Raw genomic sequence first — 72,089 nt, 5'->3', positions numbered from 1 at the left:
CTCAAAGTTGAATTGGCGCAAAAATCTGTAAACGTCATTTTCAAAAAGAATCGTTTGAGCTACAACCGGTCAAAATGTATTAAAAACTGGATCATCCGACTAGCTTTCAAATGATATCACAGTAAATCATATTGGAGTTCAAGTTCGGCAGAAATTAAACCTCTTGTTTGAAAGATTAAAATCATCGTTTGTCAAAAAGATAAACAAGTAAACCGTATTACAGCCTTTTTAAGTACAAAATCCCTCTGCAAAATTCTACCTCCATCTGTTTTTTTTTTTTTTTTAAATAAAACAAAACATAACATTAATAACATTTTTATGATAAAAGGAATGTGTCTTGCAAAATATTTTGACAAAAAACAAAGCGAAAGCCTTGTTTGTTAAAATATGACGGGCGTAGGCGATCGTTTTTTCAGTTTTCGTTTCATATCGCAAAACCTTTAATTAATTGCGGGTAAAATAATATATGTTGAGTTTATAGAGCAAAAAATTACCTTTAAAAAGAATTTTTTATTGTAGTTATAATAGGGGTCAAGGGCGCCCATATGCAAAATTTTTAAGGGGGAGAGGCTCAGATATTTTCACCATGGTTTAGCAGGATAATTCCCCCAGAGAAACTGATTTCAGTACAGATTAGAATTATTAAATTTTGACAACTTCAATAATTTATTCATTAATTTCTGGCGCAGAAATGTTTTTACATTTTTGCAAAGAAAAAAGAACTAAAAGCAAGAAAGTTCTAATTTCTAAGGGGGTGGGGGGGGAATCCCCCACTTGCCCCCCCTAAATGCGCGCCCTTGGTACACACGTAAACAGGACTGATTTTGGACTGGTCGTACAAGAAACGCTCCTATCTCTCACGTTAAGATCGTAACCTCTGCAAAAATTAAAGCTATTTCAGACCCATAAATTACTGTTTACACTGCCGAGAATTGTTTCACCATCAGTGATTATAAGGTCGCCACCAATCAAAATCATCATCTATGTTGTTGCGTTATCCAATCCCCGAGTGTTATTTTAGTTTTCCTGTAGGTTGTGGGGGGCTCTGCTTAAGGTTTGTGCTTTCATTTCTGTAAATTGGGTCCTGACCGTGAGCATTATTACGCAACCGATAACGACTGTCACTTTCTCGAAGATAACATGTCGATACGCTCGTACAAGTATTTCCGCGAATTTTCCGAGTAAAAGAGGTTTAGAGATGACAGGTATACAGTGCCGTAGCAAAGATGGGAGGGGGGGGGGTGTTGGTGGTGAAAACACCCTCCCCCAGAGTCATTGGTTTTGACATAAATGCAAATTCTAATACAGTAGCATATGAAAGGGCTCTTTTGATCAAGAAAAACCCTTCAGAAGTTATTTTTTATCAAAAAAAGTCAGCTTCAAAAGGTATTTTTCATCAAAAAAAACCACCTCCAGAAGGTATTTTAGATCAAAAAAACCCCTCCAGAAGGTAATTTTCGATCAAATAACCCCCTCCAGATTTTATTTTTCATCAAATAACCCCCTCCAGAAGGTATTTTTCATCAAATAACCCCCTCCAGAACTCCAGTGTATTGAGAACCCATAACTAGCGTGCAAACGAGTGGCATGTGACGAAAGATGCTGGTGGATTTGCAAAGATCTAAATGTTCAGGTCTATTGACAACATTTCAAAGAGGTCGAAGACCCACCGTCATCATAAATGGTGACTGGGGGACGTTTAATATGCTCGTGGTCACAAAGTCCTCCAAGGGAAACGATGCTTCTGGGGGGTGCTGGGCCAGCGATTGCTCGGTTCCTGGTCTGTATCAAAAAATGAGAGCTGTCTTCAGGTTCCCATCCAACTGGTTAAACAACAAAAAGCGGTAGGTACGGGGGACCCTGGAGTGAAAAGTTTTAAAAGAAACAAGTACAAAACACCACCAAAAAAGCATTGCCACGTTTCCCGAGATAGCAAACTATTGCATGTAGATTAAAATCAGTTTCTAAGAATGATTTTTTTTTCTTTTTTTGAGCAATCACGATTGCTTATTGCTTTCATTTGACTGTTTTGAGGTCCTATCATTTTATTTTCCCGCCAGCACCCTCTGCAGCATCACCGTCGACCGGCCGCCTCAAGATGCTGCTCCCAGAGCGAAAGCCGTCTCCAGGTTGCGTCACTTACTTGCCTACACTTACACATAACCTACACACACAACTACCCACACATACACATACCCCCCACACAAACACACCAGTACCCACACACACACACATATCTACACACATACATATACCCCCCACACAAACATACCCCCCTTTCCCACACGCAGGCACACTCGTGACTTCGAAAAACATAATTTGAATTCAAGATGTCAAAGTTCAAATTAATTTTTTTATTTTAAATTTTATTCTTATTATTCACCTCTGACAGATAATTTTGATATTAGAATTCGAACTAATTTCAGCATTTTATTAGGAAATTATTCCAGAAAAAATTTCAGAAATATTTCTAGAATTTTCAATTGTGACATAAAATAGTGACTATTCTCTAAAAAACTTCGTTTTAAATATAAAAAATACACGCTTTATTAAGCAGTAAAAGTGCTCAGTTGTTGCCATCAGCTGGCTCATTTAATTAGCAGAATTTAATGGTCACACAGCAATAGAAATAGGCCATCTTATCGCATCTATATCTTTGGTCTTTTTCTTCACTGATATTGATTTATGGCTTTTTGTTCACAGCCATTGGACCAGACTAGCCATTGGTTAGTTGACATTCCCACGTGGTCAAGGTTGCTGACCGGTACTCTAACGTATCAAAACGTTGCTGGACCGTTCCCGGTAGACTAGCCATTGGTCATTGGACATTCCCACGTGGTCTAACGTTGCTGATCGGTACTCTAACGTATCAAAACGTCGCTGGATCGTTCCCGGTAGACTAGCCATTGATCAGTTGACATTCCCACGTGGTCTAACGTTGCTGACCGGTACTCTAACGTATCAAAACGTTGCTGGACCGTTTCCGGTAGACTAGCCATTGGTCATTTGACTTTCCCACGTGGTCTAACGTTGCTGACCGGTACCCCCCAGCCATTCCCAGAGGCATAGCAGCGTCCAGTAACAAGTGATGATTTTGCGCTGCCTTTGGTTGACAAAATAAAAGATGGATTTCTTCCTTTCTTTTCCTTAGATTTTGTGAAAAGAGGGGGGTTCGGGGGAGCTCCCCCTGTAATTTTTTGAAATTGAAGAGTTAGAAATGCAATTTTATGCCATCTAATGTGATTTAACGGGAAGTAACGGCATTTGGATTTCAGCCCGTAAAGTTTTCGAAACTGAAGTCCTGCATACGTAATTGTATGTTTTCTTTGATGTTGTTAGAGACCCCCAGGAGGGGGGACTCTCACCCCCCCCCAATAGAAATTTATTAAAAATGAAATTTTCGACGATCTTTACTTATAATGCTGGGTAACGGTGATACTCGGAGCTGCTCTTTTTTTCTTTTTTTTTTTTTGAAATTGAGATTTGAAAGCGCAACTCTATACGACCTTTTTTCTTTTTTTTATGTGGGGGTGATTGGTGACTAGCGAGGAAACGTTTCGAAATTGTAGGCCAAAAAATTGCAGGGCATTTTTATGACGTCCGAGAAATGGATGGGGTTTAGCCGTTCTTCCTCCGAATGGTTTCGATATTGAAGACTTAAATACGCAATTAGAGACCATCTCTGATGACATTGCAAGGAGGGATAGGGTTCGGTATCTCTCTTCAGTAGGTGTTTCGAAATTGAAGTTGTAACAAAAATTTTTTGGATGACTTTAATAATGCTGAAGAAGGGCAGAAATCGGGGTCGCTCTCAGGAAAAAATTTCAAAATTGAGGCCTTAAAAATTAAATCTTAGACGATTTTCAACGAGTTGGGAGGAGATCTGAAAACAGTGTTACTCCACAGGAAAATTTTCAGACTTAAGGTCTTAGAAACGAAATTTTAGACGATCTGCTGTGATGTAAAAGTGAAATGAAAACTCTAAATATGCTGTACCTCTAACGCATCTAATATTGCTAGGTGACAGGATGGGGTTTGGGGACTCTCCTGTGGAATATTTTTGAAATTTTAGATCATCTTCAAAATGTTGGCGGGGGGGGGGGAGGGGGGCGAGGACGCTGCTGAACAAATATTAAGAAGTTGAGGTTCAAAAGCGAAATTGTTTGCCATCTTCGATGATGTTAGGGAGAGAAATAGTGTTTGGGAATCTACTCAGGAATTTTCCGATATTTAAGTCTTAAATGCGCAATTGATTCGTTGTGGGAAGGGATGTGGTTTATTGAGTTTCACTAGGAAGCTTTTTGGAATTCATGTGTCATTAAAAAAAGTTTAAATAATCTTTAAAGATGATAATGGAAGTGAGTTCATGGAATTTCCTCTGAAGTTCTCTGAAATTGAAGTAATGGAAATCAATTTTAGGTCACCTTTGGTAACGTAAAAAGATGGGGTTAGGCTCAGAAAACGCCTCCCTCCTCCTATTTTGCTTTGTCCGTAACATTGTTTTACTTTTGAAAATATGTTGTAAAACATTCTGCTCCACTTTTTCTTTCCCAAAAACATTTAATAACTGTTTTAGTTTTTCCATAAAGGAATTTTCAAATTTCTCCCCCTTCAAATTTTTGTCCTCCTGGAAAAAAAAACTAGTGCTGCTTTGGGCTGAGGTGATATTTAGCAGTGGTATCTTATGTAACTTTTTCCTTTTTATTTACATTCAAATTTCATGGCTCTTGAATTTCTTGATGCACTTTTGTTCTTCATTCATTTTTTTACCTTAGGAAGATTTAGAATTCCTGGTGGTTTTCCTTACAATGTTCTAAATTACCCATTCTCTTTTTATTTAATTTTTCTTCTGTTTGAATACTTATTTCGGGGCATCCCATTTTTTTAAATCCAATTTGTTGTGATCTTCGTGATGAAATTTTGGATAATAATAATATGTTAGAAGCGAACCCTGGTAACCGGTCTAATTTTAACAAAAATATATAAAATTGCGCACAATTTATTATTAATTTGGAACTAGCATGCAATTCATGTGTGTGTAGAACATTTAAGCAGTCTATGGGAAATATTTTGTGCAAAATTGGTGATATGTCTGGCAGAGTCCCCCCCCCCCGCGATGAGGGGTCACGAGAGGTCACTGTGACATCCCCAAACTTTCCTTATTTCACGAAAAAATGTCTGGACAGTTCGTAAAATTCGGAGACAGCATTCTATTATTTTGTTATTTTTTATATAAGGATATGTAATTTCTCTTTTCGTTAGATTTTGGTACGTGATGCGCATGCTCGTATTTTGTCATTCGGAAAGATTTGAAGTTTTATTCGGTAAATTGACAAGTCCCCCCTCCCAAAAATTTTAACTTTGCGCGCCCCTGATTATTGGCAGTCATAAGTAAATAAATATGAATTAACTGCAAAACACATACTTAATGACGTAATTTAAAGAATCAAGAGAAAAATAGTTTCAGATAGAAGGGGGGGGGGGGTATATAACTAACACTTTCTAGATCATGGTTTTTACTAATTTTCCTGTGTTTAAGTTACCTCTAAAAAGTTTTTTACTTTGGCAAAGCCAGTGGCGAACTAACCTCCTATCGGCCAGCGGACCGGTGCGCCCTCGAACCTGTGCGCCTTCGGTATTTCCCGCCCTCAAACCCGTGCGCCTTCGTGTTTTTGTTTTCGCCTTCGATCCTGTGCGACTCCAGGTCCCTCTTCTTTTGGCGCACTATCGAACCTGTGCGACTTTTTTTTTTTTGAGCAATCACGATTGCTTATTGTTCTCACTTGACCGTCTTTGATGTTTGGTTCCTTTTTCAGCTTGGACCAGGACACCAACACCACCGCCCACCGTCCCCTGCAAGCGCGGCTCCGAGCACTGCCTCCTGGAATCCGTTTCTCCTGGTCGATGGCGTCTATGTCCAACACACACGCACGCTCATATACACACACACACGCGCGCGCGTGCATGCCTATATACACACACATACGCGCACTCACGCTCATGCACAAGCCTTTACACACTTACACACACCTACGTGCATACACACATGTCTACACGCACACACAACACTATGCACACGTAAACCGCCCAGGAGAAGGGGCAGGCTCGGGGGGACAGGAGCCGTTTCTAGAAACAATAGCTCCCAATGATCAGGGTCCTGTCGCAACTCGTGATTGCAAAAAACATAATTTGAATTCAAAATTTCAGAATTCAAGTTAATTTTTTTTTTTTAGCAATCACAATTGTTTATTGTTCTCGCTTGACTGTTTTGAATTTCTATGATTTTATTTTCCCACCAGCATCCTCTGCCAGCACCACCGTCGCGTCGACCGATCTCACGATGCTGCTTCCTCTTGCGAAAACCGTCTCCAGGTTACTTACATATCCTACACAACACACACACACACATACACACACTCATGCCTGCGCACAGACACAAGCCCACACACACTCATGCCTGCACACAGACACAAACACATATGCCTACATACACACACACACGAATGCCTACACACACAGCACTGCATAAACAACACGCACACACATGCATACATACACACACACACGCGTACCCACACACATGTGCCTACACAAACACACACGCTCGTGATTGCGAAAAACGTAATTTGAATTCAAGATGCCAAAAATTTAAATTAATACTTTTTTTTTTTTTTTTTGTGCGACTTCCTTGGTATTTTTTCTTCTTTTCTTTTTATTCGCCATCGCACGTGTACGATTTCGTGTTTTTTTTTTTTTTTATTGCGCCTTTGAACCTGTGAGCTCTTCGGAAGGACCCGCAGTCTGTCCCTCAGCAAAGCTATATTTTGAAGAAATTATAGTTCACATCAAAGATATCGAAAGTTATCTGCTTTGATGGGAAAAGGAGATCACGTCTTGCGGTCTCCATCACCTTCAACATGTCGCAAGGACAGTCGATTAGGAACTCCGGAGTGGATTTGAGATCTCCCTGTTTCTCCTACGGGCAGCTTTATGTCGCTTGCTCTCCCCGCAAAGGGCCCTTGTGTTATTAGCCACCGTAATAACTGACGATCATCTTTAGCAGTTTTTATATTGGAGCCCCAATATTCCTTTTTTTTTTTTTTACAGTGGCACGGCAATGGATTTAAGACTTTCTTACTTGGCATATGTTTATATTTTTTTCTAATAATTTATTTGGCATAAGTAGTTTTGGATGTGTATTTGATAACTTGAATAAATATGGCAAAAGTTTCACAACCCCAACTTTCCCCATAAACAGAAGTAGCATCAAACTCCGAGATAGAACATCAGTTAATATTAATTTTCAACTTTTGCCCAACTGATTCGTATTTGTGTGAAAGGGAAAAAATTATTTTTCGGAGCGGGGCCTAAGACCGGCTCTGCCCAAGTGTATATTCAATAATATTCATAACAATAATAAAAAGAACAAATTTTTAAATAAGATAAGCAACACCAAAGTTGGTTACTTTTGTGCTGCCATCTAGTGTGCAAGATACGAGATACAAATTGACCCAAAAACTCGGGAATCATATTGGGTACTTCTAGAGCTCCTATAACACTACTATAGGGGCCTTAGGTACTTCTTACTGGGGTAGGTACGTCACGGCGCACGTAAGACCATAGAAGTATTTGTATCAAAAAACCGGACGAAATTATCTGATGCGATTTTTTTTTTTTTTTTTGTCATATAATGCATTGAAACATGCTACTTGATCAAAATAATAAGGCGTTTATGGGGAAAAATTAAAAGAGATTTCTTAGAAATTAGTTATTGCTGTCCTTATACTTATTGCAATTAATTGCTCGCTCATCTACAATTTACTACAGCTTGCTTTAGTTTCCCGCACCCAAAAAGCCAATTGGTGGAAAAGCAGAAAAAATGACAAATAACAGTTTTTACGAACAAAACTATAAATTTTGCCTAGTGATAGTTTCGCTGAATACAAATAAAAGTCGGACCAATTGGTGATATGTTTGTCGTGGCTACAAATTAGGCCGAACGATAATTTTTCCAAAATTGCCGAACATTGCTCCAAATTTTACTGTTTCAGAAATATTTTTTCCGGATCAGCCGAATGATGAAATTTTTGTCCAACTGAATGCCAAATTTAGCCAAATAGCTACAAATTTTGCCGAATGGTAATAACTTTAACAATAACTAACTCCCCCAGTATACATAAAAAACACCGCCAGCTCGGTCTTTCTTTCCGAGGAAAGCAGTTAAGTGCTTTTCAGCACTCATCAGCCCGGGATAGGAAGTAACTGAGCTGGGGGAGGGAAAACTTCTTAAGGAAGTTATATGACAGCCAAACAAACTGGTAGCTATGTAAAATTTACACACCAGTAAGCACACAAAAAGCCAATTGGTGGAAAAGCAAATACATTGCCAAATGATAGTTTTTCCGAACAAAACTGCAAATTTTGCCTGGTGATAATTTCGCAGAATAGAAATAAAAGTTTGTCCGATTGATGACATTTTTGTCCAATAGAACAACTGCAAGTGCTGACAAATGGCTACAAATTAGGCCGAATGATACTTTTTTCAAATTTTGCCCAACACTTCTCCAAATTTTTACTGTTTACTGAATATTTCTGCCGGATCTGCCGAATCAAAGTAAGAAACTAACTTTCCCAGTATACATAAAAAACACCGCCAGCTCAGTCTTCCCTTCCGAGGACATGAGTTTCGTGCTTTCTGGCACTCATCAGCCCGGGATAGGAAGTAACTGAGCTGGGGGAGGGAAACTTCTTAAGGAAGTTATATGACAGCCAAACAAACTGGTAGCTATGTAAAATTTACACACCAGTAAGCACACAAAAAGCCAATTGGTGGAAAAGCACATACATTGCCAAATGATAGTTTTTCCGAACAAAACTGCAAATTTTGCCTGGTGACAGTTTCGCAGAATAGAAATAAAAGTTTGTCCGATTGATGACATTTTTGTACAATGGAACAACTGCAAGTGCTGACAAATGGCTACAAATTAGGCCGAATGATACGTTTTTCAAATTTTGCCCAACACTTCTCCCAAATTTTTACTGTTTACTGAATATTTTTGCCGGATCTGCCCCCCCCCCCCCCCGAATCAAAGTATGAAACTAAATTTCCCAGTATACATAAAAAACACCGCCAGCTCAGTCTTCCCTTCCGAGGACATGAGTTTCGTGCTTTCTGGCACTCATCAGCCCGGGATAGGAAGTAACTGAGCTGGGGGAGGGAAAACTTCTTAAGGAAGTTATATGACAGCCAAACAAACTGGTAGCTATGTAAAATTTACACACCAGTGAGCACACAAAAAGCCAATTGGTGGAAAAGCACATACATTGCCAAATGATAGTTTTTCCGAACAAAACTGCAAATTTTGCCTGGTGATAGTTTCGCAGAATAGAAATAAAAGTTTGTCCGATTGAAGACATTTTTGTCCAATAGAACAACTGCAAGTGCTGACAAATGGCTACAAATTAGGCCGAATGATACTTTTTTCAAATTTTGCCCAACACTTCTCCAAATTTTTACTGTTTACTGAATATTTTTGCCGGATCTGCCGAATCAAAGTATGAAACTAACTTTCCCAGTATACATAAAAAACCCCGCCAGTTCAGTCTTCCCTTCCGAGGACATGAGTTTCGTGCTTTCTGGCACTCATCAGCCCGGGATAGGAAGTAACTGAGCTGGGGGGGGGGGGACTTCTTAAGGAAGTTATATGACAGCCAAACAAACTGGTAGCTATGTAAAATTTACACACCAGTAAGCACACAAAAAGCCAATTGGTGGAAAAGCACATACATTGCCAAATGATAGTTTCTCCGAACAAAACTGCAAATTTTGCCTGGTGATAGTTTCGCAGAAGAGAAATAAAAGTTTGTCCGATTGATGACATTTTTGTCCAATAGAACAACTGCAAGTGCTGACAAATGGCTACAAATTAGGCCGAATGATACGTTTTTCAAATTTTGCCCAACACTTCTCCAAATTTTTACTGTTTACTGAATATTTCTGCCGGATCTGCCGAATCAAAGTATGAAACTAACTTTCCCAGTATACATAAAAAACACCGCCAGCTCAGTCTTCCCTTCCGAGGACATGAGTTTCGTGCTTTCTGGCACTCATCAGCCCGGGATAGGAAGTAACTGAGCTGGGGGAGGGAAAACTTCTTAAGGAAGTTATATGACAGCCAAACAAACTGGTAGCTATGTAAAATTTACACACCAGTAAGCACACAAAAAGCCAATTGGTGGAAAAGCACATACATTGCCAAATGATAGTTTTTCCGAACAAAACTGCAAATTTTGCCTGGTGATAGTTTCGCAGAAAAGAAATAAACGTTTGTCCGATTGATGACATTTTTGTCCAACAGAACAACTGCAAGTGATGACAAATGGCTACAAATTAGGCCGAATGATACTTTTTTTAAATTTTGCCCAACACTTCTCCAAATTTTTACTGTTTACTGAATATTTTTGCCGGATCTGCCGAATCAAAGTATGAAACTAACTTTCCCAGCATGCATAAAAAACACCGCCAGCTCAGTCTTCCCTTCCGAGGACATGAGTTTCGTGCTTTCTGGCACTCATCAGCCCGGGATAGGAAGTAACTGAGCTGGGGGAGGGAAAACTTCTTAAGGAAGTTATATGACAGCCAAACAAACTGGTAGCTATGTAAAATTTACACACCAGTAAGCACACAAAAAGCCAATTGGTGGAAAAGCACATACATTGCCAAATGATAGTTTTTCCGAACAAAACTGCAAATTTTGCCTGGTGATAGTTTCGCAGAAAAGAAATAAACGTTTGTCCGATTGATGACATTTTTGTCCAACAGAACAACTGCAAGTTATGACAAATGGCTACAAATTAGGCCGAATGATACTTTTTTTAAATTTTGCCCAACACTTCTCCAAATTTTTACTGTTTACTGAATATTTTTGCCGGATCTGCCGAATCAAAGTATGAAACTAACTTTCCCAGCATACATAAAAAACACCGGCAGCTCAGTCTTCCCTTCCGAGGACATGAGTTTCGTGCTTTCTGGCACTCATCTGCCCGGGATAGGAAGTAACTGAGCTGGGGGAGGGAAAACTTCTTAAGGAAGTTATATGACAGCCAAACAAACTGGTAGCTATGTAAAATTTACACACCAGTAAGCACACAAAAAGCCAATTGGTGGAAAAGCACATACATTGCCAAATGATAGTTTTTCCGATCAAAACTGCAAATTTTGCCTGGTGATAGTTTCGCAGAAAAGAAATAAACGTTTGTCCGATTGATGACATTTTTGTCCAACAGAACAACTGCAAGTGATGACAAATGGCTACAAATTAGGCCGAATGATACTTTTTTAAAATTTTGCCCAACACTTCTCCAAATTTTTACTGTTTACTGAATATTTTTGCCGGATCTGCCCCGAATCAAAGTATGAAACTAACTTTCCCAGCATGCATAAAAATCACCGCCAGCTCAGTCTTCCCTTCCGAGGACATGAGTTTCGTGCTTTCTGGCACTCATCAGCCCGGGATAGGAAGTAACTGAGCTGGGGGAGGGAAAACTTCTTAAGGAAGTTATATGACAGCCAAACAAACTGGTAGCTATGTAAAATTTACACACCAGTAAGCACACAAAAAGCCAATTGGTGGAAAAGCACATACATTGCCAAATGATAGTTTTTCCGAACAAAACTGCAAATTTTGCCTGGTGATAGTTTCGCAGAAAAGAAATAAACGTTTGTCCGATTGATGACATTTTTGTCCAACAGAACAACTGCAAGTGATGACAAATGGCTACAAATTAGGCCGAATGATACTTTTTTAAAATTTTGCCCAACACTTCTCCAAATTTTTTCTGTTTACTGAATATTATTGCCGGATCTGCCGAATCAAAGTATGAAACTAACTTTCCCAGCATGCATAAAAAACACCGCCAGCTCAGTCTTCCCTTCCGAGGACATGAGTTTCGTGCTTTCTGGCACTCATCAGCCCGGGATAAGAAGTAACTGAGCTGGGGGAGGGAAAACTTCTTAAGGAAGTTATATGACAGCCAAACAAACTGGTAGCTATGTAAAATTTACACACCAGTAAGCACACAAAAAGCCAATTGGTGGAAAAGCACATACATTGCCAAATGATAGTTTTTCCGAACAAAACTGCAAATTTTGAATGGTGATAGTTACTAGGCATGATGACACTAGGCATGAAATTCATTTTGAGTTCCCCCCCCCCCATATTCCCGCTTATTCTTAAGCTAGAAGGTATTTCAATACTTATTGACACAACCATGCTAAATTTGGTGGTACCTCATATCACAGCATTTAATAAGTAAAAGAGATATAGTATACGATAATTATATAAGATGGGGTAAAACTTTGCCAGTTTACCGTAAATATCAAAGGTATCTATGATATAACTTTTAATAGTAAATACAGACTCAACTTGGATGGTTTTGAGATCTGCAAAGAGATCAACCAATTTTTAAGGGGAATTTTTATCAACAAATAAGTTACTTTTTTCTTGTCTTGTCGTTTGCAAAAATATCAGTGACATCATTGTACTCTAGATTCTCGGTGAAATCATTATTTTTAATTAGCATAATAAATTAAAGGGATTTTGGGCCCCCTGAAATCTAAGAGAAGGGGTAATCAGGCTGTGGACCTCGCCATGCAATGTCTTAAAAGAGTGGTTCATTTACAACCAATCGGGCGTTGAGTAGTGCAATCCAAAATGACGTAGCAGACATTCACCTCAAACTTTTCGGATGATGAACTGTCTGCCTTGCATCATCCCGAGACAATTCATCAAGATTTTGCTTAATGTAATTTGGCAATCTGCCAAGTAAAGACGATTCCATCTGAATGAATCTAGCAGGGGAGAAGGGGGCATGTGCTTTATGTCACTAGTGCCTTATTCATTCTCGAAAATAAAATAAGGGGAAATAAAAATAGTTACCATGGAAACAACAAAAAGAAAATAAAACATTTTCATTTCGTTCAGGAACGTAAAATGGTAAGCTCAAAACTTTGTTGTGAATAAATATGTCAATTAATTTTTGCCGTGATAATATGGATCGAATATACTTTAGATTTTAAAAATGCTGCTGTGAGAAAACTTTCAATTTTTACGAAACTAAGGCTAAATAATAGAGAGGCAAAAGTGCACATCTGAAACAAACGAACTAACATCCCTATAAACTAATAGATACGTCCATTTCCGGCTATAAACCGGATATTAGGCTTTCCAAATCGACAGTCAGACAGTAATGGAATTCTCTCTTCCTGAAGAAAACCTTTAATGTCGACGAAGCAACCTTAGTTCCATTCTGCAGATAAGAAGAATCCTTTTTAAGAATGGAATCTAAATCCCCTCGTTTTTTCTCGAGTTCTTAGATTACGGTGTGGATTTTCCTGGTGGCTGTCAAGTAGCAATAGTCATTTGTTTTTGCGGTCAGCCACAAGCAACAAATCGTCAACTAGTTTTGAAACAATGACTAACATGAGTTCTGAAATACCAAAACAAAGTAACGTCGCAAATTTCTGAAATTTTCGAGATATTTGGAGATATTACTAGGATAAAAACTAGTCAACATATTTCCTAATACATTTGAGTCAGATAAAGATCAGTAATAGCTAATTTAATTTTTTTTCATAATTCTAGGTTAACTTTACTGTACAATTTGGCGTATTTGGTTTCCGCTGGAAAAAAGCGCAAAAAATTGTTTAATTCCAGCATTTGCAGATTCTTAGTATTGAATCCAAAACACGTTTCTTCAACTGCATCGAAAACTCATTTCTGGAGAATATGCAAGTTAATAAATTTATGTAAATTATTTAAAACTATTTCAATGTGGATCGTGCAGCAAAAGCCCCCCCCCCCCGTCCATGAACGAACCTACAGTTTTGGGTACAAAAAAATTCTAAAAGTGCTTGGAGCTTCGTACGATCCTGGGCGCTACGGAGCCCTGTGATTATGTCGTTCACTATAAAGTAAAATAAATTCACTTACTTGTTGCTTCACCAGCGGAACCTGAGTGACCATGTTCAGAAGAATGCAATGAAGATGACGGCTCAGCCACTGACGAGGGATCGATATTAGAGGAATTGTTCCTCTAACAACAGGATCTGTTTTTGTTTTCTTTGGAGCAGGAGTCTCATGATACATGGTTGCTTTGGATCATCTGCAGCTTTCTGCAGTTCACGTTTTCTTCTTTCGTTCCTTTTTACTGTACCGAAGATTTATATATATACAGTCGAGTCTCCATATATCGAACTTCCACATATCAAAATTTTCTATATATGGAAGTCTCAGCAAATTTGTATGTTCATTGCATAGAAAAATTGTCTCTATGTATCGAAAAAAAACTATGGATAGAATTTTTTTTTTTTCGAAACATTCGTACATTTTTCCCCACGACTGTTTATCTTATGAAAAATGAAGGTTAGGGGAGAAAATTATGTTCACTAAAGATTGCTACGACACTCATAAGGAATCTGGGGTTGAGGGGTGTGTAGATAGGTCGCTGTTTCGTTCTGGAAATCTTCAATTGCCTCAAGTTTATTTCAAATCTTAGTGGTAACCAATAACACTAAAATCAGTTCATTGTGCTGCTATACAGCATGATTTAGAAAAGAATTTCAATGATAGCCTACCGAGGATGTTATCTTTAAACTCGTTTTCTCAGAACTTGAAAATGAGCACTGTTCACAGTAGAGCGTTTTCAGCATGACTTTAGGGCTACCATTGTCAATCGAAGCGCTATATATATCAGGTCGATCGATATATGTCAGGGAAGTATGCAAATATTTTTCAGATAAATCACTTTAACATGAAACTTTATCAGAAATAGGCATGTTAAAACTCCGCCATTACAATTTTTTTTTTCCGCGAGCCCCCGGTTGGGAACCGCTGATTAAAGCATGCTACCTAAAAGCGCGACGTATCCGAAAACGCGATGCAAGGTCGATGTCACTATATCGCTCTCCAAATATTGATATTTTCAATACATATAGGTCGTTAAATTTCAAAATTTTATGGGGGGGGGGGACTGCAAAGACTATTACATAAGCATCTGCAACCGAGAAAAGCCATAGACCATCTTGGTGAATAGCTATAGCAAGGATTTTCATATGTTTGTGTCGGGGGGGGGGGATTATGAGGCAGATTATACCACAGAAACTTTTGGAGAAATTAATTTAGAAGAATTTAAGTCTTTTTATTAGTGGGTGGCAATTCTTGAGGGAAAAGGGGGCTTGGTAAAATTGAGGGGTGCCATCGCAGTCGGGGGGGGAAGGGGCACCCCTAATTACATCATCAGCATATTAGGATATGCAACAGAGAAACGCTATTAGTCATCTTGGAAAGAAAATATTAAGGGGGAAAATATCAAGTAACCCTCCTTCCTCATCTTGTCTAGCCATTATTCCGTCTCTCACCCCAGCTGTTCTTCGATAATTGCCATAGAGCTTGCAAAACATGACGGTAGCTTACGCTTTATACCAAACGAAACGTCTTCAATTTAGACTTTCGGCGTTTCATTAAACATCAACCAAAATTTTACAAAAGTGAGTTTTTCTGAAAATATAGGAAGTACCGGAAATCCGGTAAAATACCACAACACAATCACCCCTGCACATAGGAAAAGAAAGAAGCAGAAAACAGATTATTAGGTAACTGTTTTTTACGCTAAGAAGGAACTTTTAGCTTTTGCCTTATATTTGTTAGTAAGTGAAATAAAAATTCAACAGTTGCATCAACTGCAGTAAAATCAGAGCATTTGAAAAAAATTGCATTTTGTACATGATGGGGAGGGGGCAAGCTTTCCTCTACCTGCTAAGAAGGTCTGGGGGCTCTCCCCTGGAAAGATTTTTCAAATTGAAGTCCGAAGAAGGCAGTTTTAGACAGTCTCTGGCTGTTTAGACCAGTGGTTCCCAACCACTACTTAGGGCAAAGTACAGAGAAGATATTTTTCAGATGATGACATGGCTTCAGGAGGTTCCTTTCCAATAAGGGCATGCAACTTTTTTTTTTTTAATTTATGAAAAGCCTACTTTTCCATAACAAATTATGCTAAAAATAGTGTTATAAAAATTTAAAACAAACTTTGACAAGAAACTTAAATTTTGAATCCAGGGAGAGTTAGTTCGTCTTTTTTTTTACGTAGTTACCTACATTTTAGTATTTCAAACAGATACTTTTTTTCTTTTTTGTACATGTATATTGGATTCTTCTTCCCACATTTTGTTGGTGCCGATTCATTGACGATGTGCTTCTTAAATAGTTTGGAAAGCTTCTCACAAAATATGGATCACTGAAGCTTTCTCTTAAAATAATTTTTAAATATTTTCAAAAATGCTCTACACTTATACCAAGATTTGAACAGACTGGTGTTGGTAGTAATTCACAAAAAAATCTTATTACAAGTATTTTGTTTTTAAGCAGTCTTGAATTATCTTTTGTCAGGCCTTAAAGTGCGAATCAAGTGATCTAAAGGTTGTTCAATGGTCATTTTCTAAAAATGTATGCAAAAAACTATGAGAATATAGGAAACCGCAAAAATATAGGACCTTTTTGAAAATATAGGACATATAGGACTACTTCCTACCCTGAATAACGGCCAAAACAGATGATTGGTTTTCATACCGTGAAGCTCCCACAAAGCACAATAAAGGCTATAAGAGCCAGTAAACAGGAGACAGTTCTGTAGCCTTTTAGACAGAGTTTCTCGTGTAGCTGAACTCACGAAAATACTCTCTGGAGAGAAATTTTATCAACTCCATTCTGAAAATGCAAGTCAAGACAGCGTGATCACAGGAAAAAGAGAAGTTCGGAGACTTTCCTCCAAAAATTTTTCAAATTAAGTCTTTAAAACGCAATTGTATATACTAATTTCGGGAACAATAAAAGAAAAAGATGGGATTTAGGGAGACTTCCAGATGCTAGGGGGAGAGTAGTTTGGGTTCAGGGGGAGAGTACTCCCAGAAATGTTTCGCAACTGAAGTCCGAAAAATGTAATTTTAGACCAACTTTGATGGCATTAATGAAAAAGTATTTGGTTGAGAACTTCTTCCTTTCTTTTTTGAAATAGTTCACCAAGACGCATTTTTTGATGGTGTAAAGATCTTATTGAGTTGAGGAAGAACTGTAGGAGACTTTTTAACAAGGCAAAAAAAAAAAAAAAAACACGCGATTAGTCTTCATACCATGAAGCCAAGTACAATAAAGGCTACAAGAGCCAGTAAACAAGAACGGTTCTGTAGCCATTTGGACTGCGTTTCTCGTATAGCTAAACTAACGAAAATACTCTCTAGAGACTAATTTTGTCAACTGTGTTCCATAGGAAGACTGGGAAACCTTTACTGAAGACAGGGAAATCACTTTAACAGAAATGTTTAGCGTACACTTTCCTGGCTCTGTAATTGAAGATAAAGGAATTCATCCTGATATTCCACTATATTCCTTAAGTGGAAGTAAGGAAAGGTGAGGACTGCCGGGTGAAATGTGACCCCTGGCAGGATTGTGTGGGACACCCATTCATTCAAACCATCTAAATCTGCTGGACCAGATGAAATTCTACCAGTTCACCTGCAGTAAGGTGCAGATATTATCACACAACATCTTTGAAGGATCTACAGGTCCTGTTTAGTATTTGGCTATGTGCCTTGTCCTTGCAAGGTAATCTTTATACCCAAACCAGGGAAGCCTAACTACAACGAGGCGAAAGCCTTTAGACTTATCAGTCAAAATTCTCTTAAAACCTCTGGAGAATAACTGATATGTATATCAGGGATAGTGTTTCAAAAACCAGACAGGGAAAGCATTAACAGAAATGTTTGGGGTACACTTTCCTGGTTCTGTAACTAAAGATGAAGAAAGTCATCCCGATATTCTACTATATTCCTTACACGGAAGAAAGGAAAGATGGAAACAGGCGGACGAAATTAAGACCCATGGAACATCAATTCATTCCAACCAGTTCAATTGCAGGACCTGATGAAATTCTACCAGTTCACCTGCACTAAGATGAGGATACTATCACACATCTTTATAAGACCTACAACAACCAGACTTCAAAGAAGAGAAAGCCCTTTAGATCAGTCAATCTAACCTCTTCTCTCCTAAAAACTGGAATAACTAATTGATAGATACATCAGGGATAGTGTTTTAAAATTCAACCCTCTTTCTAAGTGCTAGCATGCTGCCTGGTAAGTCCACAGAGACTGCACTCTATGAACTGAAAACAGCTCTGAATAGCGCAGTAAATGAACTGGAAGTGGAACTCACTACTTTCCTTGACATTTAAGGAGCGTGGTGGAGTGGGTCGTGGGGGGCACTGTTACTATAAATAACTCACTTGTACGTAATGGAACAGGGTCTGATTAACGCACAGGCCAACTAGGCCTGGGCCCCATCCTTCTAAGGGCCCCGAATTTTTCGAAAACTTATACATAGCGTTGTTTATTAATGTATTTTTTTAAAAATACTAAAGAATCCTCTTTTAAATAAACGGCAAGCATTGTGGGCCTCACTTTCAGTTAGTCGGGCTCTGTATGGGAATTGATCCAATGGTATTGTCTGCGCCATTATGTAAATGCGCTGTCCGCAGAGGGAAGCACAGGTGACTGTGAGCATAAAACAGCTGAGCTCCGTGAGAATGAGCGGCTTCCAACCTGACGTATCTTAACAGCTTTCGGACACTCGTCCATTACACTGCATGCTGCAAATACTTTTATAAAAAACCAAGAGGGGTTTTAATTTTTTAATGTTATTTTAATTTACTGTACATATGTTAAGTCAAATATAATAGTTTTAAGTAAATCTTAGTTTCCTTGACTACATTCCTACAATCATTACAAGAGCAAACATTTGGAGGCACCGGCGAGATTCAAACGAATGCAATGAAATTAGAAATTCATCCAGAAATAATCAAAATACTGCAGGCAATCTTAATATATAAAAATCAATGTCCTGAGATAACATTATATATATATATATATCAACGCACAGCCAATACTGCTGAAGCCTCTGACTTGAAATTTGGCAGGCATGTCCACATGATTATGAAAGTATCCACTAAGAAAGGTTTTTTCGAAATAGGCCATAAGTAATTATTATAGGGGATTTTCGAAACCAAGGTGAACCAAGCACTGTTAACCCCTGCTAATTCCATTACCCGAGCAATGCCGGGTACGGGAATGCTTAGGTGTATAAAATGTAAGGATACTTCTCATTATTTGTCGAAATGTCCGAAATTTAAAGAAATGAATGTAAAAGAACTCAAGCAATTCGTGAGTAAATTCAAATTGTGCTTTAATTGTTTATCTAACTAGCATTCGGATATTCAATCACGCAATTCTTATTCATGTCATTTGCTTCTGCATGAAAATTATGAGCAAAAGAATGTTTTATCGAATGCATATCATTCGAAAGGTTCAAGTCAAAACTTTCTGCAAACAAACTGATAACCCAACACGAAACGAAAAAAGCGTATCTGTGAATGCCATTAGAGCTGAATTTGCGTTATTACCTACAGCTTGTGTTTTTGTCGGAGATGCTAGCGGGGGGTGGAGAACCTTAAGAATTTTGTGTGACTCTGGAAGCATGACTACGCTCATATCAAACTCCTGTTTAAATTCTTCGGGATTAAAAAGAAAAATTGCACGTTTCCCTATTACTGGTCTTGCAGGTTCTAGAATTGGTTTGACTAAAGGCTGCGTTGAAATCAATTTAAGTTCCAGATTCAACCCTGGTGTTACACTGCCCATAAATGCGTTAATTCTGGATAAACTGACGGCACCACTTCCAACTGAAACAATTCAAAAAGAACATTTCGCACATTTAAGTAACATTAATTCAGCCGATGAAAACTTTTTCATTCCAAGTTAAGTGGACATGATTCTTGGTGCTGATTACCTATTCTCTATTTTCCTTCCGGGTCAGATTGTTCGGAAAGCAATTTAATCGCTCAAAACTCAATTTTTGGATTTTTGGTTTCGGGAAGAATGCCAGAAAATCAGTTGAATTTAAATTCATCAACTAGCTTACATATTTACGAATTAAATGTTAATCGTGAGTTTAGAAAATTTTGGGAAATGAAAGAAGTATCAGTAGCGAAAAGTAAAATTCTTTCACCGGAAGAAGAATTCGTAGAAACACACTTTAAAGAAAATTATTCAACAAATGCAGAAGGACTTTTTGTTGTGAAGTTGCCATTTTTGAAGTCGAAAGATGAATTAGGTGATTCAAAACCCGCGGCTATTTCGCGACTTTTTGCCATGGAACGAAAATTTAAATTTTATCCGGAATTCGAAAATTATTACAGTAAAACCTGTAAAGTTGACCTTGAGATTGATAAAAAGTATGAAATATTAAAATTAATTGAAAAGAGAGAAATCCAGGGAAAATTAGCTGGGAGACATATGGAATTTCCAAAACTGGTCTAATAAGTGCGCCAAACTTCAATAAGGAGTTATTTTGTTGAAAAGTATGTTATCAAGGGGTTATAAATGTATATGAGAAAAAAATAAAGCGAAAAATTTAATTTTTTATTAGCTATGAATTTTTAGAAACTATTAATATCAAATGAGTAACTTTTCATAAACAATAAAAAAAAATTTTTGATCAATTTACTGAAATTTTAAATTTGCGTGACACATACGTCATTCTGGGAAAATAATCTCAAAAAATATTTGAATAACATTTTAAATTATTGTTTCAAAGTAATACTAAATAATGAAAGTGAGTTGAACAGAAATAGTAAGTGTCAATTAGTCAAAAAATGAATACATGGTGCAAGAAATGACAAAAAAAAAAAATCATTACCCCCTTTATAAGTTGATTACCTGTCTAAGTTGACCACCAAAGTACTGCACCGCAAGTGGTCAACTTACACAGGTTTCACTGTATATAGAATTTATGCGTAACTACGAAGATTTGGGTCACGTGTCACCTTTAACAAAGAATTTATAAATTCTTCGAAAAAATGAGCAGTGGTTCTTGCCTCATCACGCTGTGTTCAAGCCGTCTAGTACAACTACAAAATTACGCGTAGTTTTTGACGTATCCTGTAAAACTTCAAACGGAACTTCGCTAAATTCAATTTTAGGAGCGGGACCCAAATTACAAGGGATATTTTTAAAATATTGCTTAACTTCAGATTTTCAAAAATAGTTTTCACTGCGGACATTGAGAAAATGTACCGTCAAATTTTAATGTCGGACGAAGATCAACCTTATCAACAAATTGTTAGGCGATACAATGCCGAAGATAAAATACAAACTTACGGGTTAAAAAGTGTAACTTACGGTTTAGCTTCTGCCTCGTTTCTAGCTACCAGATGAATCAAACAAATTGCTCTTGATACACCTAATTCTAAAATATCACGCATTTTACAAGAATACATATATATGGATGATCTTTTGTCAGGTTAGAGTAATGTTTCACACGCAATTCCAATTTGTAAAAATATTGCTTCAATTTTACAATCCTACGGATTAAACTTAAGGAAATGGAGTTAAAATTCTTCCGAATTCCTTGAAGAATTTCCCGAGCAATGTTCGTCGGACACAAACTTTGAAATTAATCGTGATGTACATGTTAGTTCTAAAGTGTTAGGTTTATTATAGAATTCAACAAATGATACATTTGCATTCAAGGTTAATTTAGCACTTTCACCACCCTATACTAAAAGACGAACTCTATCCGAGCCTGCACGTATTTTGGATCCTTTGGGATTACTTGCACCTTGTGTAGTTACAATCAAAATATTTTATCAGAAGTTGTGGCTTATCAAGGGGATCTTCGCGTTTTCGCATGGACTGCACAGATTCAAAGGTAGTTCTTTCATGGCTATCTTCTCATCCACGTAAGTGGAAAACTCGCAAATAGACTTTCTGAAATAATAGAAGTTCTACCCTCAGCTCACTGGAATTTCGTACCCTCCAGAGAGAACCCGTCAGACATCGCTTCACGTGGTATCTATCGACCCTAAATGTCTACCAAATTGCGATCTGTGGTGGCATGGCCCGCAGTGGCTGAATTAAAATCAAATGCATTGACTTACGGCTGAATTACAGTCTACAGACGTTGCTAGCGCAGTTAAGACTGAGGAAGAATCAAATCCAATGTTTAACTTTCATGCTAGTTCAACAAATGATTTATTCTCTCGTCTATTCGAAAAATGATACGCATCTTGCCGTATTGCTACAGATTTATCAATCTTTGTAAAAAAAGAATCCGATTAATATTGCTTCATCGTGCAATACCTTCGGTTCACTCACTTCTGCAGAAACAAGGGCTGCAGAAGAAAAACTCATTCACTGAGCTCAAGACACACATTTTTCTGAACAGAAAATGCACTCGGCTTCAAAAGCCACTGAAAAGACACAGTCCTTTGCGTTAACTTTTCCCATTCATAGATGAAAACGGTCTATTACGGGTGGGAGGTCGGTTACAGAACGCCGACTTACCCATAAACAGGAAACATCCTATCATTATACCATCACGTCACGGATTCAGTGAACTGTTAATTCGCGAAAAACACGTCGCCTATTTGCATGCTGGTCCTACCTCATTATCTCAAAAATTAAGGCAATCATACTGGATAATAGGAGGAAAAAGATTGATCAACGAATGTGTTAGCCGATGCATTAAATGTCATAGATTTCAAACTGCTAATAGTCACAACTCATGGACAATCTGCCTAACCTTATTATCTCATATACTAAGGCAATCACATTGGATAATAGGAGGAAAAAGACTGATCAACAAATGTGTTAATCGATGCATTAAATGTCATAGATTTAAAACTGCTAATTGTCACAACTCATGGACAATCTGCCTAACCTTATTATCTCATATATTAAGGCAATCATATTGGATAATAGGGGGGAAAAGACTGATCAACAAATGTGTTAATCGATGCATTAAATGTCATAGATTTAAAACTGCTAATTGTCACAACTCATGGACAATCTGCCTAACCTTATTATCTCATATATTAAGGCAATCATATTGGATAACAGGAGGAAAAAGACTGATCAACAAATGTGTTAATCGATGCATTAAATGTCATAGATTTAAAACTGCTAATTGTCACAACTCATGGACAATCTGCCTAACCTTATTATCTCATATATTAAGGCAATCATATTGGATAACAGGAGGAAAAAGACTGATCGACAAATGTGTTAATCGATGCATTAAATGTCATAGATTTAAAACTGCTAATAGTCACAACCCATGGACAATCTGCCTAACATTATTATTTCATATATTAAGGCAATCATATTGGATAATAGGAGGAAAAAGACTGATCGACAAATGTGTTAATCGATGCATTAAATGTCATAGATTTCAAACTGCTAATAGTCACAACTCATGGGCAATCAGCCTAAGCCACGAGTGACTTTAGAGAGAGCTTTCTTACACACCCAAGAAAGCCAATGCCTAGCTTTACGTATTTTTTGGCGATACCATACACTAATTGTAATTGAATCATTATTTCCAATGTATAAATCAGTGTCGATTCCGTTTTGGAACTAGGGTATTTTTACATGTTTCTGTACAATGGCACTGACTGAATCCATCAACACTGACTTTTCAAAATTGGATCATCAAGTAATCTAAATAAGTCTTTTTTTTGCAGGATTCTCCGCACATAAAATCCATTAGGCGTATTTTCATAGCTCCAATCCTTCTGCATTTGCCATTTGGCTAAAACAAATTAAGTCTATAATCCTTTATGCAGAAGCACATTTCACAACATTTTCTCCAGTGATCCATGATCCAGCCACAAACTTTTCCCATACTTTACGGTTCTCATTCCGTGACATTTTGTTTGGAAACTGTTGAGTGATTTGTAGTATATTGCAACAAAATACTACCAGTGAAAATATACTCGTACGGGGGTAGGGGTCTCAGAGAATGAATCTGAGGTGATGTGACATGTTTAAGGCTTTAGTCTTCATTCGATAATGCGACCAAACTCGATACATTTTGATCACCAAATTCTTATATCAGGATTAACAAAATATAAGCATTAATACAGAGCTATTATTTACAAGAACATTATTCACAATTCAAGAACATTTTGTCAGAAATATTGAAGCTGCAAGTGATACGCTACATCCAATGTGTGTCCGGTGAGTGGACTGTGATTTTAGTCACCAGTGGCTACTATTCAGAATTCATAGTCTGGAGCTTTACCAGAAGGTGAACCACAAAAATGACCAGAGGCTACTATTCAGAATTCCTAGTCTGGAGTTACCAGGAGGTGAACCACAACAATGACCAGGGGCTATTATTCAGAATTCCTAGTCTGGAGCCTTACCAGGAGGTGAACCACAACAATGACAACGGGCTACCATTTTAGAATTCCTAGTCTGGAGTTTTACTAAGAGGTGAACCACAACAATGACCAGAGGCTACTGTTCAGAATTTCTAGTCTGGAAATTTACCAAAAGGTGAACCACAACAATGACCAGCGGCTACTATTCAGAATTCCTAGTCTGGAGCTTTACCAGGAAGTGAACCACAAAAATGACCAGTGGCTGCGTAGAACCATGGTAAGGTACCTAAGGTCATGTGTACTAAATTTCAAGATGGTTCTATATACCGAGACACACATTTTGCTCTCTCAAGGTACCAGAGCCATTGCTTACACTGAGATATTAGACAGAGGGGCCGATCTTTTTATTGCTGTAGCATGTGGGAGCCAGTGTGTTCCTAGGGGTGCTCCCTTAGGTTGGGGCGCAGACTGCGCCATTTAAATTTTTAGGGGGGTATTTTGAGGTGTAATTTTAACTTTATTTGGAAGGGCTCTTGCCTTTGAGGAGGAGGAGTCTTCACAATATAGCCCTCATTTATCGCGGTTTATTTGTTCCAGACTTTACCGCGATAACTGAATTTCCGCAAAGTAGGATTCTATATTTTCCTTATTAGAGCACATAAAACTTACTTACGACTATTTAAATATGTTTTTAAGATACAGCACCCTAGAGAAACATTAAACAGCACCCTTAGCCACCATTAAATTTGCAGTATTTAATATATTGCACAAAATACACTAGAAAGATATCACGTTGTTAATTATTGGGGAAAAAAAACTACACACACACTTGTAGCTCTTACACACTACTACGAATCTATGAAAAAAGCTCAACTTGTTGATGATGAATTAATTGCCAGTTAGTGACGGTATGTGGCCCCGTTTTTCCTCAACATTCATGCTCATTAAAGGGATTACGTATACAACTTTAAAAACTAGTACATTGTTGAACACCATCTACACTCTACAGATGTATTTATCTCCTAGCAATAATACAGTAATTTATACTTTTCAGTTAGTGCTTAAAGGTTAAAATGAGATAGCGATTCCCTTCACTTTCTTCGGAGATTTCATGCCTCCACTCCCTCAACTAGTACAACAACAGCCCATCAAAAGAGCTCACCTTACTTAAAAGACATACTTTGTTATTCTTTTGTAGTAAAAAGTTTACACGAGTGCATAAAAAATGTTGATTACTATGTTTGAAAAAAATTAAAACTAGAAAAAACCGCGATGTAGTGTAGCTGCGAAAGTCGAAGCGCGAAGTAGCGATGGACGACTTTACTTTACCTTGCTCTAGGGAGGGGGGTTGAGTACCCTTCATATGTTTCCCCAACAAGACTCGGAACCATCCAGAACAATTCAAGAATGGATGGGGTGAAAATTTTTCACTGTCATGTCACACGTAACATTTTACCTCAAACTTCTCCTGTCCTTAATCCTATTGGCTATTGGAAGGCTGATCAACAGTCATTAGCACAACACTGCTGTTGCTACTGCGAACGCGATGACAAGCATTCCCGAGACTCATCTCCCTACTGCCTGCAGGTGGTTTCGACAGTTATTGCCGCCGATGGTGGGTTCATTGAATGATACGGCCCCTAATGCATCCCCGATCATAGCTATGCAAGTCCTACATTTCCCTCATTTATTTTCTCTAGTTGTCCAGCAAAAGAAAATTTCTGCGATGCTTTTTGTCTGATGGCTCTTTCACGCTGCCTGGCTTCAGTGAAAAGCTGCAAACATTCATAAATGACAATGCATTCCAAAATGATCATCGTCATCCGATATATATCAACGTCATCTGATGCACTTTTTTCAAAACAGGCTGCTCAGCAAGACATTAGCTGAGGTTTTTTTTTTTTTGGAAGCATGCATCATGATCATTATAAGTGCTGTCCGGTTTTTTTTCTTAGGCTTCTCAAACTCAAGCTACAGATAGAAGAGGTAGTAATAGAAAAATTAAAAGGTCTTTTGGTTCACCTGTACATTTACAAATAATGTATGGTGAATTTTCTCGCCAATTGGCTTGTACCCATGCTACGGTTCCACGTTATGATAATTTCGTATGGCGCCAATTGGCTTGTGCCCATGTTACGGTTCCACGTTATGATAATTTCGTAATTTACTCGTCCATCTTATGATAGTTTTGTTCTTAAAATTGGAATAGAAAACGAACCACATCGAATTTTCGAAAAATCGCTTCGAGGTGCACACACCAAGCAACAAACTAACTTTGTGCCGAATTTCATGAAAATCGGCCGAAGGGTCTAGGCGCTATGCACGTCACAGAGAACCGGACATCTTCCGGACAGAGATATTTTCAGCTTTATTATTAGTAAAGAACAAGATGTATGGTGAATTTTCTCGCCAATTGGCTTGTACCCATGCTACGGTACCTCGTTATGGTCATTTCGTATCTCGCCAATTGGCTTATGCCCATGTTACATTACCACGTTATGATAATTTCGTAATTTACTCGTCCATCTTATGACAGTTTTGTGCTTAAAGTTGGAATAGAAAAAGAACCACATCAAATTTTCGAAACATCGCTGCGAGGTGCACACCCCCATGCTACAAACTAACTTTGTGCTAAATAGCATGAAAATCGGCCGAACGGTCTAGGAGCTATGCACGTCACAGAGATCCAGACATCTTGCAGACAGAGAGACTTTCAGCTTTATTATTAGTAAAGAATATTCGCTCTAATTTTCATGTTTTGAGAAAATTTGATCAAATTAAGATTGCGTTCACAGATCTAAATTTCTGTACATCACATTTATTGCTCGGCGGTTAGCTACTCGAATACATGGGAGTCCAACTGTATGTATATATATTCAATACTCACGCATCTGGCATGAAAAGGTGCACACGCAAGGGAGAAAAAAACGAGCTGATGTGTGCATCACATGACTTCCTTTTACTCGAGTTTAATGCCATGTCCCCATTATTGGCAGTTTTAATGTGATTTAATTGCTTACTCTCTAAATATCAACAACAGTGACCAAATTGAAACCAATTTAAAATTTAAAAAAAAAAATCGCCAAATTTGTCGCCAAGTTCACTACAAAACTTGGCGACCAAAAGACTGGCGATCTATTGCTAAGTGTCAGACAAATTATAACACCACTTGAGTTTACATCGAAATTAACAATGATTTCCCCCAAAAAAGGGCCAAAAGACCCCCTTAGGAACATCCGAATGCAACCAAAAGGGAAGGTGCACAACTAGGCCCCACTAGGAGTCTACGTACCAAATTTCAACTTTCTAGGACATTCCGTTCTTGAGTTATGAGAAAATTCGTTGTAATCAACTCGGGGGTTGTCAAAATAAATATTTCCGGGGTCTGTAGGTTCCTAGGCATATATCCACGTGTGGTCGGGTCGAAAAGAAAACTCAACATTCATTCGGGGGTGAGAAAAATGGAAAATAAGGCCGATTTTTGAGTGAAATTTTTTTCGCGAATACAATACTTCCTTTTTTGTAAAAGGAAGTAAAAAACACCATCCTTGCTTGATTTGTTTCAACAAGAACCGAAGAAATTTTGACAAGCTCTAACAGTGAATGCATCCTGTAAGGAACACTCAAGCAGACTCTGAGGGTCGCTTGGTAGGTAGCAAAAGGGAGGAAGCAAGTGGACGCTAACACTAAGTGCAAAAGTGATTAAACAGCAGGGGCAGCAGATATCGATGTTCAATTTGGGGAAAAGATGGACTTAACACGTTAAGTGTTATGGCTTATGTGCAGTTCCTGCCACCTTTTCATTAAGACAGTTTAATGTATTAATGGTTTAATAATTAAACCTTTAAAAATTATTTAACTTAAAAATTTAAAACTTTATTTAAGGGAGAAAGGAAAATAATTTAATTTTTATTCCTTCCACAAAAAAGGAGGGAGGGGTGTTTATCGCCTATCCCAGAGAAATATTCTAAATTTACATCAAAAATCGCAGATAAAAGTGACATTTTGGGGGAAGGGGGGATTCTCTCCCGTCAGTTCTAGTCTTTGTGGACGTTCGGCTGGAATATTTTCCAAAATTTAAGTTTTAAAAATACAATTTAAGCCTATCTTAGAGAGTGTTGCATTTCAAAGAGGTTTTTTTTCTCTTTCCTCCAATTTTAATTTGTGATGTTATCCTCTTATTTAGACTTTTTTTTCTTATCAAAGGTGCTGAATCGCTGCACCCGGGGTGTAGCAGAACTCTCTCAGTACTAAGAATGAACAATTCAATGAAAGATCTACTTCAAGTGAAGCATTGCCGATTTTAATAAAATTTGCATTAAAAGCCGAGAAACGCCAAAGGATTTGATGCACAGCACAGATTGAATTATTCAACTTTGTAAATTCCTCTCTTAAAACACAAAAAACATGGATCGCTAGCATCAGGATAAAACTTGAAGCGACGAAGACCGAAACATTTGAAACTCCTTCATTATAAGTAACGAGGAAAGTTGACAGGAGTTCCACAAGACGTATATGATTGACTAATTTTGTCCATTTCCTGAGTTATGTTTTAAAAGTTTTATCATACTAACTAGCAGCGTCGCCCGGCTTTACATGGTCTACCTCGAAAATAAAAGTTATGTCAAGTGCCGCGTGTTCAACAATCTTGCTTCAAAAAAACAGCAAAATTTTGCTGCTGAAAATGGGAAAAAAAACGCAAAAGGGTAACATTTTAAATCCCTTGATTACAGGAAACGCCTCAAAACAAAAGCCAGTATTTTATTTTTTCTTATTCGAGAAAAAAAATAGCAACAGATCTTTTTGTTTCAATGATTTTCTTCACGCTACAAATTTCAATAAAAGCATTGTTACGGAAAGTTGAGATGAAGCAATGAATAACAATTTAAATGGGGTAAAGAGCCTTCGAAAAATAGGAATTTTATGTTGAAATCTAATTTATGTAGTTTTTGATCGATTCCTCCGCTAATTATAATCAGAGGATTATGTTAAATAGCCAAACACAAAGACGAGAAAATTAGGAATCTATCGATAGCTGGTTAGATGGCGAGTTCATTGGAGTTTGGGAGAAGTAACTTGGACATAGATGCATACATAGATACATGCGCTCAGTTTTTAATTATGTAAGATGATTTTCTTGCTTTTATATTTTGAGAAGAAAGAACAGGTAGGGCTTTATTCTGTAAAATTATGAAAGTCATAACTCGACACTGAATTTTTTTTTCTGCATATTCAGTTGAAACATGGCAATAAGATCCAGTGTAGTTGGTTATGATAATAGAGTGCAACTGCGTTTTTAAAGTTACGACCTTTAAGATTTTAGAGATACACACATACAAGAGTGAAGCAAAAATAAACAGTTACATGCATTAAATACAGCGAGATTCTGTTAAAAGGTGCAAAAGGATTATATTGGAAAAATGCTTGAAAATTCCATTGTTCTGTTAATCTGTTTTCATTTACTGTGTACTGAATATGACACAGATTTCACGTACCACACTTACAAATACTCAAAACTTTTAAAGCTCAATTAACTGGAAAAATGCACAGCAGTTAGTTTTGTAATGTTATTGTCTTTTGCAAAAACTTGTGTTTTACATTTTGTGAAATTTCGACTGAAAAGGAAAGTCCTGTAAACTTAAAAAGAAAGAAATGAAATTGTCACTTTCAAATACAGCACTTATAAATTCACTAAGATTAATTAAATGGATAATTGCAGAATTCAAATTGCTGTAATATTATTATGTTTTGCGACATCTTAAAATCAATTATGCATTGCTCAACTGCTGCAAATTAACACCATTAAAATCCAGTATAACACACAAAAATTACAGTTATTACCACAGTTAAAATATTTTTATATTGCCTTCATAATAGGAAAATGCAAACAATGAGCTCAACAAATAGAGCTTACAGTACAAAATAACAATCGAAGAGAAAGAACATGCAATTTTTTAACATACATTATATGCACAAATCAATATTTTTTTTTTTTTTTTTTTCAATTTTTTTTCTTTTCTTTTTTTTTTTTTTTCACTTTTTTCCTCATTTTTTTTTCCATTTTTAGGGGTTATTTCTTTTTTCCCCCTTTTTTTCATTTTTCCCCTTTTTTTTCATTTTTTAGGGGTTATTTTATTTTTTCCCCTTTTTTTCATTTTTTAGGGGTTATTTCTTTTTTTTTTCTTTTTTTTCATTTTTCCCCTTTTTTTTTCATTTTTTAGGGTTTTTTTTTCTTTTTTTCCATATTTTTCTTTTTTTTTATAATTTTTTTCATTCTTTTTCCACATAAAAATTTTAACAGTACACATAAATTACAATACTGTAAACACCACATTTCACAATCAGAATACATGAATCAAATGACTGATGAAAAGAGAACGCTGAAGCACCACAAGTGAGATTGGGGATAATTAAGGAGAACTGCCGAAGCAAGCTTCAATGTTTAGGTTGATCCAGACACCACACAATCATGCCACTGGATTTCGATCATCGAAATGATCTCAGTCTTCCGATCCATACCAGTGGCCCCTCTTCCAGCATCCTCAGAGCAAAGGATTTCGGGTTGGAAACAGTGTAGCTCTAAGGTGGATAAGACTGCGGTAAGAAGACTGCATTTTCCACCCTCAGGCAGAGAACTCTCCGGGCAGTCCCTTGCTGGTGGGTATTCCACTTTCAGAGGCAGAGACACAGGTCCTGTGGCTTACTGGTGGCTGTTTGACCGTCAGGCACTGAACCTGCGACTCTCCAGCCACAGGTTCAATGAATGAATCATCGATCAACACCACTGCCACCAGGAGATGCCAGCCGAGGACAAGGCGAAGGCTCAGATCATCGTTGCGGCTCGGATCTTCTTGCTGGAGGGGCATCGAGACAGGCTGTTTGACCGTCAGGCACTGAACCTGCAACTCTCCAGTCACAGGTCCAATGAATGAATCATCGATTAACACCACTGCCACCAGGAGATCCCATCCGAGGACAAGGCGAAGGCTCGGATCATTGTTGTGGCCTTATCTCTATCGCTGTCCTTTTGTAAAACAGTGGCCATACTTTCAGAAGACTGTCTGTCCTTCCCCAATGTACTAGTTAGATCTCACTTTCTTTACACACTTGTGCTTCAGTGCCTCAAGCAGTACGTTTTAAACAGCTCAAACAATGAGAGAATTGTAAGTATACTGAATCAATTCAAGACATCTACTCCATTATATGGGTGTTTACAGAAAATACATAAATTTCTTAACATTCATTACAAATCATTATACTATACAAATCAATATTTTATTTTTTATATTTTATTTATTTATTTTTTTTTGTCTTTTTTTTTTCTTCTTTTTTTTTTTTTTCTTTTTTGTATTTTTTACACACTAGTGCTTTAGTGCCTCAAGCATAATAAAAGCCTCAAGCACATAAAAAGAATTGTCATTTTCACATATTCACTAAGTGTTTCGTGAGTGATATATTTTCTCACTCAGAATTTTAAATACCTTTTTAACATTAAATGTTTTTAAAATTTTATGCTTAGATGTTTAATAAGTTTTTTTTTTCTAATACAACATTTCATATTTTACATTTATGAAGTTCAGAAACATTAAGATTTTTTTTTCTTTATATTTTAAATATCATGGCAATTATGCCAACAATTAACGTACAAGTACTGTAAAGCTTAGTTCATATATATTTCACTTTCTGAACCACTACTCGATTTACTTTTTCTTTCTCTGAAATACAATTAAAAATACATGAAATATATCTCGTATAACAGGAAAGAAATTTACTGAAGAAAGAGCACGAGTCGGGCAACCTCATTGAAAAAGAATTTGATACAAAATCCTCCTTCAACAGCGTTATTACTTTACAGCAACATTTGCCTCTTAGTCAAAAACCCTCAACAATTTGGAATACTCAGAAATCTTGAGACAGTTGTATTCCAGAGAAGAAAATTGAAATTTCAAAATGAGATTCGTTTCGCCGAAAAGCGAAGAACTTTTCTGCAAGACTAGAGGTATAGCCTTAAGGCTACAATGGAGTCTTAAAATGCAAAATAGTGACAAAAATTTTGATTTTTCATTTCTTTCTGAAAATTTATCTTTGAAAAATTTCCTATTCGGACTATTTTTACAGAAGTTATAAGCTGTTCTGTCAGTGTGATATTTTACATTTTGTAAATAAATGTTTCATTTAAATGCAAATATCCCACAATCATAAAATTTAAATTCATGTGTATGTTTCAACTGATCCCTTTAGATCAGGTACAAATTTTAAAAAAATTGGGAGCAAATTTTCAGTACCATCATTTCCTTTTTTATTTAAATCAGACTAATAATTTTATAGACTTTTTTCAGAAAATTTTGAAATTTGAACAAAAACTGTTTTTGACACCTTATGAAAAAATTATTGTGGTTAGTGAAATTTTGCTCCCTAAGTTTTCTTTAAATATGAAATGAGCATCCAGAAAAATAGTGAAAATCAAGTTTTTAAAAAAAAAATGGTGCTCATGGAGTATTTTTGTGGCTCAAATATTTAAATTAAAAAAAAAAAAAAAACTAATATCCTCTGTATTTTAAAAAATTTCTCTATTCACAATTTTTCAACAAAACTTTACATATTACTTCCCCTCATAAGGGTCTACAACTCATCAAAATTTCAAAACTATATCTTCAAAATTTTTAAAAAATGATTTTCATACTCCAATGTAGTCTTAATAATTTACATTTCCAAAAGGAAATTTAACTAAGTACGCTTAAAACAAATAATTGCTTTTCATGCCAACAAGAGCATGTAAATACTTTAACTACATTAAATACAAACAACTTAACATAATCTTTCATAACTATTCCTGTAATAATGAAGTTTGAATGAAATTTTAAGCACATTAAAACTTTCCATCTCAAATAAAAAGGTTAAAATAATAAATAGCAAAATATTTCTTGCATTTTGTTGTCATTTATATCTATATATATTATTGATTATAAATTTGACATTTAAGATGGAAAGTTACACTACAGGAGCAATGCATATAAGTTTCTATCCATACACTCAAAATTATAAAGTTACAATTCATTTCTAAAAATAAAATAGATTTTAAAAAAAATAAAAAAATCCATTTAAAGGAGAAAATATTTACACTTTTAGAAAATTTTTACACTTACTTTTTTGTAATGCGTGCATTTTTCCAGTAATTAAAATGAAATTGCAGTGTATTGAGTTTTTACAACGCAAGAATGAGAATGAATTTTCAAGCATTTTGTATGAAAATAAATGGAATAGTCAAGCGGAAAGTAAAAAGTAAAAATAAAGTAAAAAAGGAAAAACTTTTGAAGTTACGAGGAAATTCACTAGTAGGAAATTAGTAGTACATAAGCCTTACGCTCTATAACCATAAAAGGGTTTTAAATAAGCAACTTCCACCACTAGTGTTCCACCCGTATGTTTTTTCGTTCAGATCATCTAAAATGTCTGTATTAAGAACATCATTGCATTTTATATCAATGTAAATCAAACAGAATATATGCGTGTATGTTCATAGGCGCCGAAATGGGGGCCGAGTGGGGGCCCAAAGCCCCCCTCCCCCTAGAAATTAGCCCTTCCTTGCCTTTAGTATTTTTTCTTTGCCAAAATTTAAAAACATTTCCTCTCCATTCGTAATGAATAAGTTATTAAAAATGTCAAAACTCTTTAGTAACTCTAATCTGTACTGAAATCTGTTTCCATGAGGAAATTATCCTGCTAAACAATAGAAAAAGATCTGAGCCCCCCCCCCCCCCGCCCCCTTAAAATTTTGCTTATGGGCTCCCACTTGTATGTTCCCTATACAAGTCCAGTTTACATCGGAACTTGACCAAATTAGGCAGGGAGGCACTCAAGCACCTGAAAAGGAACGTAGGGGGGGGGGGGTGTCAAACGCGAAAGAAAAACAAACTGTTTAATTTTAGGACCCGAAAATGGCATTAAAAAGCGTTTTCTACCCGAAATAATTATCCCATTTTCTTAATTAGGTCCAAGTTCAATTAAAATTAGCGTGAATAAAAACACTTGATCAGTTGCCATTTTTTTTCTCGACTAGAAACAATTAAATTCTTGCTTTTTGCTTTGGAGTGAAACTATCCCCTTTGATTTGGCCATTTATCTTTTTTTTTTAATCAAGAATTTTAGTTCTATTATTGGAGGGTTACGTTTAACTTGCTCGGGATTTTCAGATTTGCTGTTAACCAAATTTGAGAATCATTATTTTGACAGGATATTTTACAGCATTTTTTCCCCTGTTATTTAAGCTTAATTGTTGAAGCACAGTCACCTGACATAACATATTTTCGAGGTAGACTGTGCGAACCTGGGCAACGCAGCTAGTATACAGTCAAACCTGTTTATCTCGAACCTGTCTATCTCGAAAACCTCTCTATGTCGAAGTTTTTTATTTTCCCTGCACATAAAGTATTAATTGAATGTTTTCCCCCATGTTTGTCTCGAATGAAATTTTCTGAAAAACCTGTATGTCTCGAATTTCGACTAAAATGTCTTTCTTGAATTCGATCCCCAACGATCTTTATTAACTGGAATTTGGAGACAAAACCATTTTTCTTATAATATTAGCAGTCCAATAATTCTCCAGAATTAAAACTTTATGTACAAGAAGCAAGTTTTCCAGCAATTATATCCATTCGGAAACTGAGAGGAAGGGGACATTGTTGATTAGTAAAATTGCTTCCAAAGTTTTACTTTCGAGTCATTGCTCCGATTACTTATTTTTAGAACTTTTTCAAAACCTCTCTATCTCGAAACCTCCAAATCTCGAATTTTTCTTTTCTCTCGCAAAATTCGAGATAGACAGGTTCGACTCTATATAAAAAAAAAAGGCCTGCAAAGGACATTAAATGTACGAAAACAGGAAGTACGAAATACCGGGGGAAACGGAATCTCAACAGATATATATATTTATATACAGTAGAACCTCTCTATAAGGGACACTAAGCGGACCGGACAACTTGTCCCTTATATAGAGGCGTCCCTTATTCAGGGGTAGATGAATTGGTACATAATGTGTACGAGACTCAGTATAATTTCGTAATAAAGGTAAACTAATAACATTAGAGAATAAGTATCGAAAATGTTTCAGATGGTTCTTGAAAATGCAAACCATGAAGCTAGCAGAAGTGCAGGATATTTCACTTTCTTGCAATAAAGAAACATATTTCTTTGTGAATGACTCATTGTTTAATTTGTGCTTTAATACTCACTACAGATAAAACTCATTCTGAAGTGCTAAGATATATTTTGAATATTAGTTTAAAAATTTGTGAAATGACCTATATAACGCCAAAATCTGTATAACGCAAAAGCTCTGGTCCCAAGGTGGGCGTTATAATGGTCTTCTACTGTATCAAAGTTTTGTAACTGATTTTCACTAGTCACCGGTTAGAATTTTTGTGTTACATGGATTTGTTTGATCTCATGTAATTTACAATGCAAGAAACTGATCACATTTCAAGCGTACTACATAAAATTTGTCATGGGCGCCATACTATCTGTCGGAACTCAACTTCTGTGAAGAAATTGATGAGAGGGAAAAACATGAATGTAGAGGTCTCAGCAAAACTCGTAGCGTACATATTTATTTATTTGCATGTAAACGTCAAGTCAAATTTTTATCAGTTAATCTTCTTTTTACTAATAATAAAGTTGAAAGTCTCTCTGTCCGGAGGATGTCTGGATGTCTGTAGGATGTCTGTGACGCGCATAGCGCCTAGACCGTTCGGCCGATTTTCATGAAATTTGGCACAAAGTTAGTACGTAGCATGGGGGTGTGCACCTCGAAGCGATGTTTCGAAAATTCGATGTGGTTCCTTTTCTATTCCAATTTTAAGAAAAAAAAATCATAAGATGGACGAGTCAATTACGAAATTATCATGACGTGGAACCGTAACATGGGCTTATTCAGAGGTGTCCCTTAAAGGAGGTACCACTGTATATATATATAATATATATATGCATACAGTGGGGGAAAACTCTTTGCGCTCCCTCTGAGAAGTGAAACTCCCCGACTTTTCAAGGTTTTCTGGAAAACATTGCATGGAATCCCGGACTTGAATAGCGGATTTCTGCATGAATCTAAAATTGTGATATCTTTTGAAATGTAACTAACTATAGGACATTCTAATCGAGTTGTCAAGTTTCATTCTTTGATGCTTCTTTCGACTGAAACAATACGGTATGTGTTTGAGCAAGCAAAGTCTGACCATGAAAAGTTGAGCTTTGCTCCACCCTATTTTAGAACTACGGTAAGTGTTTGAGCAAGCAAAGTCTGACCATGAAAAGTTGAGCTTTGCTCCGCCCTATTTTAGAACTACGGTAAGTGTTTGAGCAAGTAAAGTCTGACCATGAAAAGTTGAGCTTTGCTGCACCCTATTTAAGAACTACGGTAAGTGTTGAGCAAGCAAAGTCTGACCATGAAAAGTTGAGCTTTGCTCACCCCTATTTTAGAACTACGGTAAGTGTTTGAGCAAGCAAAGTCTGACCATGAAAAGTTGAGCTTTGCTGCACCCTATTTTAGAACCACTGTAAATGTTTGAGTAAGTAAAATCTGACCATGAAAAGTTGAGCCTTGGCTCCGCCTCATTTCAGATCTGTCCGTTTTTGTGAAGGGACGATATGGAGAGTAAAGTTGGAACGGAATTTACAAGTACATCATTGATTCCAGAGGTTGAATACATCGCTTTGGAACTTAAAAAAATAGCCAAAGAGTTAAAACATTTGTGCAGTCAAAACAGTTGTCTCATTGGACAGGTCACATCCTACGCAAGTGGGTGGGTCTTGGTTTTATTTCTTTCAGCAGCCAATCAGATAACAATGCCCCTGATAATTAATTTCAATTGAAAATTGGCGCGAGTAGCGTTGCAATAAAGAATACAACACAAAATACATGATTTTCAATCACTTTCTGATCCAAATAAGATTCCCAATTACTCCAGGCTTTCTAGTTTCCACCGACCGAATAGTGTTTTGAGGCTGCACTACCCACCAAATCACAGCAGCATACTACAGTAGTACCTTTACCTTTATAACCTGTATAATACCTTTCTAATGCCGACCTATATTATGCAAACTACGAAGCTAGAAAAGTGCAGGATAATTCACTTTCTTTTAATTGCGAAACATATTTATTTACGGATGACTAATTCTACAATTACTGTTTCACTACTCATTGCAGATAAAACCCCATCCAAAGTGCTAATTAAGGAATATTTGAGGGTTTTCACGTGAAACATTATCTTGGGTGTTTCGAGAGTGGCAAATAAGTGCGAAAACTTCCAGCGCTAAAGACAATTCATGTCGTAAAAGACTGGCGAACGGTAAAGGAGACAGGCACCTGCTGTCCACAGCAACATTATGGCAAATCACAGCGACATTCAATGCAGATGCATCGCTAAACATATCCCAACACACAACAGATCATACATCGCAAAGGATGGGCTTAGTCACTGGAGCTAATTGGAACATAACTTCCATCACAATAAATATACTTTCAGACCTTCAATCTCAAAATTTTCTGCTAGCAATGAGGTTTCATTACATTTATCCCTTCAGCGAAGTTTCAAAATCTAGCCCAGAATTCGGTTTTTAAAACTTCAATGTCAAAAAATTGTTAGGGGAGTCTCCAAACTCTGCTCTTTCATTCGACGTGATCGTTGCAGTTCTGAAAAGATTGCCTGAAATTGGGTCATAAGTTTTCAATTCCAAAACATTTCCAAAGGTGTGGGGAATGTTTTGCTGGTCTACATTGCGTCCTTTGGGCCCATTTAGGAACACAGTTGCTGATCCCGTGCACTCTTTTACGGCTATATAGTGTAATAATGACAGAGACGGTGGCTTTCAGCAGGATGATGCACTGTGCCACTGCATCCAAACGGTCTCCTGAGGGTTAAAGAAACACCAATCGGAGTTTCACCTGCTTCTCTGGTAAGCTCAGTCCACCTGATTTAAATCCAATAGGATATTTCTGTCCAGCTTAGAAACGCAACAATCCACTCTGACCGAACTTACGTCGGCATGGGTCGACGTTCTTCCACAGAGGTATCCAGGGTTGTCAACTCCTAAAAACGATTCCCCCTAAACGGAACTCATAAAACCCCTAAAAACCCCTAAATGACGTCAGAAAGTCACGTGATCCTTTGACTGTTACGTCACATATGGGATTAAAAGGTCACGTGACCGTTGCTATTTTTTGCTGCTGAGTGAGTAATATAATATAAAGTATTTTTCTGTTATTTCTGATAAAAACCATGGGCTATCAAGGCTCAAAAAATGTATATAAGTAAAAAAATAAATCAAACAATCGAAAAATTACATTTCCAAAGTCAAAAGAAAAACATTTTTACCTGATAAAACCTTAAAATTAAAGCCCCTAAATTTACCCCTAAAAATTTGTCCCCCTAAAAAATCCCATTCTAAAATTTCCCCCCTAAATTTAGGGGGAAAACCCCTAAGTTGGCAACCCTGGAGGTATCGGCAACTTGTGGAGTCCACGCCACAAATAGGGGCTGTTATCAAAGCTATTCAACTCAATAAAGTCGACTAACACATTATGAGGCGAGTGTCTCATTTTTTGGCCATCGAGTGTATAAATGCAATGAAATATGTTTCACTTGCAGCTTCAGAATATTTCTGACATAATGGGGCAACAATGAATGCACAATGAAAACAATATAAAAGGCACAAAGAGAGAGCAATCCTTCGATCGACTCGGAATTCTTTTCCCGTTTGAGATGGAAACGCGAGCACAAGGTTGCGACGAAAAACATCATTTTTTCATATCAAATTTTCAACAGAGCCAAAACTTTGCCTCATATAGCATAAGGGTACCAGTTTCCGATTTAAAAGAACTATGTAACAAAAAGTCGAAACAATTAAAATGAATGGAACTAGAGGCATGTGAAGGCATTAAGGGGAATCAGTACCCTAAATACTTTCAAAAATTCGATTTTTTGATTTTTATATATTTTGAAACTCCATTTCAATACCTTTTAATGAATCAAACATCTTGAACGTGCTCATATTAGAAGTTAAAATAAGCTTTAAAAGATGTAAAACCAATTTTGATGAGGTTTGATTTTCCCCTTTAAATTGCAATATCTCGAAATGGTATTTTTTAAACTAAATGTTCCTTTTTCTCAGAAACTAAATTGTGTTAGGCTTTGAAATTTTTACCACCTATTCCATAAATCTAACTGCATATACTGAAGTAAACTTTTTCTCATATTCGAAAATTATTTTTGTATAGAGAGATTTTGTGTGGCAAAATGGTATTTTTTGAAACCAATACAGTGACTGACACATTAGATTTTTTTACAAAAAAACTAAGCTTTCTTTCTGTAAAATTTTACTTCAGTATAGAGAACAGAGTCTACTTGAGGTACAGAAAAATATTCATACTTGTATCTTTAATAGATTTTCAGAAAAAGGTACATGAACCTGTGCAAATGAACATTGACGGTATACAGGGTACTGACTATCCTTAACTCGGATCAAGAATTTTTTGCACACATACTAACAATAACATACGGATACTTAACCGTGCTATCGGAACTAAGGATTCGAATTTCTTATTTTTAAAAATATGCACTGAAAAAACAGTAAAAACTGGTTTTTACTGTTTCTGCCAACACAAATTTTGTGTCATCGACGGCCCCATTGGTAACTGAAGATGTCAACTAAGATCAGGGGCAAATCCAGGATTTTTATCTCACTACCTATTTTTGTGAAAGTGCTGTATCAATAATGTATTTTTGTGAAAGTTTTTTTTATTAGCATTGTGTTTGGGATCTTTCAAAGGCACATTCTACTTTTTGTTAAGAAAATTAGAGCAATTTAAATGGTGGTTAGAAAGGTTCAAATGTCGTTTATTATTATTTCTAAGGTTTTTTTCTTGGGGGGAGGGGTAAGAGGTAGGGAAATTACCGTTGTATCTCCGCTCAATAGGCTTTGTACTGTGTACAATTCAGGAAATGATCATCCCCCAAAACTGATGCTACGTTGCGTAAATGCAATTTGGCGAAAAACAGCTAAAAATGAGTTTAATACTATAAAAAAGTTGTTACCTAAGCGATTGTTCATGTAAATCATCTTAGCATTTCATTTTTTGGGTAAACTGTGTTTTAAACAGGAAAACAAGTTTTCTATTTTAGAATACAGATTTTTGTAAAATCTTCGATTTTTTAATATTGTTTCTAGAATGTGCCGATTTTCAAAGTTAGTTTTGTACAGCTGCTTATTTTATAACTTGATTTTTGTGAAAATACCGATTTTAAAATAAGATTTTTGTGAAGGCACCGAGAAACGGTGGTAAAATCAGCCTGTATTGGGCCCTGAAGATCAACAAAATTTTGCACACAAAAACGACCCATACTGGACCACTGCCACGATTCAGTCATTCAGACTACGCAGATGAAGTGGCGTCAGACTTCAAATAGCGTAGCTTGTGTTCAGGGGCTAATCCAGGATTTTTTTCTCGCTGATATCGTAGTTTCAGCTTAATGGGCTATGTACTGTGTACAATATAGGAAATGATGAGAAAAACGGTTTTCCAAAACAGATGTTGAAAGATTGCGATACTATTGCATAAATACACTTTGGCGAGAAACAGCTAAAAATGAGTTAAAATACTATAAAAAGGTTTCTATTTAAACGATTGTTCATATAAACCAGCTTAGAATTTTATGAGTAAATTTTGTTTTAAACAGAGAAATAAATTTTGTATTTTAAAATGTGAATTTTTGAAATTTTTGATGTTTTTGTGAAGCTACCTGATTACTTGATTTTTGTGAAAGTACCGATTTCAAAACAAGATTTTTGTGAAGGTACCGAAAAACGGTAGCAAAACCAGCCTGTATTGGGCCCTGGTGTTACAGAATGATTTCTGTTTAGCATAGCTAAAATCTTAGTTCAAGTTCTTTAATCTAGTTGAACCACACCAAGATCGGTTGGCCGACGTAAGTGCTATATTACTATACTACTATAAACCGTATTTAAAAGGCATTACAGCAATGTATTTACATAAGAGCTGATGGACCATGGTAACTAAGTATGAATTCTCAAGCAGTGTTGCCAGATGGTCAAATCCAGATTTCCCCAATTCCCTTCCAATTTTTCCCCAAAAAGCGATCGATGTTTTCTACCGAAACTCCCCAAATTCAAAAATTATTTTTCCACTAATATTTTCAGAAAATGAATCGACTTCCTCTAATATTTTTGTCTCTTGAAAAAAAAAATTTCCCCAAAAACCAAAGGGGCCAAAAACCAGAAAAAAAGGAACTCCATATAAAGCAACTGTACAGTTTGATTATAATTTTGTCTCATCTCTTGCGTTTTTCTCATTTCGGAATTGCAAGTTTCATTTTAAGTATATATATTCCTAATTTGGACTTTTAACAACGTTGTTAAACATAACTTATTAAAAAATTACTTTCACATTCGGAGCAAATGCATCTACATAAGTTTTGGTTCTTTATAAAATTTGGGTTATCACTTTTATTTTTGTTTTGCTTTGCATACAGCAACGTCCGCCCCTTGTTCTTAGGGGGTCCAATCTAGGCGATCTTCCCCTACTATCCATATCCCCACTGTTGGAACTATGGATTCCAATTCCTCATTTTTCAAAAAAAGATATTGATAGAAAGATAAAACTGATTAATTTTGTATAATGAATGGCCCACAGGCAACAGAAGATATCTACTCAGATCAAAATGTTGCGCACATTCCATAATGGTGGCTTTTGGGGCTGCTCTTCATCTTGATGGGGATTTTAGGGACCTTATCCTAATGGGGAACCTCACGATCTGCATGTTTGGTTTCTTGAAACTTTGAATAGTGATGTCCTTAACCTAACGGAAATTTCCCTTCCTTTTTCTGAATGGGGTAACCTTGCTGCGTCCCTGTCTTCATGGGGATTTTCTTGGCTGCACGGAGAAAATGAATGAATATGTTACAGAAATAATGAATGAATATGTTAGAGAATGAATGAATGAAGACGTTAGAGAATGAATGAATGGAGACGTTAGAGAATGAATGAATGGAGACGTTAGAGAATGAATGAATGAATGGAGAGGTTAGAGAAAGAATGAAAACGTTAGAGAATGAATGAAGATTTTTAGAGAATGAATGAATGAAGATTTTTAGAGAATGAATGAATGAAGATTTTTAGAGAATGATTGAATGAAGATTTTTAGAGAATGATTGAATGAAGATTTTTAGAGAATGAATGAATGAAGACTTTTAGAGAATGAATGAAAACGTTAGAGAATGAATGAAAACGTTAGAGAATGAATGAATGAATGAATGAAAACGTTAGAGAATGAATGAATGAATGAATGAAAACGTTAGAGAATGAATGAATGAAAACATTCTCTAACATATTCATTCATTATTTCTGTAACATATTCATTCATTTTCTCCGTGTAGCCAAGAAAATCCCCACGAAGACAGGGACGCAGCAAGGTCATCCCATTCAGAAAAAGGAAGGGAAATTTCCGTTAGGTTAAGGACACCACTCCTCAAAGTTTCAAGAATCCGAACATGCAGACCGTGAGGTTCCCCATTAGGATAAGGTCCCTAAAAGTCCCCATCAAGACAAAGAGCAGCCCCAAAAGCCCCCATTATGGCATGCTGAAGGAACCTTCAAGTCTCCTGTACGAGAATGGAGCAGTCCAGAAAAGCCTGTGCAATGGCAGTCGTGTTACACTTACATGCTCATTGGGGTGCATCGAAAACTTTTTTTTTTTCGAACATCAAATTTACAATAATGCGAAAAAGTAGCCTTATGTTATTGTTAAAATGTGCACAGCATTTTGTTGATCTGAGTCGATATCTTCTGTTGCCTGTGAGCCATTCATTATACAAAATTAATCAGTTTTATCTTCTATCAATATCTTTTTTGAAAAATGAGGAATTGGAATCCGTTGTTCCAACAGTGGCGATATGGATAGTAGGGGAAGATGGCCTAGATTGGGCCCCCTAAGAACAAGGGGCGGACGTTGCTGTATGCAAAGCAAAACAAAAATTAAAAATGAAGAGTGATAACCCAAATTTTATGAAGCGAACCAATACTTATGTAGACGCATTTGCTCCGAATGTGAAAGTTATTTTTTAATAAGTTATTTTTAACAAAGTTGCAAATTAGGATCGTAGATCCCTATGCGTTTCTGAATTGCGATCAACGCAAGAAGTGAGACAAAATTATGTACAAACTGTGCAGTTGTTTTAGAGAGTTTCAAAGTGGCTTTTTTCTGGCCTTGTATTTTGCCGCTTCTGGATCCTTTGAATTGGTCAGTTGTAATTTTATTAGCTCCATTTCGAAAGAAGGTCCGACCCCCCAGACACCGACAATTCTGATGATACCCAGCAACAGCTTGGATGAAATGAGTCACATGGAGCCTCTTTGGCACGCTGTCGAGGTACTCACTGGTGAAATTTCATGCACTCAATTATTAATCCCAGGGCTCATAGCAAGTAGGAAAAAATATATAGAAGTTTAAAAGGAAAAATATAGGAGTTTGATAGAAAAATATATAGGAGTATGATATCAAAATATATAGGAGTTTGGTAGAAAATATATAGGAATTTCGAAAAAGTATAGCATCTAGTATGTTTGGAGCACCGTACAATACAAATCAGAGAACCAGTATCAATACAATTCTATTATGCATGATGTCATAGCAACGAGAAGAGTCACAGATGTGAGAGCAAATGAATTTTTGTACCCAGTCACTTATATGAGTCATGTTTGTTTAAGACAATTTTGATTCAATAAGGAAAAATTCTGTGAGCGTGTTTCTTTTTTATTTTAAACACGGAATTCTACATACAATATCAGAGAATTTTATTAAATTTTTGGTCAAACGAGATATCATTAGAACTATACCGCACACTAAAAATATCAATTCTCTGATTATTTAAAGAATTTTATCACAAAACAGTATGAAAAAGCAATTACAGAATTCAAATTTTAACTTATGTGCTTCGAAAAATGCATCTCTCATTGATAGCTAAAACTAAGTAATAATTAATTTGGACATTCTTTTTTTTGATGTCATAAATCTACCCATAATCCTTGGTATTGGTACTTCATTGCTTCAATGCTGACAATAACAATGAAAAAGTCCTGTCGACACCATGTCTCTCTTGTCTAACTGGTTTTGTTGGACGTATCATGTGAAAATTATTACAAAAATTTGCAACCTCTGCCTCCCCTTCGTTTCATTATTTACAGGGAAAAAAAACTGATTTTACTAAACAAAGGCAAAGAAAAAAAAAAAAAAGACTGCACTAATGGATCACGTTTGTGGGAAATGGTCAGTCTCATAAGCTTGATTCATTTAAGCAGCAAGTTTGATTCATATATTCTGATATTTTTTAATGTTAAAACTGGATTTCGTTTAGTTTTTGAGGAATTGATTCATTAACACATGCTGATTCAATTACCTGGTGCTCACTGTAACAGCATTATCCATAACTTACAGTTAATGTGTGTATATATACACACATACCTAAAGGGTGAATTTCACCTAATTTGCCAAATGAAAGGGGGTGTTAAAAGAACCCAAGTGGAGCATAGAACCATCCATTATTCTCTCCAATTTGTAACCATAACTGAGTAGACAGAAAAAAGTGAGTAAAAAAAAACTTTTCTGATAGGAAGACCAATTTCTGAAATTATTGGAAAATCTACACACAAAATAACTACATATTTGAAAAAAAGCAGAAAGAAATCCTATAAAATGACAATTTTCGTCATCGAGATACAGTTTTCAGCGAACTACAAGCTTTGAAACATTTGAAGTATGCAAAGTTGAATTGGTACCAAAATCTGTACAAGGCATTTTCAAAAATAATCGTTTCAGCTACAACTGGTCATTTTAACTACATGTAAGAAAATTAAAGGCTTTCAAAATCTTTACAGCAGTACACTTAAAGCTAACACGTCAAATTATTAAAATTACAAAGTAAACTCATAAAAAATAATAATAATTGAAAGCAAATTGAAAGTTGCAAGTAAAAGCATCAATGTTTTGTATATTTCATAAAAATAATCAAACAGAAGTTTAATACATATTCTAAAATTAAAGATCCAATAGCGCACAGTGCAGGGGAGAAAGAAGAATTTTGCATTTTTGGGCAGCATTTAACATCTGACGAAAAAAATATAGGAGACAGTGAGAAAATATAGGAAATATAGGAGAATATCTGACAAATTGTGAAAATATAGGAGATATAGGAGAACTATGAGCCCTGTAATCCTTAACTTCATTTATCCACTACTTTATCCACGATTGCCACTATTCCATTAATTATGCCCAGCATATATGTATTACCCAGTTGCCATGGTCCATCAGCATTGCTGTAATGCCTTTTAAATAACGTTCATAGTACTATAATCACACTTACGTCGGCCAAACCAATGGTGTATCTGTTCACGTGACTGATATGCTAATGACCTAAAATTGGTAATTATGTTTTTTGGACAGGTTTACAGTTTTTATATCAAGGCCTTTGTCAGTAACAGTCGTGCAGTTTAGATATATCATTTGAAATTATGTCAGTCATCTCGTACATGAGAGCACCTATGCTGTGTGCTGTAGTTTGTCGATGATAAAACGGACTAAAAGCGTCATAACTCCATCTCGCACCCGGCTGCATTTCATCCATACATCTTGCTACTCAACGAACTCTCGTTGAAACAGTACATAGGTCTCGGTCAAAATTCACTCTGCAAATATTCAAGGAAATTTAGAGGGGATATTAAGTTAAGAGTCTCCTCAACAAATATACGAAAATCTTTCTTTTACCGTTATTTCAATCAGGGGCAAATCCAGGATTTTTTTCTCACTACCTATTTTTGTGAAAGTGCTGTATCAATCATCTATTTTTGTGAAAGTTTTTCTTATTAGCATTGTGTTTGGGATCTTTCAAAGGCACATTCTACTTTTTGCTAAGAAAATTAGAGCAATTTAAATGGGAGTTAGAAAGGTTCAAATGTCGTTTACTATTATTTCTAACGTTTTTTTTTTCTTGGTGGGGGGAGGACTAAGAGGTAGGGAAATTACCGTTGTGTCTCAGCTCAATAGGCATTGTACTGTGTACCATTCAAAAAATTATCATCCCCCCAAACTGATGCTACGTTGCGTAAATGCAATTTGGCGAAAAACAGCTAAAAATGAGTTTAATACTATGAAAAAGTTGTTACCTAAGCGATTGTTCATTTAAATCATCTTAGCATTTCATTTTATGGGTAAACTGTGTTTTAAACAGAAAAACAAGTTTTCCATTTTAGAATACAGATTTCTGTAAAATTTTCGATTTTTTAATATTGTTTCTAGATTTTCAAAGTTAGTTTTGTAAAGCTACTGATTTTATAACTTGATTTTTGTGAAAATACCGATTTTAAAATAAGATTTTTGTGAAGGTACCGAAAAACGGTAGTAAAATCAGCATGTATTGGGCCCTGTCAATACATAATTTGTAAAATATGAAATTGTCCTCAGTCCAAATAGCACGGTTAAGTATCCGTATGTAGTTTGTGTGTGTGGAGAAAATTTTTTTGATCCGAGTCAATACAAAAAATCCTCTTCCTATCCTTAACAAAAAAAATTCCCTCCTCTCCCTCGTTCGGACCAGATGCCCGTCGGGACGAAACGTCCCCCCCCCCCCCGTTCGGAACGAATGTAACCCCGTCCGAACAAAATGCCTCCCCCCCGTTAAGATCATATGTCCCCCGTCCGGACCAAACGCTAAAAGGGTTGCGAATCGATCGAAGGGATGCCGAGGGAGCTACACTCACCTGCTTACCGGACGCGGCGCGGGCGCCTGCTCGGGGGCGGCAAACGAGGGCGGCGCGGCACCGCGTCGGCGGGCGCCTGGTACCGCTCCACCGGCCGCCTCACTCGCCGGTCGGACGCCGGCGCGAATTGCGGCAGCGGCGGCGGTATCAGGCGCTGACGCCCGGCGCAGAGTCGCAACGTCTTCAACGTCCCCGGCAACAGGACGCCGGGCGGCAGGCGGGGCAAAGTTGTCTGGAGAACCGGCGTCGTCCGGGCGGGCGTCATCCAGGGCGGCGACATCCGGGCAGGGTCCTGGCAAGGGGGAGCCCTGGGGGCTGCTGGAGGCGGAGGAGGTGGACCAGCGCCACGTGCGGAGTTCCGGGCGGGGGTCGAGCGCCGGCGATGGCGAGACTGCTTCACGATCTGTGGAAGAGAGAAAATCGTCACAATTTAGTTTACACAACAATGGAGTTGTTATTTTTTTTAATATTTTAAAATAAAAATAATAATTTGAATTCAAGGTGACAAAATTCAAATTATGTTTTTTGCAATCATGAGTGTGAGTGTATATGTAGGCGTGTGTTTGCGTGTGGGGGTATGTGTTTGTTTGTAGGGGGTATGCAGGGGTCTGGCCAGGATTTTTCACAGGGTCCGTTTTTTGTGAAAAATAAAATAATTTTGTGATAAGTGAATTAATTTTGTGAAAAATCAAATAATTTCGCAAAAAAAAAAAAAAAAAAAAAAATTAAAATTGTTAGGTCGAAATTTTAGAATTTAGAGCGGGCACAAACTGCATCATTTAAACTTAAAGGTAGAGTGTTTTCCTCTTCTATGTTGAGAATATCATTCTGGGGTGTTTTTCTAGTATTTGGCGGCGGGGGGGGGGGCGGCATCTCTCCCTCAAGTAGCAATATTTTTCTACCATTCTACATTATGTTAAATTATACTAGAAATATTTCTGTGCAGCATTTAAAATAAATGTAATAAAAAAATTAATAAATAAATAAAATTCGGAAGAGGTGGGGGGGGGGGTCAGCATTTAACTTTTTGACCCAAGACGCTCTTAAAAAAGCACAGAATTTCGTTTAAAACTTATAAATTTCGTGAATTTAACAAAAATAAAAAGAGATTTAATTTGTTTACTTCTTAACAAAACAGACTAAACATCAAAAATTCAAAAAATCGGAATCCCATAGCGGATGCAAAGAGATCGCAATTCTCTAAGTGAAGGCATCAAAGGCATAAAAACGACTTGTAAAAGAAATATTTTTGATAAAATTGTTTTTAAATTGCATTTTAGAGTCCTATGATAAACATTTCATTAACATCTGTGGACACAGTTAAAGCAAAAATAAAATTAAACTATCGATTCAGCATTTTAATTTTTGACTCACAAAAGAAAATGGAATTTCGCTTTAAAAACTTGAAATGCATGTTCTAACAAAAATAGAGACTTTTCATTTATTTGCATCCTAATAAACAAAGTTAGCTTGAAAAAAGAACAAAATATGATTCTCATATCGGATGTTAAAAGATTGTATTTTTCAAAATGTAGGCATTTAAAGAAAAAAAAACGGCAAGTTAAAGAGTTTATATAAAGTTAATCATCCTTGTTAGCATCGAAAAATCAAACCCATGTAATTTTCTCCCAAAATAATAGTTAAACATGGCACCGCAGCATAAAAACGCAAATATTGACAAGCTGGTAAATTGATGAGAATCTTTTCTAATGAGGTCATTATAAAGGTTTAACGCCAGACGCTAAATGGCGATAATTTTGAAGTTGGTAACCCTATCTATAGTGATCATATTTTTCCCCCACCCTTACTATCCCTTTGCAGTTCTAAGTTCATTTTGCTGATATATGAGGCCCCTAGTTTCAAAACCGGATACTTGTAGGAGCGGACAAACGCTCAACTTGTAAAAAGTCCGGTTTTGAAACTAAGGCAGACCTTCCCGCCCCATTTCAAGGGGGAAAGAAGCGGTTTTTGAACCTAATATTGAGCAGGCAAATAGGCCTTATGATTCTCTACAAGATTAACAAAAAAAAAAAAAGAAAGAAAAAAAAGAAAATCGAATTTTTTTCAAGTATCTGGTTTTGAAACTAGGGGCCTCATATATTATTATTGTTTATTAAATCATCAGCAGCGGGGAGAAAAGTGCTTACCAAAGCCTTTTCAGAAAAGTTTACAACAACACCACTGCTAATTAGCTGTGATAAAACAAACAAAATTATTTAAAACTAATTTTCAGCTGTTAATTTATTTCCAAGAAACAAATAACAAGCATTATATTTATTTGGCAGTAGCAGTTTATCGATTGCAGGATTGCATCACAAGAGTGCCGATTTTTTTTTCTTTGCAAAATTAGCAGATTTTGTATAAGCTGATCCAGGGTGGCGACAGGAACTGTGAAAAAAAGTTCCCTGACTTTTCCCTGATTTCCCTGATTAAGTTCACCAAATTTCCCTGATTTACGTTACCAATGATAATAGTTTTCTTTCTTTGCTCTACTTGAAATCCATTAAATGTTTGTACAAAATGAAGTATTTTAAACGTTTTAACTTTTAAGTTGCGTAAAGTTGTTGAACCTTAAGATATATTTTTAAAAAATGCTGCTTTTTTAATAAAATGGCTAAAAAAACATATCAAGTCAATTTTTTGGTGGGAAAAAACCCCACAAAACAGTATATTAAATTTTTCTACAATGGAAAGATTATAGAAAATTAAAAAATAAAAAATAATAAAAAATACTTTACTTCCAGAAATCACTTAGCATAAGAATTTTAAGAAACTATTAAAATCACTGTTCAAAACATATGTGTATTTATGATTGAACTAAAAAGGAATTGAAATTATTTTGAACTAAATTTTCAAACAGTATAATAATTGTTGTGAGAATAACAAGTAATAGTGAAAGAATAAAAGTAATGTAGTTATTCTTATATAACTAATATTTATGCAAAGCAGATGAAACCATTTGACATCCATTCACAGGGAGCTTTTCTCTAATCAAGAACATAGGTTTTAATGAATGAACACAGCATTTTAACAATGAAAAAATAAAGATATTTGCTTAAGTAAACACAACTCTATTTCAAATGATTTCAGTATGTATCGAAAAAAATTCTTAGATTGCTTTTGTAACAAACAACTTTGAAATGCAAAAAAAAAGCGTTTAGTTTATTTCAAAATATATAAAAGAAGAATACAACATGGTTATAAAATAAAAGAATCACTTAAGTTTGAAGAAAAGAAAACCTTTATAATCGGCAGTGACAACAAATAGTATAACGGCAAAAAACAAAGTTTTTTTTATTGAAAGTTCAATTTTAGCAATTAAATTAAAAACGTGAAAAAGTAATAACATTTAGGCTTTTATCAGGAATTATTCAAAAACTAAAGATTTCTTCTTGAAATCGTGGTTACAGTACGCTAATTACTTCGAGACAATGGAATAAAGACAAAAGAGCTAAGGCCTTTCTTCCTCTTTGCCTGCATGGTTGTTTATTTTACGTAGCATTGAAAGCGTGAAAGGAAATTTCACCCTAGGTAAAATAAACAACCTAACAGACACAAGCAATCTTAGGAAATTCATTCTGTGGTTAATAAGTAAGATTCAATATTTCGACGTTGAGGAAAAAAGATGCACAAATATGTGGCGGTGTATAATCGCACCTCATTAATTTTACTCTTTTTTTGGACGCATAATTGGCGGAAAATGTGTAGGGAATTAGAGTACTTACTTTTGTAAAGCAAAAAAAAAATTTTTTTTCATCATAAAAATCAATTTTTCCCTGATTTTTTGTAATTTTTTCAAAATTCCCTGATATTTCCCTGACTTTTCCATGATTAATAAAGTTCCCTGACTTTTCCCTGATCTCCCTGATTTGTCGCCACCCTGTGATCCCTCTAATTTGACTTTAAAAAAGGTTTCAAAAAGCATCGGTTTAATATGCGTTATTTTGATTTCAGATTTGCTCTTCAATAAACAATTTGTGAAAGATTTGTTCTTGTTTATCAGAATTTTGTGAAGGGTCTGTTTTGGTTGATCGGGATTTTGTGAAGGGTCCGTTAACGGACCCAAATATCCTCTGGCCAGACCCCTGGTAAGTGTATGTGCGTGTAGGCATGTGTGTTTGTGTCTGTGTGCAGGCATGAATGTATGGGTAGTTGTGTGTATGCGTATGCATGCGTGTGTTTGTGTATGCTTGTGTATGTGTATGCTTGTGTATGTGTGTGCTTGTGTATGAGTGTGCTTGTGTATGTGTGTGCTTGTGTATGTGTGTGTTTGTGTATGTGTGTAGGCATGTGTGTTTGTATCTGTGTGCAGGCATGGGTGTGTAGGCCTGTGTGTATGTAGGCCTGTGTATATATGTAGGCATGGGAGGTTAACTCGGTTATGTTAATAAATGCTAAGCAATATAAAAAGTTTTCAAAAAAAAAATATTTTAGACTTGGAAAAATAAATCAAAAAACCTAATTTAAATCAAGAAAATATATATATTTTTCACCTTGTTGAAAAGTGGCTTTTTCCATCTTCCGTAGAAAATATACATTGTTTTTTATTGCTTAGTATTTATAAACATAAAGTTTTAAAGATTTAAAAAAGATCGAAACAGTCTTTATTAAATAAAGAAAATCCAACTTTTTTTTCTTAAAAAAAAAACAGAATAATCAGATCTTACTAAAAATAACAGTTGTCGCAACTTACCGGGTTCGGGTTCTCGTGGTACAGGCTCCCGTGTCTTGGGCTCCCGGCGTCTGAGCTCCTGCCTGCGCCTTTCACGCTCCTCGAGGCGAGACTCTAGGTCAGCCTTTTCACTCTCCGCCAAAACTGCCGAGAAAAGAGAAAGCCATCAGCCCTCCGAGAAGGCACAGAATATTTCTCAAGTGCTCAGGTCAAGTTGTACATCATGGTGGCAAGACAATCCCGGAGAAAAAAGTTCCTCGACAATAACCCGATTTAGCTCCGAAAACTTCCCCGATTCTACAATCGCGGAAGGCAGTCGTAACTTGTTTGAAAAATTCTCTTATACGTGTTTGAAAGCACCTCAGCCAACGCAGGACTTCAGTTGGTAGCATTTAAAAGGTTCATTACAGCCGGAGGATCGTTATATCCCTGGTTCATTATAGTGGGGTTCGACTGTTCCCCCCAAAAATTCCCCATTTTTAAATCAAGTCATGCAAAGTGATTCCTGCATCTTTCGAAACAGAAAGCAGTACAAATGAGGCTTTACGGTATCAGTTGATCTGAAGGGGAAGGAAGATTAAGCCTTGGAGCTAGAGATCAACTTACCCTGGTCTCTGGCGGCTATCTTCTCCCGAAGTTGCCGCAGCACGGCATGGATGCCCTCTAAGATGGATTTTGGGACAAATTCCAGGTGCGATGGACCTGAAAGTCAAAAAGAAAGGATTCAAAACATTTCCAAACCACCACCAAACATGGACGTAGAGTATATCTGAGCGCAAACAGAGTCCCATGTAGTTTTGGAGGGTGTATTCTCATCTAGACTTGATTTTAAGGGGGGAAACCATTTTAGACTGTTGAAAAAATCCTTTTTTACGTCATAAAATGTTAGCAGAACTATTCAAGAATAGGTTGCCAAAATTTCAATTCAAAATTCTGTTTAGTTCTAACGCTACGAGCCCTTATACTGTGTTCACAGCACACATTAAAAACATATTATTTCTTTTAGTCTTTCAATATGACTCTGAAATAATATTATTTCTATTTTTATACACCAGATGGCAGCACCAGTCCATTTCAAATGTAATTGCACAGAGACAAGAAGGAAAGTTGGTACTACTGCCCATATTGTGATGTTGGCCTCTGTATCTCATGCTTTGAAAGTTACCACACAAGAAAAATTAAGTTATCTTTACTTTCATGACACAAAAGATTTATCAATTCTTTTAATGTTGAAAAGACTGAAGTTTTCGCAGCTTACTTAGGCTCGCTTGTTGGCTTTTCATAAATTTTAAAATTTCACAAAAAATACTGAAAACTAGCTGTACCCGACGGGCGTTGCTACGCCAACAAAAAAATACATTATACTGATTTTCATGACAATCGGTTGAACGGGGCAGAAGTGGCTACTCTGCAGTGCCACCTGGTGGCGAGTGGCTTCAATGAGCATAATATGCACCTTCTCCGTGGAAAAATATATATAGCAATTTTCATAATAATTGGTCCAGGTATCGAGTGAAGCCGTGACTCTACTCAAATTTTGTACTCACGCAGTTTGCAAGATCAGTCCATCGCTAAAAATTTTTAATAGAAAAAGTTTCAAATCGAACCGTTGCATGAAAAGCCATAAAACAATAAAGAAAGAATTTATTTGTTCAAACTCAAGAAAAATGGCAACTTCTTATCAATGAGATCGAATTAATTTCTGCAGCCGATCATTTTATTCGTATTTATCTGATGGATTGTGACTCAAATCGGAATAAAAAAGAACGATCGATCGGATTTTTTTTCGAACTGGTCTATAAACATTCCCAGTACCAAAAATAACAAACGGTGAAAGTTTCAGCCAAATCTGCTAAGTAGTTTTTGAGTTCATGGATGACATACAGACAAACATTCATTTATATATATATATATAGAGAGAGATTAAAAATTAAATCCACATGTGTTTTGTACATTTGTTTTTACATAATTTTCTTAAATAATAAGAAAACTGTTCTTGAAAATTCTTCGATTTTTAAGGGCTAAGAAAAATGAACTATTGACGTACCTGCAATGGGCTCCATGTGCCTCTTCTTTGGGGCGGGAGCTGAAGGGGGGTGGCAACTCATCCTCTTCAGGGTGCCTCCTTTTTCGCTGGGCAGCTAAAAGCAGACACAAAAAATAAGAATTATAGGGCATAACAGTCAGAATTGTTCAGAAATTAAGCAACATATATATAGGTATCGAATGTTTTAACTCTTCGGCTAAATTTAAATGACAGCTAGGTGACGAATTCAAGTTTTAGATTTGCAAATTTTATTAACTAATGGATCATTTTTTATTTTAGTGAAACTCTTAGTATTGTTTAAAGCCCCATTCCGTATAAAAGTTAAACACTTAATTTTAAACTTCAACAATCTTGTGTTGGAAAGGTTTGAAAAACAGAGCTTTGCATTGGTTCATTTGGCGAACATTTTGAAGATATGCTGCAAAGTAATTGCAGTGTGATGCTCATAAAAAGTGAAATTTCTGTTGCCCCAACATCCCACACACCATAATGCACCAAGTTTGCAAAAAAAAAAAAAAAAAATGGATGATCAAATATAGCAAGGGAAAAATAAAGACGAAAAGTGATCAAATTCGAAAACTTAACGAGAATAGTGAGCAACTTCGTGGTCTACAATGCAAGGAGTTGGAAATAACAGAGCTAGCTACCTAAAAAAAAGTCAAGCGGCGTGAGTCTAAAAGTCACTCCTGCAAAAGCACGTTGCATAGAAAACAAGCCCATGGCGGAAAATCGAGAGAATGTCGATTTAAATTCATTGTTATCGAACGATTCAGTAATATTAAAAGCATATTTTTCAAACACTCAATTTCTCTTTTTTTAGTAAAAACTGAAAGAAAGTCCTCGAATTTCTTTCTGTCCCAACCTCCGTCTCGGAAATTTTGTCGAAGACGGAAATCCGTCCTGAGACGGAAGGTCTTGCATCCATGCCCGTGCTTGATAAAACCATCACCCACTGCCTTATCCACGATTGCCACTATACCATTAATTATGCCCGGCATATATGTATTACCTAGCTGCCATGGTCCATCAGCATTGCTGTAATGCCTTTTAAATGACGTTTATAGCACTATAATCACACTTACGTCGGCCAAACCAACGGTGTATCTGTTCACTTGACTGATATGCTAATGACCTAAAATTAGTAATTATGTTTTTTGGACAGGTTTACAGTTTTTATATCAAGGCCTTTGTCAGTAACAGTCGTGCAGTTTAGATATATCATTTGAAATTATGTCAGTCATCTCGTACACGAGAGCACCTATCATGTTGTGTGCTGTAGTTTGTCGATGATAAAACGAACTAAAAGCGTCATAACTCCATCTCGCATCCGGCCGCAGACTGTTATTTCATCCATACATCTTGCTACTCAACGAACTTAGACTCTTGTTGAAATAGTACATAGGTCTCGGTCAAAATTCACTCTGCAAATATTCAAGGACATTTAGAGGGGATATTAAGTTAAGAGTCTCCTCAACAAATATACGAAAATCTTTCTTTTACCGTTATTTCAATCAGGGGCAAATCCAGGATTTTTTTCTCACTACCTATTTTTGTGAAAGTGCTGTATCAATAATCTATTTTTGTGAAAGTTATTTTATTGTTTGGGATCTTTCAAAGGCTCATTCTACTTTTTGTTAAGAAAATTAGAGCAATTTAAATGGTGGTTAGAAAGGTTCAAATGTCGTTTACTATTATTTCTAATGTTTTTCTTGGGGGGGGGGGGGGTAATGGGGTAATTACCATTGTATCTCAGCTCAATAGGCTTTGTACTGTATACAATTCAGGAAATCATCATCCCCCCAAACTGATGCTACGTTGCGTAAATGCAATTTGGCGAAAAACAGCTAAAAATGAGTTTAATACTATGAAAAAGTTGTTACCTAAGCAATTGTTCATTTAAATCATCTTAGCATTTCATTTTATGGGTAAACTGTGTTTTAAACAGAAAAACAAGTTTTCCATTTTAGAATACAGATTTCTGTAAAATTTTCGATTTTTTAATATTGTTTCTAGATTTTCAAAGTTAGTTTTGTAAAGCTACTGATTTTATAACTTGATTTTTGTGAAAATACCGATTTTAAAATAAGATTTTTGTGAAGGTACCGAAAAACGGTAGTAAAATCAGCATGTATTGGGCCCTGTCAATACATAATTTGTAAAATATGAAATTGTCCTCAGTCCAAATAGCACGGTTAAGTATCCGTATGTAGTTTGTGTGTGTGGAGAAAATTTTTTTGATCCGAGTCAATACAAAAAATCCTCTTCCTATCCTTAACAAAAAAAATTCCCTCCTCTCCCTCGTTCGGACTGGATGCCCGTCGGGACGAAACGTCCCCCCCCGTCCGAAACGAATGTAACCCCGTCCGGACAAAATGCCCCCCCCCGTTCGGACCATATGTCCCCCCGTCCGGACCAAACGCTAAAAGAGTTGCGAATCGATCGAAGGGATGCCGAGGGAGATCCACTCACCTGCTTACAGGATGCGGCGCGGGCGCCTGCTCGGGGGCGGCAAACGAGGGCGGCGCGGCACCGCGTCGGCGGGCGCCTGATACCGCTCCACCGGCCGCCTCACTCGCCGGTCGGACGCCGGCGAGAATTGCGGCAGCGGCGGCGGTATCAGGCGCTGACGCCGGCGCAGAGTCGCGACGCCCCCGACGTCCCCGGCAACAGGACGCCGGGCGGCAGGCGGGGCAAAGTTGTCCGGAGAACCGGCGTCGTCCGGGCGGGCGTCCTCCGGGGCGGCGGCATCCGGGCAGGGTCCTGGCGAGGGGGAGCGCCGGGGGCTGCTGGAGGCGGAGGAGGTGGACCAGCGCCACGTGCGGAGTTCCAGGCGGGGGTCGAGCGCCGGCGATGGGGAGGCGGCGTCATGATCTGTGGAAGAGAGAAAATCGTCACAATTTAGTTTACACAACAAGGGAGTTGTTATTTTTTAAATATTTTGAAATAAAAATAATAATTTGAATTTTATTATCTTGAATTCAAATTATGTTTTTTGCAATCATGAGTGTGTGTGTGTGTATATGTAGACGTGTGTTTGCGTGTGGGGGTATGTGTGTTTGTGTTAGATTTTTAATTTAAACTTTCACAAAGAGTGAAAGAATCGCTTAATTAAAAAAAAAATCATTAAAAATGTGTTTTTGCATCATGCAGTATCAATCCCTTTTCGATGTAAACATTGCATCACGTTGTGACGTCATGTGTGCGATCGGTTGCAATGACTCAGTCAAGTGAATGAACTTTTGGGTGAACCGAGTCACCAGTTCATTGTATCTTATAACCGCGAGTTTATTTTTTTGATTCAGTTACTTTTTGATTGGCAACATATCTTTAACTTTCTTGCATTGGCAACACATCTTGTGTTTTGCATATTCTTAATTTGAAAGCCATGTGAAGACCTTTAAATACTTCGAGCGATCTTTTTCGCTCTCTCTCTCTCTCTCTCACCTCACATAGCCGCAAAATGTGTTGTACGTGATTTCGTGATGTCTTCCAGTGCTCTTTACTCCTGGCAGGGCGTTATACAACGTGATGTCAAATTTAAAGTTATAAAACGCCTTTAGGCCTATTTTTGTATGTTACGGTAATGCCTTATATTCCTTGGAATCAGCATGTTCGTAAACTGAATGTTTCGTTGTAAAATAGCGGCTAATCTTTGTCTATTCTTCTAAATGTTTTTTAAATATCAATGAAGATGTTGTTCGTCAACTTTAGGAATCCTTTGAGGATAATAAATACAGATTTTCCATGAGGAAAAATGCTTCAGGTGTTTTTCTTTTTCTCCAACTTCAGGCTGTGGACATTTTCTTTGCAAATTCACTTCTACTAGCGGTGTAGTAAGTCTAAATTTCACTACACATAATGCTCACAGTTTGTTTGTAGGGGTATGTGTATGCGTATGTATGCTTGTGTGTTTGTGTATGCTTGTGTATGTGTGTGTTTGTGTATGTGTGTGTGTTTGTGTATGTGTGTGTATGCGGCTGTGTGTTTGTATGTGTTTCTGTGTGTGTGCATGTGTATTTGTGTATGAATGCGCGTGTGTTTGTGTAGGCACATATGTGGATGGTACGTGTGTTTGTGTGTAGGGGGTATGTGTATGTGTGTAGGCATGTGTGTTTGTATCTCTGTGCAGGCAGGGTGTGTGTAGGCCTGTGTGTATGTAGGCCTGTGTATATATGTAGGCATGGGAGGTTAACTCGGTATAAAATACGTTATGTTAATAAATGCTAAGCAATATAAAAAGTTTTCAAAAAAAAAATTATTTTAGACTTGAAAAAAAATCAGAAACCTAATTTAAATCAAAAAAAAAAAAAATATTTTTCACAAAAAAATCCAACCTTGTTGAAAAGTGGCTTTTTCATCTTCCGTAGAAAATATACATTGTTTTTTATTGCTTAGTATTTATAAACATAAAGTTTTAAAGATTTAAAAAAGATCGAAACAGTCCTTATTAAATAAAGAAAATCCAACTTTTTTTATTAGAAAAAAAACCAGAATAATCAGATGTTACTGAAAGTAACAGTTGTCGCAACTTACCGGGTTCGGGTTCCCGTGGTACAGGCTCCCGAGGTTCAGGCTCCCGTGTCTTGGGCTCCCGGCGTCTGAGCTCCTGCTTGCGTCTTTCACGCTCCTCTAGGCGCGCCTCTAGGTCGGCCTTTTCACGACTCAACTCCGCCAAAACTGCAGAGAAAAGAGAAAGCCATCAGCCCTCCGAGAAGGCAAAGAATATTTCTCGCGTGCTCAGGTCAAGTTGTGCATGGTGGCAACACAATCCCGGAGAAAAAAGTTCCTCGACAATAACCCGATTTAGCTCCGAAAACTTCCCCGATTCTACGATTGCGGAAGGCAGTCGTAACTTGTTTGAAAAATTCTCTTATAAGTGTTTGAAAGCACCTCAGCCAACACAGGACTTCAGTTGGGAGCATTTAAAAGGTTCGTTACAGCCGGAGGATCGTTATATCCCTGGTTCACTATAGAGGGGTTCGACAGTAATAAGGAATCAAAAGTTAAGTGTTTGAAAGTACCTCAGCCAACACTGGACTTCAGTTGGGAGCATTTAAAAGCTTCGTTACAGCCGGAGGATCGTTATATCCCGTGTTCATTATAGCGGGGTTCGACTGTATTAAGGAATCAAAAGTTCCCCATTTTTAAATCAAGTCATTTTTGAAAAATTGTGTTATAAGTGTTTGAAAGTACCTCAGCCAACACAGGACTTCAGTTGGGAGCATTTAAAAGGTTCGTTACAGCCGGAGGATCGTTATATCCCTGGTTCACTATAGCGGGGTTCGACTGTATAAAGGAATCAAAAATTCCCCATTTTTAAATCAAGTCATTTTTGAAAAATTGTGTTATAAGTGTTTGAAAGTACCTCAGCCAACACAGGACTTCAGTTGGGAGCATTTAAAAGGTTCGTTACAGCCGGAGGATCGTTATATCCCGCGTTCACTATAGCGGGGTTCGACTGTATTAAGGAATCAAAAATTCCCCATTTTTAAATCAAGTCATTTTTGAAAAATTGTGTTATAAGTGTTTGAAAGTACCTCAGCCAACACAGGACTTCAGTTGGGAACATTTAAAAGGTTCGTTACAGCCGGAAGATCGTTACATCCCTGGTTCATTATAGCGGGGTTCGACTGTATTAAGGAATCAAAAATTCCCATTTTTAAATCAAGTCATTTTTGAAAAATTGTGTTATAAGTGTTTGAAAGTACCTCAGCCAACACAGGACTTCAGTTGGGAGCATTTAAAAGGTTCGTTACAGCCGGAGGATCGTTATATCCCTGGTTCATTATAGCGGGGTTCGACTGCATTAAGGAATCAAAAATTCCCCATTTTTAAATCAAGTCATTTTTGAAAAATTGTGTTATAAGTGTTTGAAAGTACCTCAGCCAACACAGGACTTCAGTTGGGAGCATTTAAAAGGTTCGTTACAGCCGGAGGATCGTTATATCCCTGGTTCATTATAGCGGGGTTAAACTGTATTAAGGAATCAAAAATTCCCCATTTTTAAATCAAGTCATTTTTGAAAAATTGTGTCATAAGTGTTTGAAAGTACCTCAGCCAACACAGGACTTCAGTTGGGAGCATTTAAAAGGTTCGTTACAGCCGGAGGATCGTTATATCCCGCGTTCACTATAGCGGGGTTCGACTGTATTAAGGAATCAAAAATTCCCCATTTTTAAATCAAGTCATTTTTGAAAAATTGTGTTATAAGTGTTTGAAAGTACCTCAGCCAACACAGGACTTCAGTTGGGAACATTTAAAAGGTTCGTTACAGCCGGAAGATCGTTACATCCCTGGTTCATTATAGCGGGGTTCGACTGTATTAAGGAATCAAAAATTCCCATTTTTAAATCAAGTCATTTTTGAAAAATTGTGTTATAAGTGTTTGAAAGTACCTCAGCCAACACAGGACTTCAGTTGGGAGCATTTAAAAGGTTCGTTACAGCCGGAGGATCGTTATATCCCTGGTTCATTATAGCGGGGTTCGACTGCATTAAGGAATCAAAAATTCCCCATTTTTAAATCAAGTCATTTTTGAAAAATTGTGTTATAAGTGTTTGAAAGTACCTCAGCCAACACAGGACTTCAGTTGGGAGCATTTAAAAGGTTCGTTACAGCCGGAGGATCGTTATATCCCTGGTTCATTATAGCGGGGTTAAACTGTATTAAGGAATCAAAAATTCCCCATTTTTAAATCAAGTCATTTTTGAAAAATTGTGTTATAAGTGTTTGAAAGTACCTCAGCTAACACAGGACTTCAGTTGGGAGCATTTAAAAGGTTCGTTAGAGCCGGAGGATCGTTATATCCCTGGTTCACTATAGCGGGGTTCGACTGTATTAAGGAATAAAAATTCCCCATTTTTAAATAGGGCCATTTTTGAAAAATTGTGTTATAAGTGTTTGAAAGTACCTCAGCCAACACAGGACTTCAGTTGGGAACATTTAAAAGGTTCGTTACAGCCGGAGGATTGCGGGGTTCGACTGTATTAAGGAATCAAAAATTCTTATTTTTAAATCAAGTCATTTTTGAAAAATTGTGTTATAAGTGTTTGAAAGTACCTCAGCCAACACAGGACTTCAGTTGGGAGCATTTAAAAGGTTCGTTACAGCCGGAGGATCGTTATATCCCTGGTTCACTATAGCGGGGTTCGACAGTAATAAGGAATCAAAAATTCCCCATTTTTAAAACCTAGTCATTTTTAAAAATTGTGTTATAAGTGTTTGAAAGTACCTCAGCCAACACAGGACTTCAGTTGGGAGCATTTAAAAGGTTCGTTATCGGAGGATCGTTATATCCCGGGTTCACTATAGCGGGGTTCGACTGTATTAAGGAATCAAAAATTCCCCATTTTTAAATCAAGTCATTTTTGAAAAATTGTGTCATAAGTGTTTGAAAGTACCTCAGCCAACACAGGACTTCAGTTGGGAGCATTTAAAAGGTTCGTTACAGCCGGAGGATCGTTATATCCCTGGTTCACTATAGCGGGGTTCGACTGTATTAAGGAATCAAAAATTCCCCATTTTTAAATAGGGCCATTTTTGAAAAATTGTGTTATAAGTGTTTGAAAGTACCTCAGCCAACACAGGACTTCAGTTGGGAACATTTAAAAGGTTCGTTACAGCCGGAGGATTGCGGGGTTCGACTGTATTAAGGAATCAAAAGTTCCCCATTTTTAAATCAAGTCATTTTTGAAAAATTGTGGTATAAGTGTTTGAAAGTACCTCAGCCAACACAGGACTTCAGTTGGGAGCATTTAAAAGGTTCGTTACAGCCGGAGGATCGTTATATCCCGGGCATGGGTGCAAGTATGGTGATGTGTTCAGGACGGAAAATATTTTCAGTCCCTCCCCTCCCCCGCCCGCATGCGGGCTTAAGGGGGAAAAATTTGTGTATAAATGTTGTAGATTTTAATAATGCCAGTTTTGAAATCTGTGTTTGATTTAAAATTTCATCCTTTAAATTGCAATATTTAAGCGTTTTGGCATCATAATTCCAAAAAACCGAATATCCGGCAATAAGGGGGGGTCTGGGGGCTCTCCCCCAGACATTTTTCCAAATTTGAGTCCAAAAAACGCTATGGTAGGCCATTTCGATAAAGTTTCGGGAAAGGGGGGGTTCAGGGTCTCTTATATCAATTATTTCAAACTGATAGTCCGAAAATCACAATATTGGGCAACCTTCAAAAAATATTAGGGAAAGAGGGGGGGGGAGAGGCGCTCTGGGCTCTCCCCGAAATTGTAGCTTTAAAAACGAAATTGTACTCCATCTTTCATAACGTTTGTACTCCATTTTGAATGCACTATTGAAGGGATGGAGTTCAGGAACCCTCCTTCGGCAATATTTCGAAATTGAAGTTCAAAAAAACGCAATTTTAGACGATGTTGGATAATGTTAGGGGTAAAAGCGTTCGCAGCTCCCCACCATTAGTTTTTTATCGATCGTAAACAATTTTATTGTAGCAATAAAATCGCTTAGGACATAAGATTTTCACTTTTGCAACATAAATCAGTTCTGATCGAAAAGTCTACCCAAGGTAGCGCCAACAAAGCACAAAAGAAGGAAAGGTGTGGGAAGGGTATGGGCGACTAATGATAATGAACTGGCACTATCCCCCCCCCCCCCAGTCTTCATTTGAAAAAGAATTCTTTTATAAGATAGCAGGTGGTGAAATTAGCAATAAAAAAAAGCTTCAGTGAAGTAGATATATTTTTTGAACAGATACCCTTTCCAATATTCATTAATTTAAAAAAAGTAATAGGGGAACTGAATCCTAACCCCAGGCAGGGTCCTCGAATCGCATCCCTCTTAAGGCACTCACATATAGCCTAAAGTGGCGCTTTAAATATTTCAGCATCAAAATATTTTCGCTCTGAGTTCACTACAAATGTCCTAAATTTTAATTTTTAAGGCTTCAGTTCCTTTTTTTTTTTTTTTGTAGGAATAGTACCTTCTTTACCTATAAACATGACTTATGACCGCCTAAAAAGTTTTAATACTTTGATTTCGGAAACTTTTTGAAAGAATCTTCCAACACCCTTCCCCTTTAAGTCATCCAAACATAGCCCAAAACAAAGCTCTAAAAATTTCAGAAATGGAAATATTTCGGGCTGGGGTGCGGAATACCCCCCCCCCCTTCCATTGTGTTTACTAAACGCAGTGCAAGTTTTTGTTTAAGATTTATTTTTCTATTGAGAAAGCAACTCCCCTCCACACATCGCCATAGACAACCCAAAGTTTTAAGATCTCAATTTCGAAAATGTTTCGAGAAAGTCCCCTGAATTCCCTAACTCTTAACTCACTCAAAAATAGCCAAAATAACATTTCAATACTTCAGCACGGAGAAATTTTCGGGAAGAGAGCCCCCCCCCCCCGAACTCCTCTTCCTAAGTTCACTAAATTTGACTACAATTTGCGGTTTCCACTTTTCATCACCGAAGATTTAAGAATTTAAATTACAAATTTATTGAGATAAAGGCTTCCAATTCCCTCTTCTTCAGTCTTCCTAAGATTACCTAAAGCTGAGTTTTGAATACTTCAGCTTTGAATATTTTTTGAGGAAGAGGAACCCCGAACCCAAAGACGGTCTAAAGTTGCGCTTTTAAGACTCCAGTTTCGGAATTTCGCCCAAAGAGAGCCCCCTCCCTCCCTCTTGACATTGCCAAGGACAGCCTAAAAGTTCTAAGACTTCAATTACAAACACTTTCCGGGAGATGGTCCCAAATGCCCTTTCAATCAAGTCATTTAAGTATAGCCTCAAATGGTTTTAATACATCAGCTACAAAACATTTTCATGTTAGAACACCAAAACCTTATATCATAAATTCACCAAAGATTGCTTAAATTAGTGTTTTTAAGACTCCAGTTTGATTTTTTTTTTTTTTTTTTTTCAAATTTTCCCCTCCCCACTTTTACATCATTAAAGAGAGCCTAAAACTTTTTGACTTTTAAATTTTTAAGAGTTTGCAGAGGAGAAATATCGAACCACTCCGAGCTTCAAAAATGGTTTTCAATTCATTTTCGATATTTTATGCTGGAGTCCTCGAGTAGCCAACCCCCCCCCCCCTCCTCTCAGATTGTCCAAAATATAAACGTTTTAAGACCTCAGTATCGTGGGTCAATTTGCGGACTTACCCTCTTTGCAAGAGCAGCGTCTTTTTCACAAACTCGTGCTGCCTTTATTTTTCTCCTTTCCTTTCTCTCCCCCTCCCCATATTTCTATTCTAGCGAGTATTAGATTCAATGACATTGGAATTTAGTGATTCCTCAAGTCTTTGTCAAAAATGCAGGAACGGTTGCCCATCGGTGTTTCCAACCAACTTGAAATTTTTCCTCGATTATTTCCAAAATTCCCAATTTCATTAAAGTATAAAAAATCTCTCAGTTTCCGTTTTACCTGGTATGCGGATGCCCTTTGCTGTGGCGAAAACATTTCATCTAGTCAGCAATCACTCTCATTCGGTGGTTCAGATTCAACTCTTAAGACATTTTAAGAGCGAACATAGCTTTCATAAATGCGTGTAAAGTTTGCAAAAAAAAAACACGCGCAAATGAAAAAAAAAAACGAAAAGATGATCGAAAATAGCATAAGAAAAGACTAAGTTTTCAATTAGAGCCGATTATTTCGAAAAATCAGGAAGAATAGCAAGAAACTCCTCAGTCTGCAATGCAGTGAGTTTGAAATAACACAGCTATACCTAAAAAAAGACAAACGGCGCGAGTCGAAAAGTCACTCCTCCAAAAGCACGTTGCAAACAAAACAAGCCCATGGCGGAAAACCGAGAGAATGTCGATGTAAATTCGTGGTTATGAACGGTCCAGTAATATATTAAAGCATACTTTTCAAACACTCAAATTTTCTTTTTTAAGTAAAAACTTAAAGAAAGTCAGCGAATTTATTTCCGTCCCGACCTCTGTCTCGGAAATTTTGTTCAAGACGGAAATCCGTCCTGAGACGGAAGGTCTTGCACCCATGATCCCGGGTTCACTATAGCGGGGTTCGACTGTATTAAGGAATCAAAAATTCCCCATTTTTAAATCAAGTCATTTTTGAAAAATTGTAATATAAGTGTTTGAAAGTACCTCAGCCAACACAGGACTTCAGTTGGGAGCATTTAAAAGGTTCGTTACAGCCGGAGGATCGTTATATCCCTGGTTCATTATAGCGGGGTTCGACTGTATTAAGGAATCAAAAATTCCCCATGTTTAAATCAAGACATTTTTGAAAAATTGTGTTATAAGTGTTTGAAAGTACCTCAGCCAACACAGGACTTCAGTTGGGAGCATTTAAAAGGTTCGTTACAGCCGGAGGATCGTTATATCCCGGGTTCATTATGGCGGGGTTCGACTGTATTAAGGAATCAAAAATTCCCTACTATTAAATCAAGTCATACAAAGTGACGTTCGAAAAATTCTCTAATAAGTGTTAGTACCTAAACCAACACAGGACTTCAGTTCGGAGCATTTAAAAGGTTCGTTACAGCCGGAGGATCGTTATATCCCGGGTTCATTATAGCGGGGTTCGACTATTCCCCCAAAAATTCCCCATTTTTAAATCAAGTCATACAAAGTGATTCCTGCATCTTTCGAAACAGAAAGCAGTACAAATGAGGCTTTACGGTATCAGTTGATCTGAAGGGGAAGGAAGATTAAGCCTTGGAGCTAGAGATCAACTTACCCTGGTCTCTGGCGGCTATCTTCTCCCGAAGTTGCCGCAGCTCGTCATGGATGCCCTCTAAGATGGATTTTGGGACATATTCCAGGTGCGATGGACCTGAAAGTCAAAAAGAAAGGATTCAAAACATTTCCAAACCACCACCAAACATGGACGTAGAGTGTATCTGAGCGCAAACAGAGTCCCATGTAGTTTTGGAGGGTGTATTCTCATCTAGACTTGATTTTAAGGGAGGAACCATTTTAGACTGTTGAAAAAATCCTTTTTTTTACGCCATAAAATGTTAGAACTATTCAAGAATAGGTTGCCAAAATTTCAATTCAAAATTCTGTTTAGTTCTAACGCTAAGCCCTTATACTGTGTTCACAGCACACATTAAAAACATATTATTTCTTTTAGTCTTTCAATATGACTGTGAAATAATATTATTTCTATTTTTATACACCAGATGGCAGCACCAGTCCATTTCAAATGTAATTGCACAGAGACAAGAAGGAAAGTTGGTACTACTGCCCATATTGTGATGTTGGCCTCTGTATCTCATGCTTTGAAAGTTACCACACAAGAAAAATTAAGTTATCTTTACTTTCATGACACAAAAGATTTATCAATTCTTTTAATGTTGAAAAGACTGAAGTTTTCGCAGCTTACTTAGGCTCGCTTGTTGGCTTTTCATAAAAGTTTAAAATTTCACAAAAAATATTGAAAATTAAAAATTGAATCCACATGTGTTTCGTACATTTGTTTTTACATAATTTTCTTAAATAATAATAAGAAAACTTTTCTTGAAAATTTTTTGATTTTTAAGGGCTAAGAAAAATTAACTATTGACGTACCTGCGATGGGCTCCATGTGCCTCTTCTTTAGGGCGGGAGCTGAAGAGGGGGCCCCCTGAGAAGGGGGTGGCAACTCATCCTCTTCAGGGTGCCTCCTTTTTCGCTGGGCAGCTGAAAGCAGACACAAAAAATAAGAATTATAGGGCATAACAGTCAGAATTGTTCAGAAATTAAGCAACATATATAGCTTTGCCAAGTTTTAAATCAGACAATTAAATGTAAAAGCATGTATAAATGTACGATTTCCTTTTTTTTCCCCTGCTTTTTACGGTGCTCTGGTTTCTTTTTTGCTAGTAGTTTTGAAGATATACCGATAACTGGGAACTTGGCGCAATCGCCAATTGTGGGCAATAACTGCCACTATCAACATGGCCGAAGTACCTTAGCGCTCGGCCTTTGGCATCCACAAATTTGACGACAATTGGAAATACGCTATGATTGATCGTTCAAAATCTGTCAGCAATTTCTATATTTGGCAAGAGAATTAACTTAAACAGGGGCCAATCCAGGATTTTTTCCTCGCTACCTATTTTTGTGAAAGTATTGCATCATTCTATTTTTGTGAATTTTTTTTTTTTAAATCAGCATTGTTTTTGTGAATTTTTAGAGGCATCCTAAGTTTTGTAAAAAAGAAGTAGAATAAGTGAAATTTTAGTTCCAAAAGTGTAAATGTCATTTAGCATTATTTTAAACAGGTTTCGTTTTTTTGGGGATGGGGGGAGCTAATAAACCTAAGAAGTACCAAAAATACCATCGTAATTCCAGCTTAATAGGCTCTGTACTGTGTACAATATTGGAAATAATGAGAAAAAACGGTTCCCAAAACAGGTGTTAAAAGATTGCAATAATATTGTATAAATACACTTTGGCGAGAAACAGCTAAAAATTACTTTAAATACTACAAAAAGGTTGCTATTTAAGCGATTGTTCATATAAACCTACTTAGAATTTTATTTTATGAGTAAATTTTGTTTTAAACAGAGAAACAAATTTTATATTTTAAAATGCAAGTTTTTGTGAAATTTTCAATGTTTTTGTGAAGCTACTGATTTTATTACTTGATTTTTGTGAAAGTACCGATTTCAAAACAAGATTTTTGTGAAGGTACCGAAAAACGGTAGCAAAATCAGGACCTGTTAAAGTAGATCGTAAAACGTGCATTTTCTTTTTCTTTATTCCTTTAAAATTGCATCACAAATGTCTAAAACCAATGTCTTACCTGAAAGAAGGTATCGAATGTTTTAACTCTTCGGCTAAATTTTTAAATGACAGCTAGGTGGCGAATTCAAGTTTTAGATTTGCAAATTTTATTAACTAATGGATCATTTTTCATTTTAGTGAAATTCTTAGTATTGTTTTAAAGCCCCATTCCGTATAAAAGTTAAGCACTTAATTTTAAACTTCAACAATCTTGTGTTTTAAAGGTTTGAAAAACAGAGCTTCGCATTGGTTCATTTGGCGAAACATTTTGAAAATGCGCTGCAAAGTAATTGAGCTGTGATACTCATAAAAAGTGAAATTTCTATTGCCCCTACATCCCACACACCATATGCACCACAAAAACATTTGTTCGGATTTTCAAAAACTTTTAGGTATCCCACACTTGAACTAAAATTTATAATTTTCTTTTAAAAAAATTGATCTGTTTCGCTTCATGTTTTTAAAAAATGAAAGGTAAATTTTTCAAAATGATCAAGCTAAAAAATATGAACAGTAAAGTAGGTATTTATGAAAAACAAATTGAAACCTTTCAACAAGCAGTCATATTGAGCTATTAGGTTTTAATGATTGAATAAAGCATTTTAACTATTAAAAAAATATATTTTTTAATAGTTAAAATGCCAACTTCAACTATTAATACAATGAGTAAATAGTAACATAACATTTGCTATGTCAAATAATTTCATTATTTGTTGAGAAAAAATCTTAGGTTACTTTTGTAACGAACATTGAAATGCAAAAAACAACTACTTTCAATATACATATTCTATATAAAACTTTGTTTGAAAATAAAGAATTTTTGAAGTCTGAAAAAAACATTTAATAAAATATGAGGCGTCAATGAGTGATACAAAGGCAACAACAAAGTTGATTTTCATTCAATTTTAGCAATTAAATTAAGAACATGAACTTTGTTTTTTAAATTAATACTGATAAAAACAAAGATTTCTTTTCGAAATTGTAATTACAGTACGGTAATTACTTCAAAACAATGAGTAAAGGCAAGGGAGCTGAGGCATTAATGATGGCTTTATCTTTGCCTGTAGGGTAGTTTTATTTTACATAGGATTGAAAGTGTAAAAGAAAATTTGGAAATTTCAAGCTAGGTAAAATAAACACCTAATAGACACAGAAGCAATCTTAGGAAGTTCATCCTGTGGTTAATTAGTAAAGCTCAATACTTTGACGTTGAGGAAAAAAGATGCACAAATATGTGGCAGAGTATAATCGCACCTCATTAATTTTACTTTTTTTTTTGTACAGATAATTGGCAGAAAATGCATAGGGAATTAAAGTACTTAATTTTGGAAAGCAAAAAAAAATTTTTTTTCTTCAGAAAATCAATTTTCCCTGATTTTTTTGTTATTTTTTCAAAATTCCCTGATATTTCCCTGACTTTTATAAAGTTCCTTGACTTTTCCCTGATCTCCCTGATTTCTCTGATCTGTCGCCGCCCTGAATAAACAATTTTACAGGCACAGAATCAATCTTGGGCTTGACGTTGAGCGAAAGAGATGCACTAATATACGACAGGGTATAATCGCACCTATTTTACATTTTTTTTAAATAGATAATTCAGGGGGGATGCTTTTTCTTCATTTAATCAATTTTCCCTGAACTTTGGTTATTTCTTCGAAATTCCCTGACTTTTCCCTGATCTGTCCTGTACTATGTGCTGCACATTTAAAAAAAAAAAAAAAAAAAAGCTATTTACATACTTGGAACACCCGCATTGCTCCCCAATGGCTTCCTTCTCAATACAGGCTTCTGCTGCTTCAAGACAGGAACTGAAAGCAGATACAAGAAAATAAGAATTATGAGGCATCACAACAGACAGAGTTGTTCAGAAATTCTGCAACGTGTGTCGGGCAAATTATAGAGTTTAAAGCTTTAGAGTTTAAGAGCTGACAAATATTCCGCTTTTTATTTATTCTGTTGAAGCAGGGGTGATTGTGAGTTCATCAAAAAATACCTGAAAGTTTCAAAGCGAGACCGGGGGGGGGGGGAACTTTGACCCTTATTACTTAGGCGCACCTTTGCCATAGTATTAAATAGTTCTGAGTCAAAATATTGTGTGTACATGTGATTAAGTTTTTTTAATGGGTTACAAAGTTACTTTTGAGCTGGTGTTATACAAATTATCTTGACATTTATTTGTCCATCTTAAGGGATAGGTATCCATCTTAAGGCTCTTGCAGGTATATTTGATGAATATTATATAATTTTAAAAAATTGAGGAGGTAGGGAGATAAAAGCATAATTCCGGTATTTTCGGACATAAAAATACCGGAAATACGTCCGAAAATACCGGAAATCCGGTGAAATACCGGAACACAATCACCCCTGAGTTTAACGTAAGTGCAAAAGCTGAGAAGAGAGACAGCAACCTGTAAGGAAGTGGGTCTGAACCCCAGATACCCCTCCTTGGCTACCTACTGGCTGTACATTAAGAAAAATCAACTATATGCATACCTGCAACAGCCTGATCCTCTTCAGGTCGCCTCCTTTTGGGAGCTGGACCTGAAAGCAGATAAGAGAAAATAAGAATCATTAGTCATGACAGGTAGAGAAATCAAGCAACTTATATTGGCAAATTAAAGAATGGTTGTATCAAACTACGAGCTCCTGTCCAATATAGGTTATCGCAAAACCATACCTGCCGACAGGAAATCATTGAAAATCTCACAATGCATTGCTTAAAAAAATGGTGGCAGGTTTAAATAGATATATTTTTGATGAAATTAAAAACATTAGTACCTGGACGACCGTGCCTCGCTCGGCTTTAAAAGAATTATTTTTTGTCAAATTGTGTTTTTTTTAAGGTTTAATACACTTGAAAAGCTTCACGTTAACGAAATATTATGTACTCGACCTTCTTATAACACTAAAGTACCAAACAAAGAAGATTCTGAATGTCATTAAATCAACATTTTGCTTTAAACTATCTGTTACGTTTGTTTCCTCTATACAATGTTCTTGTCAGTAATTAAAATATTTTGACCTTAGTTTTGCTATAGTGAAATCGGTTTTTAACCGAATACTTCCTTTCATACTATGATGCGTTTCACGATTTTATCCCAATCGAGATTTTCTTTTTGAATAAGTATTTTTAGTTTTTTACGCTAGAAAATGCTACATACAGCATGATATCCATCAAAACAGATGATCCACAAACCGTTCCAACAAATGATAACTGTCTTAACAAACAAACAATCCCAAGACATACACTTCTTCGAAATAAAATTTAGATGCGTGATAAAACATGTTAAACTATTTGAAGTGTAAAAAGAAAATAAATGAATAAAATAGGATGGTCAAGCAATAGTTTCACTAAAAAAAGAAAAAAAGCCTTACATCGACTCAAACAAATCTAAAGAAGTTCTTCTGCCCTTATATAGAAGTTTGGTAAGACCTCATTTGGAGTATGCTGTTCAGTTTTGGTCTCCTTATCTTAAGAAAGACATTAATGTATTGGAAAGGGTTCAAAGGCGGGCTACAAGGCTAATAAATGGACTTTCTCATTTAGAATATGATTCCAGGCTTAGAAGGTTAAAAATGTACAGTCTTGAGCAAAGAAGAGACCGAGGGGACATGATTCAGCTGTTTAAATTATTAAAATCAAAGATGTTACGGGGCTGAAGTTGAGCACTGAAAACAAGACAAGGGGTCATTGTTTTACGCTATTTAAATCTCAGGCTAACATGGATATTAGGAAAAATTATTATTACAGCAGGGTTGTGGAACCTTGGAACAGCTCACCGGAAGAGGTGGTGATGAGCAAGGAGTGGATTGATTTAAGAGGGCCATTGATCTTCACTGGGATTGTAAATGGACTAGGACCAGTCTAGCTGGGCCCAGAGCCTGTTGCTTGTCGTCACTTTTGTATTTGTATTTACATAATGCTTTTGAATTTGTTTTCAGCCAAGTGTGTTTGAAATGAGCCAAAGTGGCCAATATCAGCCAAGCCCGGCAACCCTAAGCAAGTATAAAATTTTTAAAGCGAGAAGGGACAAATTTTCATTGTTATGGTTGCAAATCGTCTGCCTGATGCGTCAATTCACAGTTTACTTCAAGGCTTAACTTAATTTGACTTTATATTAAAAAACTGGTTTTTTTGTTTAAAAAATCGTGTTTTTACAGAAAAAACACTGATGTAGATGAACTTGGAATGCAAAACTACAATTAAATCCAAAATTTCATCCAAATCGTTAGAGCCCTTTCCGAGATAAGAAATATATATATATACCCACACGAGAATTGCTCGTTTAAAGATATAAGATAAACGAACTGTTCTTTAAAGTACAGTCGATTCCCGCTACAACGCGATCCGACTTAATCGAAATGGCTATAATGCGATTTTCCCCCGGCAAAGAATTTATTCCTAACGCGAAATCTTCACCCTCAACACGAAAATTCTCCGAAGCGGAATCGTGTTTTTTTTTCGTGAATGAACCTTCATCCCTTTGGCATCACTGAGAGCGGAAGTTCCCACACTGTACTGGTCTGAAAATCGCGTATACAAATAACTCTATTCCTCATTTTCCATTTA

General features: G+C 36.6%; 1 protein-coding gene across 1 annotated transcript; it reads right to left on the bottom strand.

The window, feature by feature from the left end:
• Positions 1-30,893: 30,893 nt before the first annotated feature.
• Positions 30,894-70,060, bottom strand: LOC129233483 (serine/arginine repetitive matrix protein 1-like; the record flags this gene model as incomplete). The annotated part of the gene is made up of 11 exons (XM_054867504.1): positions 30,894-31,163; positions 47,101-47,495; positions 51,786-51,908; positions 52,371-52,466; positions 53,812-53,897; positions 56,289-56,682; positions 58,345-58,488; positions 65,487-65,582; positions 66,320-66,430; positions 69,259-69,327; positions 70,013-70,060. Coding segments are annotated over 11 exons (1,832 nt in total), but the record flags the coding sequence as incomplete, so codon positions are not given.
• Positions 70,061-72,089: the final 2,029 nt, after the last annotated feature.

The sequence above is a fragment of the Uloborus diversus genome, unplaced genomic scaffold (genome assembly GCF_026930045.1).
Source record: "Uloborus diversus isolate 005 unplaced genomic scaffold, Udiv.v.3.1 scaffold_453, whole genome shotgun sequence".
NCBI lineage: Eukaryota > Metazoa > Arthropoda > Arachnida > Araneae > Uloboridae > Uloborus > Uloborus diversus.
This window is presented reverse-complemented; position numbering and strand designations above follow the sequence as displayed.